Source organism: Gymnodraco acuticeps, unplaced genomic scaffold (genome assembly GCF_902827175.1).
Source record: "Gymnodraco acuticeps unplaced genomic scaffold, fGymAcu1.1, whole genome shotgun sequence".
Lineage (NCBI taxonomy): Eukaryota > Metazoa > Chordata > Actinopteri > Perciformes > Bathydraconidae > Gymnodraco > Gymnodraco acuticeps.
Genome location: NW_022989755.1, coordinates 1,739,344 through 1,809,775, shown reverse-complemented (window position 1 = coordinate 1,809,775; position 70,432 = coordinate 1,739,344). Strand labels below are relative to the sequence as shown.

Here is a 70,432-nt window from a genome sequence, read left to right as displayed (position 1 = left end):
CTACGTCTTGACAAAATGTTTCATACGTACACGCGCGCGCACACACGAACGCACACACACTTTGTAGAGGTCCACGTATGTTGCAAACATTTACATTGTGCATATATCCACATATGTACAAAATCCATTTATTACATTTAATTTCAAACAACAGAAAACATTGAATTAAAAAGAAACAACAAACAGGCCCACATGTTACAAAATTGAAACGGACGATTTTTTTTGTAACAAACAAAGAGGAAAATCAGGCCTTTGATGTGCAAGTAAAAAAAGTTTTTTCAGAGACTAAAAATATAGGCTATTTTGTGTAAGGGGGAAATGTGCTGTTTATAGTTGGTCCCATATAATCTTGTACGCACATTTATCTATTTATATCTTTTTACAATACACACAAATTCAACAGTAGCTGATAGATCTCTCACAAAACTCCAGATATACGTCCATGACAAACGCCACATAGACTTGTTCGACACAATGAAATCACAGTCAAAAAAGAAACTCTGGAAAGCGGGTCACACCATCATGATTTGGGTGATTAGGTGTTTATATTGCACATCGGTACTTAAATAAAAATGTACTTTACTTTAACCTTTCCAAATATCTCCAGGGGAATGTTAAGGGGGCGGTGAGAGTGTGGCCGGGCTAAGTGTACTCCGGACCGGACGACTCTTCTGACAAAGACCGCTGTGCTCTAAACGGGTCAAACCCATTTTCATCTACTGACATGGAATTCCCTGCCGCGCTGTAGCCCTTCTTTTTAGCTCTCCTCTCCTCCATCTTGATAGTATCGTACAGCCCCTGCGGAGCCTCCTCTAACAGGTTATCTCTCTCTGAGTAGGACGGTTTCATTTGGCACACGTTGCGCAGCAGCAGCAGGGCTGGTGCGTAAAGCACATTGACGAGGCCCATACCCAGATTAAGTTGTACAAACCCGAAATTGTGCACTATCTGGCCGGCCACTATAGGACCCATAGCATAAGCAACAGAATAGGAAATATCTGCTATAGCGTAAACACTACCGTACACTGAAGTATGACGAACGTCAACCAAAAACGCAAGAGTCGGCAGCAGAGCAGTGTCTACCAGTGCAATGCCAAAACAAATCCCGCACAACGGCAGCATGAGCTGGCCGAAAGTTTTACATGCAGGGACTGTGCAGGAGCTCGCTCCTATGATAACCATACCTAAAGCTCCGTAAAACCACTGCAAATGTGGATGCTTTGCTGCTAATTTAACCGTAATGTAAACACCGAGGACATGGGGGAAGAAGGCTGGGAGCCAGGCGAGCCCCATTTCCCACTGAGTGGAGTGCATGTTGGTCTCCATCCAGTTGGCTATGGTGGGCTCTAGAAAGGCCAGGGGGATGTTACACACTGTGAGCGCCCCGGCCACCACAACAATGTACGGGTCAACCATGAGTTTGTATATTGGGGTACCGACTGGCATGTTCTCTCTAGTCCTGTTGGAGAACGGCTTGATCACGGTCAGCAGCATTAAGCCGTCCGCCAGGCAAATGCAGGCGAGCACGATGAAGGGCACTTTCTTGCCCGCAAACTCGTACAGGACGCCCCCGAATGGAGGCGCCACCAGACTCCCGAAAGAGATAAATGCCAGAGCGATGCCCAGTGCCGTGCTCCTCTCCGACTCCTCCGTGTATTTGTCAGCTATCATCGCGAATCCAGAGGTGTCCGCGAAGGCAGACCCCAGACCCTGCAAACTTCTGGCCACAAAGAGAGTTGCGTAGTTTTCCGCGATTGCAAATATGCAGGTGGACACGAACATAACAGAGAGTCCGATTAAAAGTGGAATGTCATATCCAACGCGGTCTATGAAAGTTCCCGACAGCGGGTTAACTAAGAGCTGCAGGATGGCTTTGGATGCGAAAAGTACTCCTATCTGGATATCTAGATTGTTCTTGTTGATTTTGTCTAGAGCTGTGCTGTTGTATGAGGAGTTGGGGTGTATCACTACGTGGACGTGCTCTGCCTGCTCACTCTCCAGCTCAGCAAGATAGTCTGGGATAATTGGCACGATTACCATGTAAAGCATATTGTCCAGCAGGAGAGCCACGCAAACAATCACTAATATGATCCGTCTCTGTTGGTGGGGATCCTTCATCGCGGTGCCTAGTTGCTTGGTCTTTTCACCCATCTTGGACAGTTTTACTGCGGCTGATTTCACCAGCCCGGATGATCCTCCTTCTCCATCCATGATGTGCTTTTAAAAAAACGATTTTCAATTACAAATTGTAATTGTTGTGCTTCTCCCGTCTGCTGTCGATCTTTCAACACCTCGGATGACTCATTGGTGTTTCCTCTACATTGGTGTGATGCTCTCCGTCCTCACCTCGCCTGTGCGTAAAGGGAGAGGCGAAGGGGAACTTGGCTGCCTCATCGGTGAAGATGGCTTTCTTCAGCTTCCTCAACGTGTCCTCGCCTCAGAAACATTCGATGTTGTTTCATGATCTCCCGAGAAGTGACGTGGTGAAATCGCAGACTTTCTGCACCGTGCAGAGGTTTCGGTCGCCAATCTTACATGGCAAAGTTTGTTTCAAGCGATTTTTCGTTACTTATTTGCAACACATAGGACGCGCAAACTCTCATCTCCGTGTCCATCCCTCCTATCACCTGTGGCACTTTTGCGCTCTGCTCTGAGACCACGAGTGACTTCTTGGCCATTGGTGCACATTAACCCGCAGGTTCGGGGCTATTTTTGTCCCCTTTTTTGTCTCCTCTTTTCACCAAGAGCTGTGACGCATCACCAGCTTGCCCCCAAGTGGATCCCTTCGCCACTCGCCTCCTTTATGTTAATTTCCAACCATGGCAGCAATCACTTCAACCAATAAGAGCCAGTGAGCATCTCACGAACCTCTTCAAGAGCGTCGAAGAAAAAGAGGCTTTATTCTTCTTATTTTCCAGTTTGTGACTCTCCACTTTGGCGTTATTCTTTAATGATTTTCTATAATTCTACATGTTTAGACATACACGCTCACGCAGGTATAGATGTAGTGATACATCTTTATCAAGGCAAGTTTATGTATGTATATTTCAACAAAACACAGATTCACAACGATCAATCAAGCTTTCTATCAAACCAAAATCTATACAATGTTAATCTCGAGATAACACGTTTCTAGTATTCAGGCACACACCCACAATGGGTACATTTAATATATTTAAATCCCAAAGGAGATTTAAAACAGTACAAACATAAATAAAAAACAAATATAAACACTCATGAATCAAATTTCATTAAATGTCAGTTGACTTAATTGTTGCTGAAAAGAAAACGTTGGAAGCTTACTATATTAGCGGTATTTTTTAAATGTGTATACCACACTTGAACTCATAAACGAGCCGCTGCTGCAGGAGCTGAAGAAATTTCAGCACCACGAGGCTTTGGACAGCTCCTGTCACCACAGACACAGAGTATTACTTGAATTAACAGTAACAACTGTAACATATAAGGAAAAAACAACAACCACAAAACCATATATTAATGTAAAAGACCATTGCAGGCAGCTCTTACTAACAATGAGGACATCTTGCCACTGTACGGGGATGTATAGGGACCTTTTTAGATGTTATACAGGACACGAGTGACATCTTGTGGTAGAAATAAAAAATGCAACACCGGTAAAACCACCGGTAAAACCATCCCGTTAAAAACTCTTCTTATCAGTGATGTTGCCCATAAAGGTAAAATAGCTTTAAAATCTATGATATTACAGCCATTTGTTATCACTCTATCACTTTGGTTATCACTTAAATCTGATGTTTTTATTTTTTACATTACATTGCATTTAGCTGACGCTTTTATCCAAAGCGACTTACAATAAGTACATTCGACCAGGAAGACACAACCTTGAAGAAAACAGAATCATATAAGTACATCAGGTTTCATAGAGCCAAACATTTCAAGTGCTACTCAACTGGCTTTAGGTAAGCCAGTCCTTTATTAGTATATAAGTGCTTTGTTAATAATTCTATTGCTCGAAGTGGAGTCGAAAGAGATGAGTTTTCAGTCTGCGCCGGAAGATGTGCAAGCTATCTGCTGTCCTGATGTCAATGGGGAGCTCATTCCACCATCTTGGTGCCAGGATAGCAAACCCACGTGTTTTTGCCGATGGGAACTTGGGTCCCCTTCGCAGCGAGGGCGCAGCGAGTCGTTTGGCTGATGCAGAGCGTAGTGCACGCGCTGGGGTGTACGGTTTAACCATGTCCTGGATGTACGAAGGGCCAGATCCATTTGCAGCATGGTAAGCAAGTACCAGTGTCTTGAAGTGGATTCTAGCAGTTACCGGATGCCAGTGAAGGGAGCGGAGGAGCGGCGTGGTGTGGGAGAATTTAGGAAGGTTGAAGACCAGACGAGCCGCTGCATTCTGGATGAGCTGCAGAGGTCGGATGGCACATGCAGGTAGACCAGCCAGGAGGGAGTTGCAGTAGTCTAGGCGTGAGATGACGAGAGCCTGGACCAGAACCTGCGTCGCTTTCTGTGTCAGCTGGGGACGTATCTTCCTGATGTTGTAAAGCGTGTATCTGCAGCAACGGGTTGTGGCAGCTATGTTTGCAGTGAAGGACAGATTGTTATCTAGGGTCACACCCAGATTCCTTGCAGTCTGAGTCAGGGAAACAACTGAGGTGCCGATGTTGATTGTTAGGTCAAGAGTGGGACAATCTTTTCCCGGAAGGAAGAGCAGCTCAGTCTTGTCAAGGTTGAGCTTGAGGTGGTGAGCAGACATCCACTGAGAGATGTCAGCTAGACAAGCAGAGATGCGTGCAACGACCTGGGTCTCTGAGCGGGGAAAGGACAGAATTAATTGGGTGTCGTCAGAATAGCAGTGGTATGAAAAACCATGCGGGCTAATGACTGATCCGAGCGAGTTTGTGTACACGGAGAAGAGGAGGGGACCAAGAACAGAGCCCTGAGGGACCCCTGTAGTTAATTGACAAGGGTCGGACTCAGACCCTCTCCAAGTCACCCTGTAGGTACGGTCTTTCAGATATGAGGTGAGGAGGGAAAGTGCAGAGCCTGAAACTCCAAGTTTTTGGAGAGTGCGAAGGAGGATCTGATGATTCACCGTGTCGAATGCAGCAGACAGGTCCAACAGGATGATGACAGAGGAGAGGAATGCAGTTTTGGCAGTGTGCAGTTTCTCCGTGACAGCAATGAGAGCAGTTTCTGTGGAGTGACCTGCCTTGAAACCAGACTGGTGCGGATCCAGAAGGTTGTTCTGATGGAGATAACAGGAGAGTTGTTTAAAGACAGCGCGTTCAAGTGATTTAGACAGGAACGGGAGGAGAGAGACAGGCCTGTAGTTTATAACATCAGACGTGTTGAGAGTAGGTTTCTTTAGGAGAGGGTTTACTCTTGCCTCCTTGAGACTGTTTGGAAAGTGACCAGAAGTTAGAGAAGTGTTGATGAAATGGGTGAGAAACAGTAGAATATCAGGAGCGATAGTCTGAAGGAGGTTTGAAGGGATAGGGTCCAGAGGACAGGTGGTAGGGCGGGCAGAGGTAATGAGGGTAAGAACCTCACTTGGAGAGAGAGGGGAAAAGGAGGTTAGTGTGTTGGTGGAAGGAGGGTCTGGTGACCCAGCGGTGAGTAAAGGGGAGTCAGAAAAAGAAGAGCGAATATCATCAACCTTTTTTTCAAAGTGGGTAACAAAGTCGCTTGACAGAAGTGAGGAGGGGGGAGGGGCTTTTGGAGGGTCCAAGAGGGTGGAGAAGATGGAAAATAGTTTTTTAGGATTGGAATAGGAAGATTGGATCTTATCTTGAAAGAAAGTGCTTTTTGCCTGAGAGATCGAAGCAGAGAAAGACGAGAGGAGAGCCTGATAGGTTAGGAGGTCGTCACGGTGTTTGGATTTCCACCGTTTCCGCTCTGCTGCCCTAAGGACGGTTCTATTAGCACGCAGTGCATCATTTAGCCAGGGAGCAGGAGGGGACTGACGAGCCTGCCGAGATGTGAGAGGACAGAGAGAGTCCAGAGAGGATGAGAGAGTAGAGAGGAGAGTTTCTGCAGCAGAGTTTGAAGGCAGGAGTTGGAACGAGTCAGAGGAAGGGAGGGCTGAGAGCACCGACGAGGCAAAGGTAGAGGGGGAGAGGGAACGAAGGTTACGGCGGACAAGTGCAGGATGAGAAGAGATTAGTTTGTTATGTTTGGAAAGGGGTAGAGAGAATGAAATGAAGAAGTGATCGGATGTGTGGAGCGGGTTTACAGAGAAGTTAGAAGTAGCGCAGTTCCTTGAGAATATGAGATCAAGGACATTGCCAACTTTATGAGTCGGTGGGGACTGAGACAGTGAGAAAGCAAAGGCGGTTAACAGGGATGTTAGTTCGTCTATCTTCCCTGTCTGGAGGTTGAAGTCTCCAAGAAGTACAGCGGGAGGGCCAGTTTCAGGGATGTGTGAGAGGAAATTATCTAATTCCTCCAAGAAGTCCCCCAAGGCGCCTGGTGGACGGTAGAGAACAACAATGGTTAACTGTATAGGATGGGTTACTGTGACGGCATGGAATTCAAAGGTGGAAGGAGTGAAGTTAGGTAGCTTGAAGAGGGAAAAGCTCAATTTGGGAGAGAGCGGGAGACCAGTGCCACCTCCTCTGCCAGTTGGTCTGGGTGTATGGGAGAAGGAATATGCTGTGGAGAGAGCTGCTGGGGTGGATGTGTTGGATGGAGTAATCCAGGTCTCAGTGAGAGCAAGGAAATCCAGAGATTGCAGGGAGGCGTAGCCAGAGATGAAGTCAGCCTTAGGAACAGCTGACTGGCAATTCCACAGGCCACCTGAAACTAGATGTTGGATCTCAGTGGAGCATGTGGGATAGACGAGAGCAGGCCGGTTATATCGATTAGGAGATACACGGGGCCAATGATAATTGCGAGAAGACACATGAACAGGAATAGAGAAAATACACATGATTATAGCATGAGGGGCTAAACAACTAAAGAAAAGAGAAATAAGACACCAGCTCAATCAGAGTAGGATTTGCCTCCTCTTTGCCACCCTCGTGACTCCCGTAGAACTCCAATGTCTTTGTCAGTCTTTGACTCCCGTAGGACTCCAATGTCTTTGTCAGTCTTTGACTCCCGTAGGACTCCAATGTCTTTGTCAGTCTTCGGCTGTCTGACGCTTAAGCTGACGCTCCAGGAAAGAGCTACCTAAAATGGACGCCTGATTGCTGAGTTCTCACAGCTGTAGGGCCACGCCCCTCTAATTAGTTAACTATCTTCAGTTGATGGGCGACAATAGACTGGCCCTGCCTATATTGTAATGCAGGATTGAGAGCTGAGACCTCTGAAGCAGGTTTCGCCTGAGCACATCTGAGATTTAAAATCTCTCAAAAGCGATTTAGCCGTTTTAGCTACAATAACTAGAACAATTATACAGAGTAGAATAAATGAAACAGAGAAGTCTAATTAAACAAGAATATAACTTACAGTGGTTGCTGCGTCAATAGGTAATGTCGTCACCCGGTCCAGATGTACGCTCCTTTTTGTCTCCTGTAGTTTTAGATTATTGAATTATTAATGTGTAAAAACAACAAACCAATAGTTGTTTCCCATCATGTCAAACGAATAAAAGCTTTGTTTGTTTTTCATCTTTATTTTTTAAACACTATCTCTTTACTAGAACCATTATCATGTTGCCAGTAGAGGGCAGTGAAGACTTGCACATAATGCAATCCATGGTTTAACTGTTTTACCTAGGTCAGCATTGTATTTCAGTTTATGGGTTGCCCCTACAAAAAACTCAAAACACAGCACTGGAAACTCCTTTCTTGGAAAGATAAATAACCACACATTTAAATCAACCTGAGTTCTTCAATCCAAGTTAAAACGTGATTGAATATATTTATTTTATATTTTCTGGTGCTACACAATGTAAAATGTGTTTTGAAATCAGTTAAATTCTTAAAAACAAAACGTTGTATTCCTATTTTTTTTAACAGGTATGTTCAATGTAGATACTTGTGTAGAATGTATAAACTACACAATAGTTTACAGCACTTGTATCCCTTTAAATACAAAATAAAAGAATACTGGGAAAAGGTCCTATGAGATTATTTATCTTATTTTACTTCCACTACAACTGTTAACAATTATTCTTAAGATAACAATAACAGTGAATTGTGTCCCTCATGCATTACTACTTTGTGTCCTCTGTGTGAAACTAGATTATCCCGGATGTATCTTGTATTTTCATACTGAATGTACAACCAAGAGAAAGGAAATACTTTGTAATGCTTATGATGATAACTTTTATAAAGCAGCATTTTGTCTGATGATCTCGTGTAACGTGCAGGCAGTGTTTGCAGGCAGAAAAAGAACATTAATAAACTAACAGGAGGATTAACACACCACAGGAAATAGCTGCCCAATTTCCCTAATGAGGAAGGCTTGGCACAGCAGCAGTCGTTAGATTAATGCGCTTCGTTTTTTTTAACACAGATTTCATACAGGGATGTGACTCCATACTGCAACCTCTCACTCATGCTGGTGGCTTGGCAGAGTTTGCAGGAGTTCAGAGCGTCGGCTTGGTCTTTTGGGTTGAGTTAAGGGCGGTGACCTGGCCTTTGAAGACAATGTAAAAGAGGTTTAAGGCCAGAAGAAAGGCTGTCTATAACGGCTCGTGACGCAAATATCATCTAATCCAGATCTGGAAAACAATCCTTTTAAATGTTTCAAGAACAAATCCACATCTTTAACACAATTTGTTATCGTGTGAAAAAAGAAATGGTTACGGTTTAGGGACCGACACATGCAGTGTTACGTAAAGGCTTTGTTTTTGTCATGTGACATGTCCCTGTCTAATGTGTCACATAATCTGACCCCTGGACTGTATCGTGTTACTTCACTGCGACCTTTGCTTTTTCCTCTCTCACAAGCTCTCATCTAAATAATTTAACATGAACCATGGTGCTTATCAGGCCAATACATAGTTTATCATTAACCTCGCAGCTAATGCAAACAATGTTTTCCTCAATTGAACTCTGTCGCTCAGCTTTTACACGGGAAAGACGGTCTGTTTATTTGTTCCCCCCCCCCCCCCCCCCCCCAATTGTAACAAGTGGATCTTGTATACTTAAACAGATAATTAGTTGGCAAAAGATAAAGTGCTCTTTGACCATAATCCGCCTTTTAAAATGCCTCATCTTTTTTGATTATGTAAATTATCAAGCTGCAGTTAATACAATGTAGGCTATATTGCATGCTCGAAGAGTTTGAGAATAGAAACGGAAAGCACCATTGACAGCATGTCTAATGTTGGTTGTTCTGTTTTGGATATTTAAATCGTAACTTGTGTCATGGCTCTTCAGGGATTGCCATGTCCTGAATATTCTCTGAATTATGAGGGATTTTAGTGATTGATTCAGGCTCTTTTTATCTAAATGTAACTTGTTCTGGCTTATCTCTACTGCAGAGTGCATGCTTGGACAACGTTTGATATTGGACACTTCTGTGTGTCTTTATTTAGGTCGTTTCTTTCAAATGACTTGTGCTGTCACATTGGTGGGTGAAGAAGAAATTAGATGAATTTAGAAAAACTGGAGATGAGATGATGATATTAAAGATTTCTCAGTGAGTTGAAGTTGCATCAGGGGCCTCAGAATATTAGCATTTCTGGCGATGAGCCTATTTCTCTGGTGCTATTTAGGACTCAATCTGATTATTAAATCTCTCTAAACATGTCACACATTGTGCACCTGTGTGGCGGGGCTGCTGTTTCTGCTGCGTCAGGTTTTATTACAGATGTTTTACTCTGACTGTGACTAGCATTTGATCTAACGGTCATATCCAAGCACAGACAGCAACACCTTCACCTCATCCCTTGGGTTCATAATCTAAATCCTGCCTCTCTACCAAATGAAAAGGGTTGTACAGAAGTCCGATTGAGTCTCGAGCTCATTGTTAAGCTCAAGCTGTATGTGACACGTTCTCCTTTGGTACTGTGAGCCTGTTGCTATAACACTGCTTCTATACAGCTCTGACCGAATTAGATCACTGGTCTATAAACACTTGTCCTGCAATCAGCTGTCTATCAATGGCTCCTGTTTCCACGAATTTGATGCTAATCTGTTGGATTCCCCTGTCTTTCCTGATCAGCCCGGTGAATGAGGAGCAGGAGTGTATGAGGAAGTAGATGAGTATGCCTGCTTAATACCTGCCGATGGAAAGAGCTTGCAAGTAGTGCTAATTTCGTCAGCTATTTTTTTATTTAGTTTTAGTCTTAGTCCTTTGTTAAATTTCCTTTTTAGTTTTAGTCATATTTAGTCACCTTCATCCTGTTTTTATTTAGTCAAGTTTTAGTCGACTAAAAGTCTGAGCATTTTAGTCTTATTTTAGTCGACTAAAACAGTAACTATTTTAGTCAAGATTTAGTCGACTAAAAGTCTGAGCATTTTAGTCTTATTTTAGTCAAAGAAAACTAATTATTTTAGTCTACTTTTTGTCAATGAAAACTGTTGAGTCTTTTTTAGTCATCAGATTATATAGAACATTTCAGTCAAACTAGTCTAGCCAAAACCAATAATTTGTCATTTTAGCAAATGTAAATAAATAAGATTATATCTTGTCCTTATTTGATGAAAAACACAGGTTGAATGATTAAGAATGCAGCTATGCAGAGAGTATCTGCTCAGGTTTGTGGTGTTTTTACCAGCTGTGTTATGGCCACATTGCTTCCCTTCTGATGAAACAATGCATTCGCATTTTTTCTCCGCCTCATTGTAGCGAAAATGGGCCCAAATATCACGTCGTTTCTTTCTCCCAAGCAGTGGTGGCTTAAGACTTTTTCGTTGTCAGTCATTTTGACTGACAGGATCGTAACATTTCCGTCATAATCCATTATTACCCGTCGAGTACACAATTTATCACTCACTCGCGCTGACGGGGGGGTATTTGGTTAACGCGAGTGCGACCACTGCTCCCAAGCCCTGTTGTTGCCATTTTATTTTATGTTGAATAAGGTTAGTTAGAGACCATGAGTTAGACCCGAGTCTTCCTGACAGTTCACAGTGTGCCGCTGCCCGGTGTAATTCAAATGTACCGCCGCGCGCAGCACAGACACACAGCTGCTGCCCTGCCGCAGCACCGGAAATGGAACTGCTGGGAGAAAAACTGACTATCAGAGATGTAACGTTATCTTTGATAATATTTCGTCTCCTCATTTTTCGTCAACGAAAGTAAAGAGAGATTTTGGCATAGTTTTTATTTAGTAAACTACATTTTCATCTCGTCACTTTTCGTCAACGATATTGCATGATGATTTCGTTACAGTTATTGTTTACTGCCGTCGGTGCCGTCTCGTCATCGTCTCGTTTTCGTCATGGAAAAAAAGGTCGTTGACGAACATATTTCGTCATTGTTTTAGTCAACGAAATTAACACTACTTGCAAGGACACTAAAGAGTTGGCTGCATGACAGCGCTGTGAAACCTTCTGACCTTCTGACTGACAAATGTAGCTTAGCAACTTTACACTTAATTTAGCTTTCTGTGTTTTTTGAAACAGTCTTTAAAAAACAAACCAAAACATTCAACTGTTGGATTTAATGTTATTCAAATATAAAGATATATTACAAAATAAAGAAATATTATATTTAATAGAAAATAGAAAAAAACACCAAAATCCTGTATTAAAAGATGAGTGTGTCCAACTCATCCAGTTAAGCAATACAATTATGCTGTGATTTGGAGTAATTAGGTCACATTATATTTATATAATGTTCAATTAAACTGCTGATTCTTCATTTTGATCATTATAAATATAGCATCTTAAAAAAAGGTGTGTCTCACTTGTTTAGTGTAGTTCTAAAAGGCATTGATCTGGTGTCAATGGGGTTTCAGACAAAACTAAATGCTTACGATGAAAAGTTAGAAGAAAAAGGATTGGATAGATGTGATATATATGAGATGTTATGGTAATGTAGGACGTCAACGGAAATATATATTTGGATGGCTCTGAGGGTTCTCGGCTCCTCCTCCCTTAGGCTGCCATTGGTGGAGAGAGGATTTCACCTGCTGACGGCCGCCTGGCAGTACGTCAGTAGCGCCTGAGGTTATTGTGACACAGGCTTATTTCTGGAGTGCATGTATTAAGCAGCTCAGAGATCAGCAGGCTGGATTCTTTCCCTTGGAGTGGATGAATGGCTCATATTTAGAAACTATAGAATGGCTATATGTAATCTAAGAAATTGGGTTCAACGATCAAATTCCACTGTGTCAGTACAGCTGCTTAAATTCTCATTTCGTTCAGTCAAATAGGTTTATCTGATTAAACGTTTGATATGCGGTCCATTTGGTAAAAAATGCATTTATGAGCATTGTGGCATCCAACAACTCAATTTGTTTAAAACAAGAATTTTAAAGAATCAGATACTTTCAAATGAGCTTAAGTTTACTTTACCCCAGGTGTTTACACGTAGTATAATTGCATAATACAGTCTCTGATTTTCTTACTATATAGAAGTTACATCACTACAAACCACCTACACAGGGAGGGTTGTCTGGAGCAGTGGTTCCCAACCTGGGGGGCGCGCCCCCCTTGGGGGGGCGCCATAGATCGCAAGGGGGGCGCCAGGCCTCAATACATGATTGTCACTAAAAGCCTTGTCTCTATATTACAATAAAATATAAAAAATAATTGATTAATTAATTTTAATAAAAATTCAAGTTAGTAGCTATTAAAGGCATAAAAAGACAGAAATGTATAATTCTTTCTTTAATAGAAATGTTTCTTCGGCCCGTAAAGTGTCCAAACCGGGCTTGTCTGGTTAAGCGCATTTTTAAAACATATCATGCCTTGTCCATGCCGGTTTCAGTTGGATTATTTGTCACAGTTGCTCCGGCTATTCAGCTTTAAAACAATGTGGTTTTAAAGTAGATGGAGCATACATTATAAGAGCAGCAATACAAAGTGTTTATTGTAGGTGGTCTAACATGTAGGGGGAGCAGATGAAAGGCACACTGCAGATGGCAGTCATTTGAAAATGATTACATTACATGCAATGTACACAAATCTTACTCAGGTGTATCAATGCAGAGATTGTCATGTGTTTCAGCTGTCAGTCCACACATGAAAATATAACAACTGTACAGGCATCAGAGCTTAATTATGTTTACAACAAGACAAATGTTTGTTTAGGACTCTTGTCAGAATGTGATGAGTTTCCTTTTATTTTGGCTTTGACTTAATATCCGGTTGAACAATCTTCGCTCCGGTGAGGAAGTGCCACACGCCGCCTCTGTAGAACTCGTTTCCAAACGAGTAGAGGAGAGCGTTGAAGAAGGGGTTTGTCTTCGCAATAATTGGAAGCACCTGTGAACACAAGGATTTTCTCTGTGTTAGTACTTGATTTAAAGGGCAGTACAAGTTTGGGTCTCATTTCTGCCTCAGTGGCCATAATTAAAACAAAGTATTGGCAGATAAGGCCCCACAGAGATAGAACCCTATCCTTTCTGTAGGGTATTTTCTCACCAAACGGTATGTTAAATTAAACAAAAAAAGTGCTTACCATTCTTAGCTTGGGAGATACGACAGTCACATTCTCGAAGCAGGCGTAGACACACATGGCGACGTAAGGGCCCCAGCACATCAGCATCACCCTCAATGGCACCTTGGTGTTAAACTGGAGAACAAAGTTTACTAAGTGTTACTGTCACTGTACGCATGCAATGTAATTGAAATAGAACACGGATGGTTTAGAAATAACAATGTCACTGTATTCAGAAAATAAATACGTGTAGTGCATAACTCTCTAAACACCACCATTTATTTACTGTTTGTGCACAGATTAGGTGGTAACACTTTACGGTAAGGGTACATGAATCATCATGACTTCATGCATGAATTCATTCATGTAGTACTTCATGAACTATCAGTAATGTACAGGTATTAATGGTATCTCATGCATGACTTAATGCAGGAACAATACCTTAATTAATGCATCAACTAAGGTATCTCAATCATCATGACTTCTGAGTTATTAATGGTGTTCATGTCTTCTTCATATTGATCTGCAATTAAAGTGTCAGGCCAAAAAACTGACCAGTCATAGCAAAGTGTTGTAATCATGATTAACTAAGCATGACTTTTTCATTACTTCATCATGATTGTGCCCCTTCATATAAAGTGGTGACCCGGTCGGTCGGTCATAGCAGTGCATGTAGTCTGTTGAATTCAAAGTGTTGTAATCATGATTAACCAAGCATGACTTTGTCATTACTTCATCATGTTTGTGCCCCTTCAAATAAAGTGGTGACCTGTTCCATCGTTTACACTGATAACTAATATATGATTAATGATTCATGTACCCTTACCGTAAAGTGTTACCGATTAGGTTTATGAAATACAACATATTCTTTAGGGAGCTTTGATAGAGGCTGGTAGATATATGTTTCTGCCTCTGGACAGAGACAGGCTAGCTGTGTTATGCTAAGCTAAGTTTATTACCTAATGGTTATAGACTTGACAGCAATATTGATCTTTCGGCAATAAGCAGGATAACAGCAATTCCCAAAATGTCAAACTATTAATTTAACATTCAAGCTGCTTTTTACCTTATTGCTGATTTAACAACACATTACATTTTTACTAGCATGCTAACATATTGTCTGCTTATCTGTATTATTGTGTTGCATTGTTGGAGAAGCCTGTGACCTAAGATTTTCAAGGACATAATTACTCTAGCTATGTTAGTTTGACAATAAAGAACCTTGAACCTTGAACATAGCATTTATAGCTGTTGTGTCAATTCACACATTCAACTTAAGTAGCTACTGACATGTTCAAGTGTGAAAACTAACATAGCCACTAGTCTACAACAGGAACAACTAAAACAAGACAGGAGAGTTCAGGTTGATAATTAGAAAAGGGAATTTTCTTCTGTCAAACTGATCTAACATCAAACCAAAACCAAAATAAGTGGAAGTTCCTTTTAAAATATATCTTGCACATGTACCCTGTGGTGATGGATCTTTTTGAAGTGCTTGTTGATGGCGTCGTAACATGACATCATGATATAAGCGGGGAACATCAAGTAGAGCAGCGTCAGGGTCAGCATGTATGTCATATAGTCCCTGTTGAAAAGAAACAAAGAGGAACATAATTAGTAAAACCTAGTGCAGGTGTTGTTTTGTCATTTTCTGCTGAATAGACAATGCATTGTGAATTTATAGTGATGACAAACAGAAAACTGGCCATTTTGACCAAGCCAACATTCCAGTTTGGATAGCATTGCATATTTCTAAACTGTACCTGTCCCCTCTGGTGTAGTCCAGTGTGCAGCAGGTCCTCATAGGCTCAAAGTCATAGGCGGCCCATCCCATGAGAGGAACAGCAGCCCAGAAGATGGACAGAACCCAGATGATGATGGTCATCGTCACCGTGGTGCTCCAGAAGAGCTTCTGTTCTACAGAATAAACACATACATGTTTGTTTAGAGATTGCTAATAACGTGTGTAATGACTTTTTTAGATATTTCTATTGCAATAAAAAGACTGAATCTGAGACATTCGGTTAGTGCATTGTTTATTTAAGTGTTCTAAGAGCTCAATGGAATATTGATGACAATACAAATACAAATGCCTTCTATATTCATTTAGTGTATTAAAGGGGTTTACTTTAGTGATGTTTTATATTACAGTGGAATATTTCTGGTGATGTGTTGTACTCACTGGTGCAGTACTGGTGATACCTGTCCCAAGAGAGGGCAGCCATGAAACTGATGGAGGCAAGGACCGCTATCATGCCCTGAAAACCATGAAGGGCACATCCATTTTGACCAAATGGCCAATATCTAGAGAGGACAACAAACGTTGATCATTCTCCAGCATGTATGGGGGTGTTGCCTACACCCAATATTACACACATTTCCTATACGACTACATCAGGCTGTAAAAGCATATTGGAAACAATCTTGAAAACATAGACCCAAAGAGTGATGTGCTCTTTATTCAGTCCTGAACATTTAAAAACTCTAGGTCATTCAAAAATAAACTTCATTTGTCTTACTATTGCATTTTTGGTGCTAACATGGTTCATTTTAATGAACAAAATGGTGTAGGGTTCATACACAGTTCATAATGGGGTCAACACAATAAGGAAGGGTCAATAGGGGCCCCTAGTGTGTTAATCTGGCCTGCTGAGGTTTTAACAGGATGTTACAAAAGTAAATGTTTCAACATTTAAATTAAGATCCTATTAGGTAACCTGCAATAGATCTGTGGAAAAAAATAATCGTTCCACCCTGAATAAAGTGGAGTTTGGATTGTGAAACCCAAAGGTTTATTTAGTTTGTGCAACCCATTGGCTAATATCAAATACAAGGGGCCTTTGTATACAGAATACAAGGGGCCTTTGTATAAAGAAATCATCTTTGATACCTGAGGTAGCTCGAATAGGCAGCTGTGAGTCCATTAATATTCAATAAGAGGTCAGCCACAGCCAGGTTGAACACAAAGAAGTTGCTGGGAGTTCGCAACTCCTTCACTCTGACAAAAGCCAAGATGCTGATAGCATTTAGGAGAAATCCAAGCAGGCCTGAAAGTAAAAAAAGAAAACACATTTAGTTTTCACTGTAATTAGTCTGAGTTTATCAGCACAGTTATTTGTAAGGTTGTAAATAATATCACCAGCTTAATTGTTAACATCACAATGAGAACAACATGAAAGGTTGGGATTTTCCTGATTTAAGATGCTTTTATTATTTAGGGGAATTCAGAGTGAACTGTCCCTTTAATTGTCTCAACATTCCGGTATGATCGTTGAACTCACTTACCCCCAACAAGAAGCGCTGAGCCGTATGTAAACATATCAAACTCCGTGAATCCCTCCGGTAATGAATACGCTGCCATGTTGAAGTACACAAATCAAGTTCTTTTCCGGTATAACGCACCACCGTCTGCTGCAAAAGGACGCCTTATAAAGGCTCTTTCACGTGAAAAAGCACAAAGACACTAATCTTAGTCAACCCCTCCTGAAATCCCCCAAAGAATGTCCTAACGAGCAAACTTTCTGCAAATGTGCGATCACCAAAAGTTTGTGCGTTTGCTGCTCAACTCTTTGGTTCAGGTTTGTTGATTCAGAGCTCAGCTGTGATGTTGGTCAATTTCAGTGAATGTATGGCCACGGCAGGAAACCTTCTGGAGAGACGAACTTTTCCCTCAACAACTTGGCTCGGCTGACGCTCTTATCTTGCTGTGGTTAATGTGGGGGAAATGGAAACATGGGAAATGTTGTTTCCACGAAAGTGTATCGATTAGCAAATATGTGAGACACCAAGAAGCATGTTAACCCCACATTACATTACATTACATTACATTGCATTTAGCTGACGCTTTTATCCAAAGCGACTTACAATAAGTACATTCGACCAGGAAGACACAACCTTGAAGAAAACAGAATCATATAAGTACATCAGGTTTCATAGAGCCAAACATTTCAAGTGCTACTCAACTGGCTTTAGGTAAGCCAGTCCTTTATTAGTATAAAAGTGCTTCGTTAATAGTTCTAACGCTCGAAGTGGAGTCGAAAGAGATGAGTTTTCAGTTTGCGCCGGAAGATGTGCAAGCTATCTGCTGTCCTGATGTCAATGGGGAGCTCATTCCACCGTCTTGGAGCCAGGACAGCAAACCCACGTGTTTTCGCCGATGGGAACTTGGGTCCCCCTCGCAACATGTAGGTTTAACTTCACATACCACAACACAACAGGTAGAATAACCATGTAATGGTTATTTTTAGCTTAATCTGGCTATATACATAATGTATTATTGGACCGTTTTTTTTCTTTCTTTTTACTTTAACCATGAATATAATAAGGAACTGCGCATTTAAACTTGATCTAGGTTTTTTATTTTAAAACGTCAACAACTAAATTAATTACAATAAGTTTACCCTTATAAAGGATTCAAAAAGGGTTTATAATTAGGTTATTAATTAGGTTGTAAACACTTTATTAATCATTAAGAACCATTTATAAACCAGTTCTAACATAGTTTTCATACATCAACACAGGCTCACTATTTGGCAAGATGACTACGCCTTATATTGGCTACCTAGCTTACTTCGTCTTCTTCATCTGCCAACATCCTTGGTATCTGTTGTTCACTGAGTTGATTCCCCCCTTCCATCTTGATGTTTCTTGGCATCTCTTTATGACCATTTATTTACGAGTTACTAACATTTATAACTGCCAAAAGGGAGCCTTATCGTAAAGTGTAAAACACTACCATTTCTAATAAGGTTTAGCAGTACAGATACATGTGGGCTCACTATTTGGCAAGCAACCGGTCACAGTTGCCCTGTTTATCTCATGTCTTATAAAAGCTTATTAATGATGTATAAAGTATTCACAACCTAATTAATAAATGAAGTACAAACTATTTGTAAACCCTTTATAAGAGTCTTATTGTAAAGTGGTACGCACATATTACAAACAGTTATAATAGGGTTACAACAGCATAACGAGATGTGTACCTGCTATTGCACAGGAAATAAATGTCACCAATGTCTAAACTCACTTTCATTAATAATCCACGTAAAAGGCCCCTTAGTTCCAACTACCAGATATCAACACTAGTCATTTAGACAGATACAACCCTCACATGCTGTATCATTTACTTTTAAGACATGTTATGGACACATTTCTGTTGCCTTACAGAGAATCAATGTTTTTTTCAACAATGTGAATCTGAGGTTTCAGCTCAGTGTGCATGTTTTATTTCACAAAACATATAAATTATGGATGTACAGTCAAGAAATCAAACAACTCACAACAACACAAACTTTACTATAGAGCCACACTTACTAGCCACATTAAGTAATACAGACATCTAAGAATTCATCACAAATGTATTCACTTCTGTTCACCAAAATAACCCTCAGTCACGTGCATCTGGAAATTGACATTTGACTTGAGGCAGCCCTTACATTTAAAAATGTAACAGTTGGGGAGTCTGATTGCATAACTAATCTGCCAACAGATTACCACAAACTCATTAACTATGAAGTCATGATGTGTCCCGGTAGACTTATAATACCCTTTTCACAAACCGTCCATATTGTCCTGAGTTAGAGCTCAGTGTGCCGTACCGTTACAGACTTCCTCACATACAGACAAAAGAGCTGCAGAGTGGATGCTTATCACTGCTCTGACACTGCTCAATATTACAGATAAAATACAACATTTTGAGCATATGATGTGTGTATCAGATATTTCGTCTTATGCCCAATCACAATATACAATGTTCACAGTCAGGTTCATAGAGCTGCACAGTCCCAGTTTCACAATGCAAACGTTTAAATACAACAATCTGTTAATCTTCTGCAGCTGAGTGTGAGGAAATAATAGCCGGCCTAAACCAATATCACCAACAACATGAATAGAGTGGATTGATCGATTGCAAATATCCTCAAAGCCAACGTCACAGATGTACTTTTAAATTTAGAGAAGATTTATCTGAACAACTTTATTTTTTGTACTTTCCTTTCGTGTACTGTTTGATGCCTAGTTGACAACAAACTATTCTTTAGCACAATAAAGCCTTATCTTCCAGGAAGAAATCCTTATCTCATTTACTTTGTTAATCAATATCAGCTTAGCAGGAGGCTAGCAACAAATGAGGAAATGAACTGTAACTCAATTGAATCAAATATTACAAACCCTGTCTGTAATATTTCTTTTTTATTTCTCCAAAGTGCTTGCAAACTTGCAGTGCGTACACATTGATGCATTGACCAATAGTTAATCACACCGTCATAATCTGTTGGTTTGGCAACTAAACAATGGTCCACTGTTAACCTTTACACCGACAGACTGCAGAGAACAGGAGTAAGATGAAAAACTGAACTAATGTTTTGGTTTATTCCTGTCAAGTATCACAGAAATACGGCATTAGGGTGCTTTTTCTCCTCAACAACTAAGAGGGAGGAGTATTCATTATTATTCCACTGTAATTTGATGCTAGATATTTTTGTCCCATTTTACATTTACCATGAGAACATAATGCCATGATGGAAAGTAACTGCACATTCACTTGTATTGTCATCTCTACACACAAACAATAATATAACTGAAATAAGTGTGTGTACAATGTATAATTGACACTTTGATCAATTTGCTGATATATGTTATTGCTGAATAATTCATGCACTTTTATTTAAGCAATATTTTGAATGCAGGACTTTTTGGAATATTTTTTAATTGGTGTTTCTACTTTAACTTAAAGGTCCCTATTATACTGTTTTCCATCAATATATTATAGGTCTCAGATATATACAAAACATTTCTCGGAAGTGTTTGGTTTGAAATACCAAAACAGATCGTGCATTGCAGCTTCCCATAATCCCCTCTGTTTCAGCCCTGTTTCAAAAATCCTGATTCTCTGTCTGTTACTTTAGATGAAAATAAGGAGCCACTCCCCACGGCCCTCTGAGAGATATTTGGTTAAAAATAACACAAAAGTGCTCTAGGAGGAGATTCGGGTGATACATTGGGGGGGGGGGGGGTTATTGGCTAATGGTTACACAAGCCAAAACAATCGTTATGACATCATAACGTGGCCACAATCTGATCAGCTCATTTTCAGACAGGTTTTTATATAAATGGATATATTATATGGTATTTTTTCCTGAAACTTCAAAATCTCTTTACACAGAGGGGACGTGAAAAAGTGGATTTTACATAATAGGTCCCCTTGTTGAGCAGTTGGGCATCCAATTTTGTCCAATTGCATTTCTGTACTATTTCACTTTCTCCAGATAGTGGGATTTTCAAGCTGTGCACAGACTTGGGTTATGACAACATTTATTCTTGGATCTATGTTTTTCCTTTGGCCTTGGACAACCCTCCTGAAAGAAATAGAACAAAGATGTATTAATAAGAGACGGAGAGATGACTGGATTAAAGGATTTCAAATCCTGTTGCACGGCAGTGTCTAAACCTCTGCACCTAGGAAAAAACTCAGAAACCGTGACAACACTTCTGTCCTCATAAAGTGTGTCATAGATAAAATACTAACATGTTCTACAGAATATTAATGCAAATGATAATAACATAATACAGCATCATAAATAAATAATAATGCAAGAATATTCTCACATGATTACATTTTACACTACTAAAAAGCATGGTTTATTTTATATTGATTTAAACTCAGTGATCAACTGCATATGGTTACATAGTGATATATTTGTTCTTGTTTAAAGTTTGGGATTAATATAAAGAAAGTGAGTAACACAACACAGTAGGTGCCTGCAGAAACTCTCCACTGCCATCTAGTGGTCGTGTATTGCACATTTTCTGAATGCTGATTCAACCTGTCTGCATGTATTAAACATTATTAATGCACCACGTAAATAAACAGCCATTATTTTAGTACAGGCTAACATGCCAACAAAAGATGAACATGTCCTGAAACTGTAAAACATTCCTGGGTTTTCATATCAGAGTTGTGTCCTACTTTGAGGTAAGAGTCCCATCACTTTAATAGTGTTTACTCAAAAAAATATATATATTTCATTTGTGTCTAGGAATTCGTCTTTTTAAATGATTCTATCTGACAAAATAAATTGTTTCAATTATCCAATAAAAGGTCAACTATATGCAGATAGAGTTGTATCTACCTGCAGCTTCCACTTTATTTACAGTTTTACGTATCTACAATAAACCATCCAATCAACTATTGGAAAGTATTTTTCAGAGAATAAAAGTAAAAACGGTGCAGCCTATCAGCGTTCAGGAAGCAATAGCCTTATCGTGTGATTGCAAATAACCCAAGTCCCTTCACTAATCCCTGCCTATCCTTTTTATCTCAGGATTCAGACCAGTCGTATGGAGCTGTGAGCCTGCAATCCACCACGATGCATCCCATGCCCCGTTAACCGCGAGCTGTAGCGCCTTTTTTAATTGTAGTTTAGCTGCTTAGCCTTTTGTAGCTTGCAGGAGTAAAAATGAGTCGACATTTTACTGCTGCTTTTTGTCTGGCTTTAGTTTGTCTCCCTTTGCTGTGCAGTTCATGTCCTGCACAATGCAGCTGCTTCTACCACAAATTAAGCGACGGATCAAAAGCAAGGTAAATATGTCAATTTATTAAATTAAGCATTATTGTCGTTGGATTTAACTCTCAGTAGGCCCTACATGTTTTATTCTTTAGTGCGTGCCAAAGTGATTTTCACGGAAGCCTTCTTCTGTCCTGTCACTCTGTATAATGGAGGATTAACTTGGAGTGGCCCTTTAATCTCCTTTGCTTGTTACTGAACAATAGGTTACTACGTTTTTCTCAAATATCTGCAGAACTGTGTTATTTTAAATCCAAAATGAAGGCTGAAAATATATATTTTGTATTATTAAATCCACTGCAGCAAACCCCTCCAATTTTAAAGAAGCATTGATTTAGTTCCTCCTAACTGAACATTTCATTGATTATATTTGTGTTATTTTCTGCAGGAGTGTACTTTGCAATGACCCAGAGATCACTGTGGTTCCTCCAAATTTTCCCAGTGACACATCGAAGCTGCGAATTGAAAAGACAGCAATCACACGGATTTCAAGTGACAACTTCCACTACCTCAACAACCTGGAGTTTTTGTGGATGTCTTTTAATTCACTGAATTCCCTGAATGCGGACAGTTTCCGGGGTCTGTACAACCTGGATGAGCTCCGGCTAGATGGCAACTCTCTGACCTCCTTCCCCTGGGAGTCTCTGACTGACATGCCAACCCTGAGGCTCCTGGACTTACACAACAACAAGATCTCCGCCATCCCAGCCGATGCCACTATTTACATAAAGAATCTCACCTATCTGGATTTATCCAGCAACACTCTTAACACAGTTCCCTCTGAAGTTCTCACATTGTGGCTGAGTGTGAAGCCATCCCAGGAAGCAGATTCCTCTAAACTAATTCTTGGTGAGGATCAAGCGGTGACATATTGGGACACAAGAACTTATTATTTTTAAGCTGCCTTGCATGACGACCACTTCTTTGACATTAGAAGCATTTAAAGCTAAATTATGGATTAGTCTAATTATGTGTGTCATGTCGTAATGACGATGAATGTTTTCATTTAAAAAAACAGCCACATGTACTTGGTCCTGGTATTACTTGTTTTTGTTGTGCTTAGGAAAATGTACTGGACTATGGTGACAGAACCCTTTTTGTTTTACTGACTGCTGTTTGTCACTTGATTTCCCCTGCAGGTCTCCATGACAATCCGTGGATGTGTGACTGCCGACTGTACGATCTTGTCCAGTTTCAGAAATCTCCATCATCATCTGTTGCTCTCATCGACACCAGGCTGCGGTGCGCTGATCCAGAGAGTTTGTCAGGGGTTCTTTTCACTGAGGCAGAGCTGCAGAGGTGTCAGGGCCCACGGGTGCACACGGCCGTGGCTCGTGTACGCTCGTCACTGGGCAACAACGTCCTGCTGCGCTGTGGCACAGTTGGAGTCCCCATTCCCGAGCTGTCCTGGAGCCGCGCTGATGGCAAGAAGATGAACGGCACCAGTAAGTTCTGCTGATCTACTTCCAGATGTGCTTAGAATAGAACATTATCTATTTCTGTTGATAGTGAAAGTGTCAATGAGATTAAAGCTGTTCTTTTTGTGCTAATCTATTTAACTAATCACTGATCGTCTGCCCTTTGTATTATACAGTTCAGGAAGAGATTTCGAAGGAGGGCATCATATGGTCGATTCTGAGTGTCCCTGCAGTCGCCTACAGAGATTCTGGGAAATATGTGTGCAAAGCAACGAACTTCGTGGGCACTGCAGATGCCATTATCTCTTTGGTGATCACAGATTCCATTCAGTCGGAGGAATCGATTGCTGCTGTCTCCAAGAAAACAAGAGGGAAGAAACCTGGGGGCATGGGAAGAGCGGCATACCAGGAGAAACTTATTGCCAGATACGTTCCTCCACCAACCACCACTGCTGCTCGGCCCATAATCGAACCTCTAAATAGCAAAGGAGTCACTGGGAAGTATGAGATTGAGAGCTACAGCATCTCTGATGGTGCTTCTAAGGGTAAAGGCAAGGCAGCAGACCCTCAGAAACCGGTGGCCGCTCTGAGCAACCTAGCAGCCAATGCCTCATCCTTACAGCAAGTTCCGGAGAAAAGGGTAGTACGCTCGGTGAAAGTGATTGGCGACACGGACCATACTGTCTCTTTGAACTGGCGAGCCCCTACAGCCACAAACATCACAGAATTCAGCGTCCTTTATGCTGTATTTGGCGAGAGAGACATGCGTCGGCTGAACGTAGCCGCCGGGAAGAACCGAATCACCATTGCCAGTCTTGTGCCTAAAACAAAGTACATTGCTTGTGTTTGCGTCAAGGGCCTGATCCCGAAAAAGGAGCAGTGTGTAATCTTCTCAACAGATGAAGCAGCCAGTGCTAGCGGCACTCAGAAGCTCATTAATGTGGTGGTGATAACAGTGGCATGTGTGATCGCTGTCCCCCTGACACTGATCGTGTGCTGCGGGGCGTTAAAAAAGCGCTGCAAAAAGCTGCTGGGGCGAGAGTCCAAAGAAATTCAGGACTCATACGTGACATTTGAGACCCTGGGCCCCGGGGCCAAAGGTAAAGGGGTGGAGGGCGAGTATCTGACCAGGATGAACCCTGATGAATCCAACAGGTTGCTCTCAGCGAGGTCCAGCGTTGACTCCGAGTCCACAGCCAGGAACGAGGGGCCACCTAACGAGTACTTCTGCTAAAACCAAACAAATGCCTCAACTTCTAGATGATGCACTTTGTTTTCTAATGGTTTACGATGGGAATAGATTACTGCTGTGCTCAGAGACTTGAAAGACTGAGGACAGCGGACACTGATTGGATGTATGGAGTTGTTTTAAAGCCTTGTAGGAATAAAAACAACCATTCATTTGGTGGACCACGAAAAAGGGAAAATAAACACAGTGACACGGTTCATTTACATGTTGTGTACAGTATGTTTGTAATAAATAACTTTTTTTTGTATTCATCATGCACTTTTAAAGTTTTTTTTTGCAGAGGAAAATGTTGCCCTTAACTTTCTGAAATCAAATAATTTCAAGTTTTCCAAAATGTAACTTCTGCATTGTGTTAAAATCTGTTTTAAAAACTAAGTATTTAGAGAGATGATGAAGCAGCAGTTATAAGTGTATTTTCTATGTAAGTTCGTTAATGTGCCAGGTTTAATGTTGGGTCAAAAAACCTAAAATATTGTACATTTTATAATGTGTAAATATTTGTGACCAAAAATAAATGTCTATATACATGAATGTACTATATAAAAATAAACATTTTTCATATTGATGTATGCTCCCAAGTTTTTTCTTTCTTCGCAAAATATAGATTTTTAATAGAGCAATATTCATCTTCTTGACTGAAGCAAAAATTAGCTTGCTGGCACGTTGCATAATGCATATAGCTAACTAAAGGGACATTAAATGCTAAAGTATGGTACAGCCAAAGTCACTAAGCACTAATTTTGTGTTCATGGCTAAGTAGCACATGCTTACATGCTAAACTAAGACGGTAAACATTAGACCTGTTAGCATAGCTCTCAGAGCAGCTAGCGAGCTTTGTTTAGGCCTGTTAACATGTGAAGCATCAACCACACCTGCATTCTCTGAAAAAGATTTAGGTGTAATGAATTTAACTTGAAAGCCTAGAATATAAAGATGTGTAGATAAGTTAACAAAAAATCCGGAATCAAATTCCCTTAATCAGAACTAGCTCGATAGCATTATTTCAAGAAAATTGGCAATTGTCTCTGGATGAATTGAACTGCCATGCACGTAAACAAACACAATTATCAATACTTAACTTAAAATGTGTATGATAATATGGAGATTGCTGACATTACCAATAGCGGATTAATGTATTTGTCTGCTAAACTAGCATGCGCGGCAATAAAGAACATGGATATGTAGGAAACTCAAGGACTATAGATGTTGTCTGTTTTCACACTTGTTTTTTATGCTGATTTAACAACCTGAGAGATAACCAGTGTTCAGATTAGAGAGGTCATATTACAGTCCTCTCCAGACATCTGTCTCTCTATCTCTGTGCGGCCCTCCCTCTCCGTGCAGCTAAGCCTGACCGGCTCCGGCCCGCTTAATGGCCCTCCTGTCAATGCCTGTGCTTTGGTAGGGGACAAATACATTAAATACACTGGTGCTAAGCAATTTTGATTGAACATATTGTGTTGTCCTTCTTTTGAGCTAATCTGACGATGTTTTCCAGACAAGGTGTACTATTGCTATACCTTTCCTGTCTCCTGTGTGTCTCACATGTCACTCTGTGTCTTAAGTGTTACGTCAATGAAGATTAAAGTAATAGGCTTTCTTCCACGCCGCCCTTGTCCTGCCCTCACCGGCCTATTTCACATGCTCCTCCGGGAATATGGACAACTTTGGTGTCGCATTACGTATCACTTTGGTATTTTATCTTTTCACCTCTGGATCATCAACTTGTTTGACCGGTTGCTCTTGCACAGATGACAACTTGGGAAGGTAGGTGAACATTGAAACTATACAATCTCTTAAAGTAGGTTATGTGTTAACCCCATTGTTTTCAATGCTACCAGTTACCAAGCTCTTTGTGAACAATATCTTACAATTTGCACAAATGGTGCATGTCCATGAGTAGATATACAAAATAAACACTTTAATTGTCTACAAATATCCCACTTTTCCATTCTAGGTCTTTACTATGTATGGAAACCTCCATGGGACGAATCCCAGACAACATCCCACATGATTTCTCTAAAATCCGAATTGAAAACTGCCACCTGACCGAGTTACCGCGGGGATCTTTCTCTAAAGTTAGTGCCTTGGAGTTCCTCTGGCTAAATTTTAATGAGATCACCTTGATGAACGTTAAAAGTCTGGATGGGCTGGCAAACCTGACCGAGCTCCGGCTGCAAGGGAACAAGCTGACTTCAGTAACATGGACAGCGTTTCAGGACACGCCAAAACTGAAGATTTTGGACCTGAAGCACAATCGACTGGATGTCCTGCCCGAACACGCTCTGAGACATTTACCTGCACTGACCTACTTGGATTTATCCTTCAATCAGCTTAGTGTGATATCAAAAGATGTCTTCATTAATTGGCCTCTTTACCAAACTGCAGAAAAAACATGGGGGAAAGAAGGCGTGGTCTCAAATGTGGTTTTGGCACTGCATGACAACCCCTGGTTGTGCGATTGTCGTCTCAAAGGCTTTGTTGAATTCATCAGGGCGGTCAGCCCTCCCATCATTCTCATGAACTCTTATTTGATGTGCTCAGGCCCCGCCTCCAAAGCTGACAAGTTCTTCCATGAGATCCAGTTAAAAACATGCATGAAGCCAGTGGCCTCTGCCCCAGAGACTAACATCACTTTACCTCTCGGAGCAAATGCAACGCTCACATGCTTAGTAAAGGCCAGGCCAGGTCCAACCATTAAGTGGATGTACAGTCTGAAGATTATAAGAGGATTTGCGGGTAAGATTGATTTTTTATTACTACCATCCATTAAACTGTTGTGAACCTGCTCCCGGAGAACTTAGTGTGATGTATGTCAAACTCAGGCTGCATCTATAATGAAAAGATTCAGGAACAATACCGTTTCAGGGTTACCTTACTATGTCTATATCGCATGTAAACAAACCTCTGACTCTATGGTTTCTCCTTGCAGCCACAGAGACCAACACAGACGAGGAGACCATCACCTCAGAGCTGGTGATCCCCTCTCTTCACCTGGCAGACCAAGGACCTGCACTGCCAACAATTTCATTGGCAACTCCTCTGTCGCCATCACGGTTAATATCAGCCCCTTCAACTCCTCTGCTCTTCTCCCTCCACCTGTTCCCATGGTGTCGTCCGATGAGAATTCCAACATTGACATCCGCATTGCCAAGCAGACAGTTTACGGTATCACCCTCGAGTGGCACGCAGAAACAGACAACCTAGCAGAAACCTGGTTCACCATCCACTTTGGTAAATATGATTTACCCAAGAAGGAGATGATCTATATCGGCCCCGGCATCAACACCTACAGCCTCAACGACCTGCTTCCTGTCACCAAGTACGAGGTGTGCGTGACCTTAAAGAACCACAAGCCAAAGGAAGGCCAGTGCTTTGTATTTGTGACAGGAAGTGACATCAGTGAGCTGGAGCAAAGAGAGAGGCTCATCCACATTATCGTCATTGTATGCGCCATGGTGTTGGCAGTACCAGTGGGCATGTTCGCCTGCACCACGGAGGCCAGGTTCAGCTGCTTCGATCGCTGCGTGAATCTGTGGAAGAAGCGCAGGCTGCATGGGGGAAACCTCCAGGCGACAGAGAGGCAGGGGACCTTTGACAGCCTGCAGGCAGCCAGCGATGAAGGCCTGTGCAAGGACTCGGAAGAAAAGCCGAAAAAGAGGCGGAAGTCTGAGGACAGGTGCAAAGGAGGAAGTGCAGCTCAGCTCTACTAGAATCTAAATCTAAAACTGTACATAGATGTGTATTTGTAAATAATGTCAGTGTGCTTCCTTCTAATGTATCATGTTGCTGGTTGAGTCACAGGGCTGAGCATTCGGTTTTCCGGAAAAATACCGTAATCTTAAAAACTAGGATCATTTAACAAAGATTACTGCTGTTGTAAAGGTAGCTTCATAATTCTCAACATCTCTTTCAAACATCTGGATGAAAAAACACAAACACACTTTGAGAATTCTTGAATCAAGATCAATGATAAGTTTGAAACCTTGCATATTCTTTGAGATGTTTTTTTATTTGCAGGGTTTTTATTTGTCGGAAAACTCTGCGACTGAATTGTAACACTAACACATAACAGGCACAATCGGGCTATTTTAAGTTGACTCATTCTGGAAATATATATATATATCTCAAGCTAATAGCTCAAAGTGGGGATGCCTTTCTTCCTTATTATAAGGAGAGTTTGTTAATATCTGTGTTAATATACATGTACTGTACAGAAAGAACTTTGTGATAAAATGCATTTGATATTTCTGTAGTTTTGATACTAAATGAAAAAATATGCTAAATGTAAAACGTGTAAAAATCGATATTATGTACATTTTAACTCCCTCAAACTCAAATGTAATTGTTTGTTTTGGCTCAGGAGGTTTCAATTCACTTGATATAAAAAATAAATAAATCCTTTTTCATTGTGTTTCTTTTGGATTCCAGATTTGATGTCTTGTAATGGAATGAAATGCTGTTTGGATTAAAGGGAAGTCAGAGACAAATGCTCAGACATACTCAGATTTTTTTTATATAAGCTGTGTTTTCCCGTGCATTTATACATACACTCGTAAGCAGATTAAAGCGATTTTCTCTCTGAATCCTAGTCAGCAGGACATGATATTTCCATGTAATGACAGCTCCGAGCCCACTGTGTCTCTCTGTATCAATTGTAGGCATATAGAGGGTCTTTTTTTAAATTGCCTATTCATTTTTCAGTCTAATTAAAAAAATCTACTACTTAAATTAATACAATTTGACATACTATACACTGACATTTTTTCTAATATTTTTGACGTACTATACTATGACTTTTAATTTAAAAATAGTGTAGTACGTAACTCACTGATATATGCTATGTAGTCTTTTCAGATATTTTTGACATACTATACTATATCGTTTTTTAGATTTCTTCTACGTTTTATACTATGATTGTTTTTTTTTTACTATACACTGAGAATACACTTAACAATGCCATTACTTTTTATGTATTTTTTGACATACTATACCATGATTTTTGTTCAATACAATGACTTTTTTCATTATATTTTTGACTTTTTTCATATTTTCATTATACTATAATCTTTTCATGATATTTTCAAGATACCATACTTTGATTTTTTTCGACATACTAAACTATGACTTTTCTTTCGACGTACTATACTATGACTTTTTTTCCGACATACTATACTATGTTGTTTTTTCTGAAATGTTCGAGATACTATACTATGACTTTTCTTTCGACGTACTATACTATGACTTTTTTTCCGACATACTATACTATGTTGTTTTTTCTGAAATGTTCGAGATACTATACTATGACTTTTCTTTCAAAATACTAAACACTGACTGTTTTCTCATATTTTTGACATAGTATACTATTTCGTTTTTTCTGATATTTTAGATATACTATGATAAGACTTTTATTCGAGGTACTATACTTTGAGTTTTATTTGAAAATAGTATACACTGACTGATATCTGCTATGTAGTTATTTATGATTTCTTCCACATTTTGAACTATGACTTATTTTTCAAAGTACTCAACATACTATGTTGTTGTTTTTTGGGATACTATACTATGAATTTTTCAACAAACTACACTATTATTTTTTATAATCTTTATATAAATACTACATGATGACTTTTCTTCATATCTTTGTATACTATATTCTTTATAGTCATGACTATACTACATGTTGACTTTCTTCAACATACTACATACTACTACATGCTGAGCCCCAGACGGCCCCTCACATGTAAATATCACCCATGTGTGAGATCTGTTGTTTCTAAATGTTTTGTTTCTACTTTAAATTAATTAAAACATATTAAAAACTAATATAGCCTGGGGACAAAATGGAGCACAGACCAAATCATTTTTTAAATATTTATTCAAAATCAAGACAGTACAAAGACGGTACAAATGTTACTTCAAAGGACCAGGCAAGTGTTATTTATAGTGAAGATATATACTGTTTATCTTCAAGATATTTAAAATGAAAGATATAGTCAGATACAAGGTATGGGTTACAGCAATTAAATGTATTTTATTTGCCTACCTTTGAAGGCATTGAAGAGAAACATGGAAAGTAATACCTAAATGTTCAACGTAGACTTTTTATTTCTATACAGTATACAAAAGAAATGCCCAAGCATGTTATGTACATAGTTATCTATTCTTAAATCTTGTGAAGTTGGATGGTTTAATTTGTACGATTTACTTGTATGTTATGTATTGCTGCAAGATACAACAGAGACATATTTGTATCTTGTCATATATATGTACATTTCAAATGTCATTTATATAAAAGCATCTTTCTAGAATTAAACACTCAAAAGAATAACATTACATTGTTAGCTGTTTACTTTGAAAACCTACAGTGGCACATTGTAATCATACAAAATAGCAACCTCTCAGCTTTCAGACAACTGATGTAAAACAGTTAAAACATGAACAAACAGGTCATTTAGCACTTAATAAGAAGCAGTGTCATTTCTGACCGTGTCGTTCAGCTGCACGCTCTAGTGAGCAAGAAAAAAAAAAGTTCAAGGATTTTTTTCAGTTAAATCCTAAATCTGTGTTTAAAACACAATCAATTAATCTTTTCAGAGAGAGATGCAACTAATGTATACAGATTGAGTCTAAGTAATCCTCTTCCTGGTGCTTCTTACTGTTGAGACGATTACATCTTCCTCAAGATGGCAGTGTGGTGAGTTATGTCCCACTACCAGACACACACTACAGCTCTCTTGAGACTGATGATGCCCACTTGTTTAATACTTCATCTCAAGACGTAAATATCTGTAAATCTTCTTGTTACACTTCTCTTACCATTCAGTCATGAATGATCTACAGGTAGGCCCACCCTAATAGATCATCACATGCCGGAGACAACTTCCGGGCAGTAGAGAGTGACAGTAGTTACAGCACCTCAAACTGGGCGCTTGTTTGACAAAGCTAATAATTACTTTGGTTGCTCTCAACGATTTTCTGCTCAAGCCTCATTTTAAGCTCTGACACCAAAGCAGAGCTGAAATTTCCCTCTTTGAGCTGGCAATATTTAGCTTTTTTCATGGAGCCTTTCGATGCCAGCACACCAGATACTGTCGGGACCGCCCAAGGCCTCTCATTGGACCGTGTTACACACGGGGGCGGAGGAGCGCAGGGGGGTGGAGGCCTCATTCGGGGGCTGTTGGTTTTTCTATCTTGGTTGACTATGAGCAACTCATCAGGGTTATTGAATTTGACAACAGGTGGTTTGAAGATCCAGGGCTTCTGGTTCCTGGTTCGCCTCTTAATGATGCGCCGTGCTGGCAGGATCCTGTTTGACTTTAAGTTGCGCATGTACATAACTGTAGAGATCAAGACAGTCACCCCTACCAATAAGCTAATGACAACAATTACCATGCCTAGAGCTCTCATTGGATTGTCCCTACTTTTCATTAAAAAGGCCGCCATAGGCCCCTTGAGAGGAGTCTGTGAAAGAGCAAAATAAAACAAATGTTTTAATCAAGTCCAAAGGACAGAATCCAAGCGTTAACTGAGCATTTGTTCAAAGCATGCAAGCATGAGATGGATGCACAAAGCACTGATAGAGGAAGACCAAACAACAAGTCTATCAACAAAGTGATGCTCCCAAACTCACCCCTGTCTTCCTCCTGTCCTCAGCACAGGACGGCTAGTGCAGAGCTAACTATGCTAACACTAGGTGTTGGGAATGCGTCTGGCAGTGCGATGCATTAGGGTTTCTCTTTGGCATGTGACGTATGAGGGCTGAGTAAGAATGATAAAAGCTCATGAGGTCAGAATGAAATGAAGTGCATGTTTGTTTGAGACAAATGGACATAGAATCCAGGATTAAATCCAAAGAAAAGAGCTCGTCTTTGTCACTTGAAAAGCCTTAGAGTCTGAGTCATGCACTAGAAAAAAACATTTTAAACAATTGTGTAAAAATCTAATTTTCCATCAATTTGGAATATTTACCAAAAAAAAAACTAATAAAAAAGGTTAAAGAAAAAATAAGTTTATTGTTATATTAATCCTTCAAAAACGCTCCAGTACTCCTTTACACAACATAACCGATTCAAAATATATAGCTATCTCAAAGCTTTCATATATCCTATCACTTAATTCTGCGCACCACTTTGATATAGTTACTCTCTGGGTTGATTCTGGACCGTTTCACTGAGTCACAGTACAGGATTGTGGATATGCAGGTTGTTAGTAAAATGAGGGAAGTGACAATGCTGAGACAAATTCCAAAAACAGTCAGCGGACGCTTGCTGAGGCCCATGAAGTATGAAATAACTCGGCCTTTGATCTGAAAAGCACGATACAGAAAACAGAAACAACACCAAAGACAGGGAGTCAGCCATCATGCAGAGTGAAGGAATGGTAACAACATAAAGTAATGCATGGAATAATGTAAATGACTGAACCAGTTATAGGATAATGCTGCTGTTTTATTATATTTCAGCATTTTTTGATATTTTTCACCATTGTTGGTTTTGGTCTCTTCGTAGGACTTGATGCTAATTATGACAGCCACAAAATTATCAGCATTTTCCTTTAAAGAATATGAGATCAATGAAGGATGATTGGCTGAAACAATGATGATGAAATAGCATATGTGTAGCATGACAACAATGCCTATTACCATATGTTAAACAGCTGAATCTACAGCTCAAGCTGCCTAAAGCTTGCAATAGAAAGCGCTGATAGCATGCTGCGCGTCAGAACCAGCCTTACCGCCTCAGTGATATCGATGTTGACCACGGCCGTTGTGCTGAAGGATGGAGAGCCTCGGTCCCTGGCCTGGACCACCAGAGACCACTTGCAGTCCTTCTGCTTGGTGATGTTCTGCACAATCTCCATGGACTTGATGTACGGCTTCAGCTGGATCTCTCCTGTGTCTGCATTGATGTCAAACGCGTTGTCGGGATCTGCCGTCATGATGGAGTACTCGATGACGTTGTTCGGAGACTCTGCATCTTCATCCACTGCCTAGAGAAAGTAGCAGAAATAACATCAAATTGTTAGGCTGCCAGTTTCAAATCAATGTACTTAATGGAAATGTGTTTTGCAAATCACAAAGCAAGCCTACAAGAGTATTGGGATGAAGGTGATGTACAGTGTATTTCATAAGGACAGGAATCCTTGATTTAAAATGAATACATTTTAAGACCTTTTTTAAGACCCTTTCCATACATTTTAAGAGCACTTTACCACTTGAAATACTAACCAATCACATAAGCTATACACTTAACTTACACGTATATATGATAACCTACTGTACTAGTATTAACTAGTCAAAACAACATACAACAATACAAAAAATTATAATTGTGAATGCCATGAAAAAGTAATATGAAGTCATATTATAGTCATAGTATACCAAAAAATGGCATACATGTAGTATAAATAACATGAAGGTCTCATAGTTAAGTACAATTGCTAATCCATGACATCAAAAGGTAACTGTTCATTAAAATCAGTCCTTTCAATGTAATTTTTGTATTATTATTTTTGTATTATTTAGCTTTAAAATTGGCACTCCTGGACTTCCATACAATGTTGTTTAAATGTCAGCAGGACCACACACAGCTAGTGCCTTATCGATTACGAGTAAAGGGGGGAAATGCTTTGACATTATATACCTCCACTTTGACTGGTGTACCAATTATCATGGTCTTTTCCAGGAGTTTTTCATCAAACGATGGAGAGTGGTCGTTTATGTCGAGCACCGTGACAAAGGTTTCCGCCAAGCTGTACTTCCCCTCCGAATCTTCAGCCTTGACGTAGAAGTTGTATTTGGACCTGACCTCTGCGTCCAGGCTGGTCCAGGGCTGCGTGGAGATGAGGCCTGTCCCCGGGTGGATGGAGAACCTGCAGGATCAGAGACGTTCAGACAGTGTATGAGTCATTCTGAGTCAAACACGAGCCAGGTGTTAACTAAGGCGTCTCAAATTCACAGCCGATGACATCGTGTGAAGCTCCACATGACTCACTTTGAAAGTACGATAAAAAAAAAGCAGATCCTTTCTCGCCGGAAACATGTTGTCAAAACATCCCCAATCCTCATAGAAATCATGAACACACAGTGAATTATTATCCTCTAATGTGTCTAAGGTTCTGTGTTGTTTATAGCTTATGAATGTTATATTTAAATTCCTTCATTTCAAATGATTCATTATAATGAGTTACATTTATTTGTATGTTTTCTACCTTCTTTGTCTGTTTGCCATGATCCTTTAACATATGACTTCCCTCTCTAATGATCAAAAAAGTCTTAGATAGGAATAAAGATTGACGCTATCTCCGACAATAATGTTGTGTTTCGTTGTCCTGAATATGTAGTTGTTTTTCTACAAGCAAAGTATTTTGCCAACATAACAATACATAATCATTCACATAACATATGCATGCACAGTACTGGCTTAGGTTTGTGTTTTCAGAGAGCTATCTTATTCAACACCAGATGTAATGCCATTTCATTCAGTCACTTTTTCTGTCTAATTTTCCACTGTGAAAAATCACAAGTTGCCTCGAAACTGATAACTTTCACACAATTATTTTAACTCGCCTGCAGAGGAGCATAAATTCTCACTTTCCTTGCAGCATGCTGCCGTTGATGTAGCTCCAGCTGTCACCTTGCATGTTAATTGGCTCTCTCTTTATGAGACAGACCAGGCTGCCTATTTTTAACCCTCCAATCCAATTAGGAGATTAGCCAGCATCTTGCAGACATTTTAGAGTGAGCTGTTAGTGCTGCAGAGGGGCCAATCAAACTGTTTCCCTGCTTACCTCTTCTTTCAAAACAACAACGATGAATCAAGACTGCGTGTCCTGCTGGCCGAGCTTACAAAACACCAGCAGTATTGAGTTGTATATACATTAAAAAACAACTTTTAAATCCTTGAAATGTGCTCTGCGGAAGTGCAAGAGTTAAATATCCGATCAGGTCAAACCTAAACTGGCAGAAGTGACAGGTTTTCACTTACAAATCTGATCCTGATCCATAAATCGTGTATTTGATTTCACCCCAGGGCCCTGAATCTGGATCATTTGCCTGTTGGACAGGACAGAACAGAGATTAAAAACCAAATACTTATGGCACATTTAGTATATAATGAAAACTGCACGTATGTTACATAATAATCGGATGAAAATGTATTCAAATTATCTAAATTGGGAAGCAAAAACTTAAACCAAGGTGATGAAGGTTGTTCAGTTAGTGTTCATTTGAATGCTGCTGGCAAGTGGATAGCCAGCTAGGGTCTTAAGCTCATGCGAGGGGGGTGGGCACACTATAAGTTGCTTCCTGTGGTGGGCGGGGAGGGAGGTATAGGTCAGCATGATTAACCTTGAGGCAAAATTAAGCCTTTGACATGTCGCCTGGTTGCAGTATAATGGAAAGGAAGAGACACGTGTGCCAATATTTCCGTAAATAAACCGTCTGCCAACAACCTGCTTTCATCTAATGAACTGCATCGAGTAATATGCATGTATTGGAGCATGATGGATTATGTAATCACTTTGTTCAGGTTGTTCAGGTTAAATCAGAGTGTAATTGTGATTGACTCACTGTCACAGACACAACGCTGGAGCCTCCAGGTGAGTTCTCAGCGACTCTGGTGATGTAATACTCGGACGTGAATTTGGGGACGTTGTCGTTGGTGTCCAGCAGGTTGATCACTATGTCAGCTGTTGCACTGAACCGCTCAGGCGTGTCGATCTCCACCGCCAGCAGCTGCAGAGAAACATACAGAGTGGGAAGAAATCAGTGCTGAAATCTAATTTATCAATTTGTTTGTTGACACATAAAACTTGCAGTTCTGTGATGCTGAAAGGCTCATATAACAGTTTTCAACATTTAAGGGTGATGTCGGAATCAAAAAATAATTCCCACACAAATATTTCACGAATAATCGCAGATGCTTTGCTACCATAATAAATAACAAGTCTTAGTGGCTTGTTATTGTTTTAAGATTAACAGCTAACCAAACTGATAATTCATAAAGCTATTTATGAAGCTGGAAGCTATCAAACTGTACATCCTTCTTTATGAACATCATTGGGTTAGGTGGATGTTGTTCAGAGAAAACTGTCAATTTGAAGACATCATCTTTGGTTTTAAGCAAAGGAACTAATCAATTTAAAATACAGCCAAAACACTTGAAAGAGGGGCAGATAAAAATTAGCTGCAGCCACAGAATACATATTTGTTCAATAATACAGTATGTGGTCATATATATAAAGTCAAACCTTGAAAGAAAGGGTTGGTCCCTTTTCATAGTCGATGCCAGATGTGTCTTCCACAATGATGGTCACCTGCGCTTCATTGAGGACCGTCTGGGGAACGACTCGCAGCACTCGACTCGGCCCCACCAGCCTCAGTCTGAACTTGGCGTTAGCTCCCTGCAAAGGAAGTTAGACAGCAATAATTTAAAAACCATGAAGAGCAAAGTCAATATAGAAGATTCACCAGATTCACCTAACCCAAATATTGGTGGTGAAAGAAAGTGAACCATTTTAGCAAAAGTCCTACAATTAGTTGAAGTACAGCAGGAACACACAGACCAATAGATCCAGAGGAAGGATTTAAATAAATCCTAAGGGAAATTTGTACCTGATCTGAGTCATTGACGGTGATCTTGAAGCCTCGGAGGATCTCCCCTGCAGGAGGATGCTCGTACATGGTGACCTCAAACTTAATCTGAGGTCCGTTCTCTCCGTAAAAAGTTGGAGGATGGTTGTTGAGATCCACCACCCGGACCGTCACCAAGGTAACGTCGTATTCCTGCAGCCGATTGTCTGGTCCTAACTCAGATGCCTAGGTTTAAAAAGGTTAAATGCATTTAATACTAATAAGAGTAGATTCAATTAATTTAAGGTGTTTCACTTTTTAAAAAAAAACGGTATTACCTTGACTATTATTTCATATAATTCCTTTGACAGCAGATTTGGATTAGTTGTCAGGGTGATGCATCCACTGGTGCTGTTTATGTCAAAGACACTATCACTGCCTGAAAGGTGATAACAGACATCTTGTTAATAATGTGTCTGATAAAAAGACTGAAAAAATAAGAGAAGATCGTTTTTCTAATGTATTGTTCTAACCGTTCATAATGGAATAATGTATCGGATTCGGGTTGCCTTGATCTCCATCTTTAGCGTACACAGTGAAAATCTCAGAACCCTGGAAGAAAGAATATGTATTAGTCTTATTTACTAAATCAGCGCCCCGATCCTCATCACTGGTGGGTGATGAATATGAGAAAAACTCACAGCAATTGAGACTTCGTAGACGTAGCCAAAGTAAGGGGTTCCTACGAAGGACGGAGGCATGTCCTGCACATCGAGCACATTGATGGTCATGGTGGCAGTGGAGGTCAAAACCTGGTGCTTCCCCTTGTACTTTCCCCCTCCATCCTGATACGACAAACAGTGAGAAAGAATACAATAATTTTGGATTGTTCTTTTATCTAAGGCAAATTATAATACAGAATAATGAACATGCACAATGTTCGATTGAACCTTTATGTGATCTCCGTACGTAATATGAGATATTGAAGTATTTTTGGGATAAATGATATACAGAGGGTTTGTTTTACATGATTGTATTTCCCTATTTTTTTTTATTCTATGATTACAAGCCTCCACAAGTAAATAGATGTCTAGCTTGAAATGGTTAGTTTTTCTTGGCTATTACAAAGTACAATTAACACCACCAGCACTACACAAAGAACAATGGATGCATAGACTCATTTTTCTGCTAGGACAAAATGCGGCATTGTGTTTTATTAATTACAGTAGTATGTTAAACTGACTATATTGATGTATTTGATTGCTTTATCAACATTACATATTTAGATATTTTATCATAGGTTTAACCTCTTAGTAACTGATTTGTAATCTATTAAACTTTATTTAAAAAGTTGCCAATGTTATTCCACATCCACACACAGTGGATTTAAGGCTAGAACAATAACCAGTGTTTGATTTCTAGCAATGGAGGGATTACATGTCAGGTCACTCACACTGGGAGCTCTACCACAAGACTTCTACCACAAGACTTCCATTTATTTCACATACTGACACTGTTGCAATTCAGCAAAAATGTTGGAGAAAGCATAGTGGTGACTGCACTTTCCATGACCTTAGGCCCCCAACCGAGCTGCTTTTACTTTCCTGCCAATTGTTTAATGTGCAAAGCACTGCAGAGGTTAATCTCAGTCCATTTCAACATGTTGGTTTTCAGATTAAACTTGTTTAAAGGAAAGCTCTCGGAGAAATGGTGTTGGGGTCATTGATAAACTCTTCATCCCTTTTCCCTGCTTGATGTTGATTTTGAAAAAGGCAAACTAACAACATGGAGGAATCTAAAAGTTATTGCTCATCCAAGCTGCTGCTCACAGTGTGAACATGTTTTTAGGGAGTCATGCGTGACCTCTCACCTTTGCAACCACGGTCACAAAGTGCGTGGGCGTGTTCTCGTAGTCCAAAGTCTCCCCAGGTTTGACTCTCAGGACCCCGCTGTGCCCGTCGATGGTAAACTTGGCAACAGCTGAGCTCTGATGATGTATAAAGCCACACAGTGTTAACAGTAGACAGTACATTTTCAACTGAATTTAGCAATCTAGCTAATTCTTCTGCTTGCTTCTAACCAGGTTTAACCCTTGACCTCCCTCCTTTCAACCTTGACTTTTTTTACACACTTTTGACACATGAACAGTAACAAATACTGTGCTTACCAATGTTGGCACGAACCAAACGTAAGCCCCTATTAAGCCTTCAGTGCCTTGCTCAAATGTAATTGAAAATTAATCCACTAAAGTAAAACCGTTTCCAGACTGCTATGGTATGAGATTAATCTTTCCCGGCACACACTGCCTCGTCATTCGAGTGCCCTTTTCCTCCCTCCACATGGCAGCACAGCCCTCATGATGTCAGCTCGACCTGCTGTCTCACCCGCAAGTGTTAGGGCCACAGCAGGCCAGTTATCAGTATCACTGTGTAGATAATAATTGTGCGTGGAGAGGGAATCAAACGGTAGAAAAACAGCAATACAAAACAAGTGTGAAAGAAATGCTGGCTCATGCTTTCCAATATGAGAGCTGAAGGGATTAACTTGTTGGTAGACTTTAAAGAGCATCCTGGGGTATAGGAGTAGAGAAATCCAGAGATGCAGGCTAGAGCCACATATCTATACTTTATGTCATTAGACAAATCTTACAATCAACTCAGAAATGAACTTGAGGACATGTGCATGGAGGAAAAAACACGACAATTTCAACTAATGTATTGCTCTAAAGGCTTGCCTGCTTCATTTTGAAAGACATGTTTCCACTTAATACCAAAGAATGATGCTGTAGATGGAATAGTCTGAGCAAAACAAAATAAAAGCATGACCTACATGGAAATATTTCAATGTCATGATAACACTTTAGTGCTTCAATTTCCACACTAAGCTTCTACTGTCTTAATGACATTTTAGACAAACAAACCAGAACGGATTGTTTTAAGTCAGTAGCAAAATGTTCCTATTTAGCACTCCATTTTAGCAAGGCACAACCGTGCATCAGCTGTAGGTTTACCTGTAGGTAATAAGAGACGCTGCCTCCTGAGCCCATATCTCTATCCACTGCTTGGACTCTGTAGATGCTGCTCCCAGCTGCAGTGTCCTAGGGAAGAGACAAGAGATTTTATAAAAACAAACTTGATTCTCAATGCTTTGTTCAACTCACTTTGCAGATTAAGAGGTGGTTTGTGTCACAGAAAGACATGTAGAAAGGATTCATTGTGTGTATTGTGTTGTATCGGGTGTGTTTATTCGATATATGCTGTACCTCTGGGATGTTGATGATGAAAGGCAGGTTTTGAAATTCAGGTGGTTCATCATTTGCATCAGTTACAAACACTCTAACTGTCTCAACAACCTGAAAGTAAAGTAAAACATGATTTAATATAGCCTTTTAACAGAAATATATCACCAAACATTAAAAACGTACTTTATTGCGCCCGTCTGTTATGCTCACGAGCACTGAGATCTCATCTTGTGTCTACAAAGAAAAGATGAACATCACTTTGAGCCTCAGTGGGGACATATTTACAGCAGGTTTCTTCAAAACAAGTGACTTATCAACATTCCCACCTCTCTGTCGAGCTCCTGAACTAGAGTCACGTTTCCTGACTTGGACTCCACCCTAAAATATTCTTTGGAGCCCTTCTCAAAAGTCAGACCATATTGCACCGGATCGTCCTCTGGATCTGTGCCATTCAGAACATATATCTGTGTCCCTATGTGGGGAAAACGACAAAGAAACAGCGATGTCAAAACAAACATGACATTTATTTCTTCATTCAAATCATGCAAATCCTTTGTTTCCATTCTTGTTCCTAATGGCACGTCTAATAATAAGGTCAGATGATGCCACACTTGTTTTTTGCCAGAAAGTGTTGATGTACGTCACGATCACAACAGGGATCCACTGGCACCTCAATACCAATGTGATAATGAATGCGTTCACCTACGCATGTTAATATTACACCGTTAAATTACACCGAAATGAACCAGAACTGTTATTTAAAATGAGACTCACCAACTGGTGTATCCTCAGAGATGCTGAACAAGGCCATGTTCCCATGTGTACTGCTGGGTCCATAATCATAGAAATGTGGAGCATAGTCCAATTGCCCTTTAAAAAAAACATACATTAACATGCAAGTTAATTGTGCAGAAGCAACTCCATATACTTTATGGCGATATATTTGTTCAATTTCCTATATAAATGCTTATGTAATCAACACATAACTGATGCACTCACTTGCTACAAAGGGCAGGACCCGAAAGCAGGGAGAAGGAGGAGGAAGGGGGGCATGATTTAATGCATATATTTGTATTTAATGTTACCAACTTACCACTATCACAACAAAGGCCTACTATCACAAATGTAGATGAGTACAAGCAGCATGAGCAGTCCCCACTAAGAGGGACGTGCCCTCTTAGTGTTACAGGATTAACCAGATAAGAGCAAGGCAAGAAGTCCTAACCACATACAAAGAAAACACACAAAAAAGAGCCTTACCCAAAGTGGAGTGAAGCAGGAGGAGAAACAGTAAAGCACGTGTGTTCTTTTCTTTCTTCATCCTGGTGGGGAGGCAAGGCTTGGCTGGCTCATGTGGAAGGCTTGGCTGGAGGTGAAGCGAGCAGCGAGCTGTCGTGCCCTTTCTGAAGGCGTCTCAGCAGCTCAGGAGGAAGAGGCTGGGGCAGATTCTCAGGCACTAATCCAGTGACGCATCCCTTCCCTCCTCTTCCACCACACTGCTCTCTCTCTCCGTTTTCTCCTGAAGACCTACTCGTCGAGGGGATCGAGTTCACACAATGTGGTGTGATCATCACACCTCAGCGTGATGGGAAAATGTACATGAAGCACGGCCTCTTTGATCGCCTAGAAATCAACGTTATGATATAACATACTTACTAAGACGGAGGTTCTGAGTACAGTATGTTCTGGAGTTTACACATTGGGCACCTCAAACGTCCTTTCTGTCTAGTGTTTCTCTTTGTTGATGGTACAGACACATGGCACATTTGGCTTCTCTTGCTGTTGTTTAAGGGTTTCAACAAGTCATTGGTCACACACTCCAAAACTCAGCTGCCCGCTTGCTCACCTCCACCCGACGCTCCGGCCACATCACCCCTATCCTCCATGACCTCCACTGGCTCCCCATCAAACACCGCATTGACTTTAAAATATTACTTTTCACTTTCAAAGCCCTCAACAACCTTGCCCCCCCCCTACCTCTGTGACCTTATCCAACGACACACCCCCACCCGTCGCCTCAGGTCTGCTGAAGCTAACCTACTGCAGCCCGGACAAAGCTCCGGACCTGGGGTGACAGGGCCTTCGCAGCAGCCTCCCCCGCACTCTGGAACTCCCTCCCCAGCCACGTCAGATCCGCCAACACTTTCACATCATTCAAACAATCCCTCAAAACTCACCTTTTCACTCTTGCCTTCAACTCCTAATCAACTAACCCCTTGCCCTTATTCCACCTAGCTTAGCACTTTCTACTTTTTTTGTTATTTTTGTTTTACTTGCTTGTAAGCAAGCGCTTTGAGCACCAGGAAAAGCGCTTTATACATGTAATGTATTATTATTATGTGGCGAGTCCCACTGGGCTAAGTTTCCCTGTGGACGCTGTTCTTGGCAGCTTGCTGACCAACATAGCCTCAGCTGCACTTGTGGATCTGTGATGCACTAAAAGACAGCTTTCTTTGAGATTTTGCTGTCCACTTTCTCTGAATAGTCTAGTGACCTGCACTCGAGACTCAACACAAGGCTTTTAAAAATAGTCACCATTGCAAGTCAAGATGATTTAAACGTTTAAAGGTCCCCTATTATACGGTTTTTCCTCAATATATTATAGGTCTCAGATATATACAAATCATGTCTCTGAAGTGTTTGGCTTGAAATACCAAACAGATCGCGCATTGCAGCATCCCATAATCCCCTCTGTTTCAAAAGTGCTGATTCTCTGTCTGTTACTTGATGAAAATAAGGAGCCACTCCCCACGCCCCTCTGAGAGATATTTGGTTAAAGGAGGTTAGAAGGCTCTAGGGCAGTGGTTCCCAACCTTTTTTCCCAAGAGCCCCCCCCAAATGACTCCTGTTGGAAGTTGCGCCCCCCCCCCCACACACAAGGGGGGGGGGGGGGGGAACAGCGGTAATTAAAGTTTAAAAGTCTCAAAATGCTACAAATACGGTCACAAACTGGATGAATGTGAAGTATTTTGTTAAAGGAGGATGAAAGCGTAATTAAGGAGCACTATTGGAGTGACTTTGATGGTTATTGGACTCAGGATTCAATAATTTGGATTCCCGCTGTATGAAGAAATTAAAGGACGGAAAACAATGGAAGTGGAAACAATTCACAAAGGGATTAAACTGTTTAAAACACATGTTCAAAGTAAGCCGGATTTTGCCGATGTGTTTATGTGGATTCAAAAGTCGTAAATAATCTACAAAATGGAGGAGACCGATCTGATCGGAGCAACTGTGACAAATAATCCAACTGAAGCCGGCATGGACAATGACTATGTTTTAAAAATGCGCTTATCCAGACAAGCCTGGTTTGGACACTTTACAGGCAGAAACATTTCTATTAAAGAAAGAATTATACATTTCTTTCTTTTTATGCCTTTAATACTAACTTGAATTTTTATTAAAATTAATTAATCAATTATTTTTTATATTTTATTGTAATGTAGAGACAAGGCTTTTAGTGACAATCATGTATTGCCTTACTATATTCCAGGTTGGGAACCACTGCTCTAGGAGGAGTTCAGGTGATAAGGTGGGGGGGTTACCTTGGTTGGTTATTGGCTAATATATATATATATATATATTGGTTACACACAACCCAGTCTCATGGCATTTCGTGTTCACCAACACGATTTCCCCCTTTTTTTCGTGTTGCACAGCACGATTTGAAAAGCAATGTATTTCTACTGGTAATGTGTTTCGTGCCTGCCGCACGTCTTTTTCTCCGGTCGGGTCGTGGAAGACTGGAAGCTGTGTGGTTCATAAAAACATGTTCTTACTCAATATCAAGCCACAATTATTGCTTTTATTTTAAATCGTATAATTTTGGACTTTTTTGCCGTCTGTGAGGAAAATAAATGGGGCTCAGAGCCTCAGAATACTGAAATCTGTATTTTTTAAATCTTTTTTTCCTTGTAATTTGTTATTCTTTTCAAAATAACACACTGTTATTTACTCACCAATAACACACAATTATCCTTGCTTTTATGTATTGGTTTAATTCATAGACTGTATATATAAAGGTTTAATTCCATAATCTCGGGCTTTTTTGGAGTCCGTCAGGAACTGAATTTCAAAATAAAAATAACCGGAAACAGACGTAGGCATTTCGAGCGATTACCCAAGATCCTCAGCTATGGTTTAAGCTCGCTGATTGGATGTTTTAGCCGCAATGCATGCTGGGATTTGGTGTTTATATGATATGAAATAAAAAGAAGGTCTGTAATAGAAATATAGAATATAAAAAATCAAGAAGATACTATAAGTGATCTCTACAATAAAACAGTTTAGTGCAGGATGTACAAAGATATTAATAGGAGAAGGTGCAAAACAGAAAAACGAATTAACCTTTATTTAAACATTAAATAATACTTTAGATTAAAGTCTTCTTTTAAATAAGAAAAAAACGTTGGGGGTATCTATCTACAGATAAATATTAAGCCTGACAAAGTACTTAATGTCTAATATTGCTTTCCTGCAATGTTAACTATGTTGAATCACTTATTTTAACTGATATTATACATATTAATTATACTCTTATGTATGTTGATACTGATAGTATAAGAAATGTGCAGAATATGACAGTTTAATGGGGTATACACACCTATTGATAGATGTCTTGTAATGCGCTGTTGAGGAACCTGTGACCCAAGATTTTCATTCATTGCATACACCGTAGTTGTGTATATATGTCAATAAACCTTTGAAAATCTTGAAATCTTGAAAGGGATGTGCAAAATAGCCATAATATACAGTCTTTAATTAACTATTAGTAGAGAATAACGAGTAATGAATATACTTTATTACTCGTTTCCATTCATGTCAATTGCAGATAAATGTTTAGTCTTCTCAAGCACCAACTATCAAATATCTTTCCTGATTGTTGGCACTTTCCCTGAATTTTACTCGGGTGTAATTAAAGTCTGATTTAAGGGTTGTTTATATTTCACATCATTAATCAGAATCTGCAAAGTAATTCAAATAAGTGTAGTGGAGTAAAAATACCAGGTTAACCTCTGAATTGTAGTGGAGTAGTATTACAAAGTAACAATGAGCTGTCATGTGGGTATATATTAATGCTGCGCATTATGGACACAAGCGATTTTCACCCATTTATTAATTATATGTTTTACATTTGATAACACCAATGTGTTTAATACTGGCAACTTCTAATTGTGAGAAAAACGAAAACGTTCAGTAGAGACGTCCCATAGAACATTTTGCGAAACACAATAGCATAGAGGCTTCTCAATACTCAAATTTCCCCTCCTCGACTCCTCGACTCCTCGGTCCTCCTGTAGTGACCCGGAAATGAATTTCAGCGCGCCATTTTGAAGGACATCTCATTTCTCTAAATGCACACCGAGGATCGAGCGTCGAGGAGGCTCTCTGGCAGTAGCGTGGCGTGGGGAAAAATGTAGGGGAAGCCCATTTTTTGGGTCGGGGGGTGGTCAATAACGTAACCAGATGAGTGATTACAGCGCCCGGTATCATTTGACACACATTTGTATCACACAGATGCAGGACTTGCACACGCCTGTTATCTAACCGACAGGTCCGCACGCACTCTCCAGCTGAAACTCTCTCCTTATTAATTTAAGCATTTTACTTATTAATGTATGCAGACAATCACACAATCTATGTGATTTTTGGATTTACCGTGCCTCTCAATTGCCCGTGACAGGTTGGCAAGGTCGATGAATCCTGAAGTTGCCCAAGGATTGTTCAGGGAGCACGAATCCTTGTCAAAAAGAAGACATGGCCAGCAAAATAGACGCTGAAGTTTAGCGCTTCCAGTTAGCCACTCCGTGCGGACATAATTGTCCTCATTGAACGTCCGATTCTCTCCCTTTTTCCTCTGTGTACACACAGCTCGAGTGCGGGCATTTGCCTGTCATATGATTTAATTTTTAGTTGCTGCTGTAGCGGAAGTTTAGTAAAGTTATGTTTGATTAAGTACGCCAAATCTCCTCCCTCCATAATGCTTCATTTGCTTGATAATTTCTAACGGCGGTGATGACAGTTACAGTATTAAAACTGATGTTGATGTGATTTGATTGGATGGCAGTGTCCAATCAAATCGCCAGCCGCCAGCCGCCTCTGAAGGGAAGCAAGAGGCGGCTAGCTTCCCTTGGCATGGCCCTGACCAATCACAGGTTGGCAGGGGCATCACGTGGGCCTCATCTGATTGGTCAATCCCTCCATTTTTTTTCACCAAGGGAAGCTAGATTCGGCTGGCCTCCTCTCGCAACAGTGAGTGCAATCTACTGTTTCACCATAACATCTAGAGGGGCGCTGTTTGTTTCACTCTTTGTAAAATACTCAATGAGAATGGGGGAGAGACGGGCCGGCAGCAACACACAGCAAAGGAGAATTATCGAAACAAAACAAAGTGTTTGTATTTATTTATTTAAATTATAACTACAATCCGAAAAAACAGGGGAAGCCTGGCTTCCCTTGGCCTCCGGGAGAAAACGCCACTGCTCTCTGGAGGAGCTATAACCGAGGATACACTGATGGTTCCTCCACGGCTCCTCCGCGGATGCATTTCCGAGAACCCACCGTTCGCACGGCCGGACATATCTCAGCCAATGCTCTGCATGCATCTTCTGGATATTATTTTAGAAACTGCTTTCATCGCGTCGCGATGTTTACAGTAGAGGCTTCTCAATACTCAAATTTCCCCTCCTCGACTCCCCTCCTCGGTTCCCCTCCTCGAGACTTAGACCCGCCCACAGGAGATGCGAGCGGAGGACCGAGGAGAGAGGAGGGGAAGCAGCAGACGTTTAAAGAAATGAGAACTCCTCTCCTCTGAGCGGTCATTTTAAAGAGACGTCCGTTCATTATTACGTGGCAACAGCTGCATCAGCTGTCGAGTGTTTTGTCATAGCGCTGTATCTCTGTTAGATCAGCTGAACATTGTTCCCCCACATATTTACTTTGAATTCATTGACAGTGCGGTATAATGAGACAATAACAGGCTACAGATGCGGACACACACACACAAATATATTTATATAAATATATACAATTTAAAGTATGAGAGCACTCTCATAATAACGTAACACAATCAGAGACTGGATATATCTCCCCCTCTCTCTGGTCGCTGAAATGGGGAATTGAAATTACGGGCCAAAAGTTTTATTTACAAGTAGGCCTATTAAAAGTAAGCAGAGGACACCAAACCAACTGAGACCCGTCTGTCCGCCGCATTTATGCACTGTACAACACACACCTACACACTGTACCACACACACACCTACACACTGTACCACACACACCTACAGCTCCTAAAGCATAAGCCGTTGTGTATTTTATTATGTGAAGCAATGGTCTTAGAAAAATATCGACTCTTTGTTTGTAGATATCTACTAAACTAAAGCAAATAAAGAGAGTAGGCCTGTTATACTGAGTGATATATAGTATACACACTGCTCTGCTTTCTGCATGGACCTTACAGCTGTTCTCTCTGGAAACATCGCGACGCGATGAAAGCAGTTTCTAAAATAATATCCAGGGGATGCATGCAGAGCTGTCATTGGCTGAGATAAGTCCGGCCGTGCGTCGCCTCCACCGTTCCCGGAAATGCATCCGTGGAGGAGCCGTGGAGGAACCATCAGTGTATCCTCGGTTATAGCTCCTCCAGAGAGCCTCCTCGACGCTCGATGCTCGGTCCTCGGTGTGCATTTAGAGAAATGAGACGTCCTTCAAAATGGCGCGCTGAAATTCATTTCCGGGTCACTACCAGAGGACCGAGGAGTCGAGCAGTCGAGGAGGGGAAATTTGAGTATTGAGAAGCCTCTAGTGAGAACAGCTGTGAGGTCCGTGCAGAAAGCAGAGCAGTGTACAATATATATCACTCAGTATAACAGGCCTACATTACTCTCTTTATTTGCTGTCGTTTAGTAGATATCTACAAACAAAGAGTCGATATTTTTCTAAGACCATTTAGTGCTTCACATAATAAAATACACAACGGCTGTACTGTAGCCTGATTATGCTTTAGGAGCTGTAAGTGTGTGTGGTAAGCAGGGGCGGACTGGGGGGGAAAAGTGGCCCGGGGATTAATTGACAGACAGGCCCACTTAATGCGCGGCATGTATCGGCCGGCCGGCGACGAAAGTATGTTACTTAACAAAACACCCTATGCATTTTATGTTATTTTGGACCATTATTCATATAGTAATCACATTACCTGAGCCCTTGAGTTGCCTAGAGCAAAATAGTTACGGCATATATTTAGTGATTTTAATGTTAACAGATCATTGATGCAATAACATTTTTGACCCAATTTGCCTGACTTGACACATGGAATAAAACATGGGCGTAGGAAGCATCCTCAATGTGGGTGAGACAATTTAACAGGGGGTGTGGGCAGGTGGTGGACATTAAAGGAGACAATTAAAGATTACAAATTGTGTTGGTGAACACGAAATGCCATGAGACTGGGTTGTTAGTTACACAAGCCAAAAAAACGTTATGACATCATAAAGTGGCCACAATGTGATCAGCTCATTTTTTTTATATAAATGGATCAGGACAAAAAGTGAGTTAATATTTTTTCCTGACACTTTCAGAATCTCTTTACACAGAAGGGACACATGTTTATGTATACAATACATGAAAAAGTGTATTTTGCATAATAGGTGACCTTTAAAAACAGAGTTGCAAGCATCCTTCATACGTTGACAGAACACAGAAGATGTTTGACACTTAGCACCTGTATGAATCCCTTACAGCTTATGCAGATCAGAACTAACACTGTTCTCAATCTCAAAGACAAACAGGCCAAAGATGAACAGCTGATCTGATAAACTAAAACAAACTAAATTGGGGCATTGAGTATGATGTTTTTATATTACAAGCTTATCTGACGATGGCATACAGCCCCTTTTATTTTAGAATATAATTTCCACTCTGGCTCGGGGAGATTTTTGCACCTTTCGAGAAAAAAAACCAACCTCACATCCACTCATGGGAAGGTGTCAAAGAGTGCACGTTTACCTGACTGTGTCAGCGGTGTGTTAACTGCGTAGGAGTACTCACAGACTTGTGCACTTCCTACTTTCACAGGTATAAAAATAGTGTGTGACGTTTACACACACACTCTTGCATCGTACTGGTGGGCAGCCAATGGCAGATCTCTGATCACTAAAATAAACACAGAATCCATGCTCAGTGTTTACAGCAAAGTTTGCCAGTGCACAAACAAGAATCCATGTTACTGGATGTAAAATATTTCAGGAAGTAAAAACATATATGAAAGAAATATCAGTAAATCTTGATTTAAAGATTCAAAATGAATATTTAGGTGAAAGGACAGATGTATTATCTGAAATGCACTTCGAATAAATAGCACAAGTTCACATTAAGCAGGCTGTATTCATTTATTTTATAATTGGAATATTATAACAGACTCATTAACAAGAATCCTTTCAATGTTGTTTAGTCAATGTTGAGCTCATTTGAAACACTTCCCATACTGTTAAGTGTTTTTATTTGTAACAATAGATATTTCGTTTTTTGTACCGGGAAAGTCTGAATCTGCAAAAAATAACTATAAACTCTATCTGGATGATAAATGTAACGCAATACAAAAGTAAAATGTCCTGCCTAAAAGCAGTTAAGACGTTTATTTTTAAAGTGTATAATTTAAAATAATATTATATCATGTATGTTTTATATCACATTACATCAATATATATTTAGTCAATTCAAATTAAGTTTATTTATTATTATTAAAGTACCATACAGTAAACTATCTTCTGTGTAAGTGCAAATCAGCACAACAAGGTATAGGGATAATAGGAAAGTCCGTAGTTATATTTAGTCATAAATCAAGGACTTGGCAATATTTAAATCATGACTTGTTTGATGCATGTTGTAAAAAATGTTGCACGGACCATTTTAAAAGACAAGATATTTTAAAACATTTGTGAAAACGTTCACCATGAATATCTGTTCTAAATTTCCAGCGATCCATTGGATAGTCTGTGTTTGTCTATTTAGGAATTGTTTTCTTTTTAGTTTTTAATGAAAACATTGTAGGCATTGCTCATGAAATAATGGAAGACAGTGCTTGCACGGTCCCCCCCCCCCCCCCCCCCTGCCCCACGTCAAGCATAACGATCATTGGACCCATCATCAATCTGAAAATGACTGCCAGAGCGCAATTTTTATCCCCAGTAATGCCAGAGCTCCACATGCTGGAGCTTTTCCCAATCTCATCCATTATTGCCCTCTTCAGCCCTCCCATCTGCAGGCTTTTCGATATGCAGTATATATGAATCATACGTGTCCTAAACGTGAACATGATCTGAGAGATTGAAACACCCCGAACAGCTGTGTGCTCCACGTGTACGGGCTTTAACGAAGCACCTGCATATTTACAGATGTTAGCATCCGTTCCAAGTGCCCTGGTTTGGGGGTTTAATTTTAGAGGAGCGGCCAGATGGTGGACAAGAGGATTACTATGCTAAGCCTTTGTCATCTGCTGCTACACACTGCCTGTCTATAGGAAAAGACAAGGTGGACCCCCACTGGTCCCTCTTTGTCTGATTAAAGCTGGGTGTGGATGACAAATGGTAAAATATGTAAGTTTTGGCACTATGACCATTTTTCAGACATACTGTTTTATGACTTTAATGGCAAACTATGATCTTTTTTAATGCATGCTAAGCTATGACAGTTGTTAACAAACACCTATATGGGGACTTTCTATGACATTTCCTTATGGCATACTTTTCCATTTGATTTTTTACAGTAAACTATGATACTGATACATTTATATTACAAATAAACAATGATTCTAATAATCCTTGTAATACAACATGCAGTGCTTTCACTTTTTAAATGGCCTTTTAGTATGTATTATTTTGTTGGAAGTGTTTTATGTATGTCTCCTAGCAAGCTGTGACTCTGTGACAGTGAGCCAGCATGCACACTACCAGGACCATGAAACTGGAGCAGCTTAATAGAATTCAGTCTGACAAAAGTACATCACTTTGGACATGTTTATTGATTGGTTCCATTGTTGAAATGACTGTACAATGTCAGAAATATATGGACTAGTGCCAACCTCTTGAACACACAACAGAAGTGCAAAATCAGTGTATAGTGGAGCGAGTCGGCAGTCTATGCGTTGTATTTTGTTAGCATACACCATATATTTTTGAACTTTCATTCTCGTTGGAAACAGAAACACCACTCAGTTGAAATAAATACAGAACATAAAGTATACAAAGGACACCGGAAGCTGAAGAGAGGATGCAGACAAGAACGACTTAACCCATCTGTAACCCCCAGAATTAACCAGATACTTCCACAATCAAGGTTAGAGTGTGTTATCAATGCACAACGATGGATCTTCTTTGCACCAGAGTACAATCCTCTTCTTCGCACTCTTTCAAAGCATGGATGTATTGTTCCCAGTTAGATAAGACTTAGTGTCACTAAGAGATAACATCTGGTGTATGCTGCTAGTAATAAAATATGATTTTGATCAGCTTTGTAAAGGGTCAAACTGAAATCAGAATGCAGCTGTTTACTTCTTCCTGCTGCCGCCAGACATAATCATCACCATCCTCATGAAGATGTTCAGTGTGTCCATGTAGATCCCCATACACCTGTGAGATTAAACAGAAAATGAGAGAAATACCTTAGTGAGAGTTCATGGCTAATATTCTGCTTGAATCCACGTATATTTTCTGTGATGACTTACGCGTTGATGGGGTCATATTTCTGTACGCCGTACAGCGGGTGTGTCTCTGCTCTCTTGATGACCTTCTGCGTGTCGTACAGGAGGAACATGCTGAACAGGACCAGGCCTCCGTAGATGGCCACTGAGTACAGGCCTGCTCCCATTGCTGAGGTGGGCGGCAGGAACATTGATCCTGGAGAAGACGGGGAGATTCGCTGTGAGACTGACACGTAGGGTTTCAAAATGGTAGCATACAGATATCAATAATTAATGAGCTTATTATCCAATCCTATTATGGGTGTAAGTAAGTGATGTATCAGATACATTCCTACCGTTTCTGTAAAAGCTATGAGATTTTGTGCACAGTACTTTATTTTGGCGACTCATCTTTTTTAAAACAACTTGTATTTGAACATACTGTGTAGAAATTGTTACAATTGTAATGACGGCATCATGTGAAATTGATATGCCTACTGTTTTCAGAATAGGACATGAAAGATGTTACTCGGTCGCGACCGACACATTTCTGTCGCACATTCAAAAGAAGCGCTTGTACCAACGCTGAATTTTGCAAGCTCTTATGATTTTGGTCCCGCATTCCCCTAAATGTGGAGCACACGATCGAAAAGCTAACACTTTGGGTGTGATATGCTTATCAGATTAGCAGATTATGCAAGAAGAGTGAAGTTTCTCATGTGGCCCTACAGGGACATATTCATGGTAAAAATACATTTTGCCATGATGCTTACACTTAAATAACTTGACTTTAACCTCAATGCCCTTTTTTTTTTAGTTGGAGGCATTCAGTACTGTGTGTACTCACCTGAGACAGGGTTTACGAGGTGAAACTGCTTTGTACTAACCAATAGAAGAAGCGAACACCACTCCAAAGCCAACAGCCAGGGGCCCGCCCATGTTGAGGAACTTCTCACTTGGGGCACACATGGCCACAGTGGACAGACCGCCCACGATTCCTGCGGTGTACCAGGCGGCCCTCATCACCAGGGGCCCTCCCATGAGGGTGAGGGGGGCGATGACAGCACCCATCACACCTTATCAACACATAAAGACAACTGAACACCACACTCAACTCAAACAACATGAACAAGGTTTAATATGCAACAGCAGCTGCTACTCTGAGCCTGTACATGACTGCCCTCTAGTGGCAAACCGAGGAAACTACATCACATACATTACAATGTTAAGTAGGAGAACACAACAGGAAGAATAGCCTTTCATTAGACCTTGTGTTACAAACCTGCATGTAACATCCAGGCGAGGTGTTTGGGCATCGGGCTGTGCTCATATGAGATGGACCTGACCAGCATGCCGGCACCAATCATGGCTGCAAATGTCGCTCCAATAGCCTGATTTACAAAACACATCAGGCATTCATTTAACTACCTGTAAATAGGGCTTCCCAGAATAGTTAAAAGATTCCTTCAAACCAATGACATTCTGATTCATAACCATCATTTCTATTCAGTTTAAATGTGTTATTTCTGGATAAAAAAAACAAGGTGATATTTGTATTATGATTACGCTATTTGTGGCATTAGATTCCAGGAAAGGACTGTTTCCTACCAAGCATTTCAATAACTTCAGTTCCTTGTAAAAATGCAAGTCCAAATTAATTGAATAATTAATAAGTGAAGGAATTTGTGTATGTCCGCATTTTAAAAACATGCTGTTCTCTGCCGTCAAAAATACAGTTTGGTCTCCCGCTCGGCCCACACCAAAATGAAGCCAGCAAATGAATGACAATTTATATTAATTTAAGAACGTTTATTTGATAAGGATGTTCTAATTACAGGTATTAATAAATTAAGATCTTGTGTATTAACCTTATATTTTAGGTGAATATGTATCCAATGTTAGATGTACTTGAGTTATAAAGCTTACCAGCCAGGATCCTCCCATCATGAGACCCATGAGGGCCGGGGTCCTGCTCACTGCTACAGCTGACAACGCTGTCAGGCCAATACTGCCTGCAAAGTACATGTAGGTGGAGTGGATCCTGTCCTTCACATACTGAGGCCAGATCCTGCACAGAGAGTAAAGAGCCACGTGAAAATGAAGCAAACACTTTCTAATAACCATTTAAATAGAAATGAACAACATGAACAAAAAGCTGACACTCACATTGCTTTTTCAATGGCACCGATTTCATTGGACATGCCAAATCCATAGAAGCACAGAGCTCCAAGACCCACTGCTGCACCTCCAGCCAGGAACAGTCTCCCCATGCTGTGAACTGTGGACATACACAAATCATTTTTTTTAAAAAGGCACCCCCTAAAATGTGTACTACTATAACTAAATATTGAATAATTGTTATAGATTAACACCAGAGGTAAGAGGTTTAACTTGTGCTTACAAAATGTTGGCATCATGGCAATATTAAAATATTTGTATATATAATAACATTTAAATTAAGACAGTGGATCAAATAAAACTAGTGTAAACTATATGTATCACTTTATAACAGTTTTTTCAAAAAACATACGTAATAGTAATTACTTTTATAAGCGGTTTCTGAAGCTGGCTCAAAGGCTGCTTCTTTGAGCTGGCTTTTGGTTGTCCTGCGGAAACCAAATCTGGCCTTGGAGGAAAAACCCTGGTGAAAGAAAAACGGAAACTTGAATTAATATGGGAATTAAAGACGGCAGCTGCAAGTTACTTTACTTCTTATCCCTGCTCCTACCCAATGGCACTGTAAGAGCCAATTAATAAAACCTAAGACTTGCTTTAAACAAAAGCATACGTACTACATAACAAACCGTAAGCCTGTTTCTTTCTAATGTTTACATTGTTTACAGTCTTTATGTTACCATTATCTTTGCTTTCGGTGCCCACAAATTGGTTTAATCGTGTGTTTTCAATATCTGCTATTGTCACCTAAGAAAAAACAAAACATTTTCTCCAATCTAATCTTGGTGGGAGAGGTACAAAGTACTTTTAGTTACATGTGTGTGTGTGTATGGTTATAATGGAGAGTTGAAGCAGCAATAACAAAGCTTAGAGAAGCAGAGGTCTATGACTTCACAGTACCTGCTGGGGCCTGAGCAGGGTGGGACAAGTCTTCAGGGTGGATGTCCTCAGGGCTGGGGACCCCTGTGACAGCACAGGACGCAACCCGACGAGAGGAAGAGTCCTCAGGCATGTCAGCCTCGCCAGCATCATGGTCACAATGAGAGATGCTGTATCAGTCCGAGAGATAAACAGAGCGTCAGGTAACTGACAGACCTAATGTTGTATGTATGACCTAATGTTCAAACACATATTTTACACATACTAATATGATTATAGTCACAAAGTCAGATAGGAAACAAAGTTAAAGTACCGTAGCAATCAAACTAACCAGTTAATGAAGAAATATAACTATGAATTGGTCAAATGTTACGTTAGTTAAATAAGCTAGCTAACGTTAGCTAACATGTTAGCTAAGTAATGCGACTCATTTCACGACAACGTCTTAGAAAACGTACGCTGTTACAGTGTATAGTCTGACCAAAATGATAAACTGTTACCACTAACACGTTGTTTAGTAATATACATAGGATAATATAGACAAATGTAGATGTTACATACCGAGATAGCAACGTACGTGGTTCACCTTTCTAGAAACAAGTGCGCAACCTTCTGACGCAATTGTTTTGCAACCTTCCTGAAAATTCTCAGTCAGTGCGTCATCATTAAGCGACGGGTTTGTTGGGAATCGTAGTTCGAAATCGTGCCGATTGAATAAGTCTATACACAGGGGTGCACATAACTTTTTTGCCCTGGTTCTCAAAGGAGCACCTGGAGATGTTGCTTGGTGCTCATCCTTAAAATGAAATAAACCGTAACTTTTGAGGGGGTCTTGACTTTATTTGCCAGACACACGGTACTGAACACACATGCAGAGGTGAACACAGAACACACATGCAGATGTGAACACAAGACAACATTAGCACGACCAGTAAGCTGTCATCACTACCCTCCTCACTGTCTTCCTCTCTGTCAGACATGGTAGCTGATGATGTAGGCCTACTATTTTCTCTCTGGTTGAGTCTGCGATTAGCTGCTTGCATCCACAAGTCAACAGCTGGTTTTGGGTCGAAAGTCTCTGTTGTCATCTTAGACAAGTGGATGTAATCAAATAAGTATGTGAACATAACCAATAACCTACCATAGCCAATAACAAATTAATGTAACTTGTTTTATTTTTGTTGTTCATATCTTATTTTACCTTAACATTTATTTATTTATGCATTTTTTTTTATCTTTCCAGTTTTAAAGGATATTTTTGGTTTACTGTCCTATAGTATACATTGGAATGATTTCAAACCTGTTTATCCCAATAATTATAAAGGAGTGCCTTGAAAATATGTGTTTACATAAATTGTGACCAAACCGTTTGAGACCCACTGAGATAACTTAGACTAAAGTGAACTAGCTATCTAAACACTCTGAGTCCTTTACCTCACTGAGCTGTAGTTATCAGCCTCTCAGTCTGACTGGAGAGGACTCTCCCTCCACATCATTGTAGAAACATCTTCTTCTTATATCCGTTAGAGCAGCTAGCACCAGATTCTAATAACAACAGCGCCGGAACCGGTGCACCCTCCCTCGCTCCCCGCTCACTCGCACTTTGGCTGTGAGTGCCAGAAAAGCCAACATCCCCCATTTTCATCACTTACAGCGCCCATCGTACAGGGCAAATGAAACGTGTAACCGGGGTGAAAAGGGTGTTAAATTTACTTAATTATGAATATTGTTACATCAAGGCCGAAAATTAGGATTAGCACCAACGATCAAAAATGTTTTTTTCCCTCCCAGAGCAGCGCCTCCCCAGATCTGGCGCCCTAGGCGAACATCTATAACGCCAGCGCTACGGGCCGGCCCTGAGTTCATATCATATAGACTGTATATATAAGCAACTCGCAAATATCTTTATCTTTCTCTCTCTCCTCTCTTCTCTCTCTCCTCTCTCTCTCTCAATGTTGGTACGCAAATGCGCCTTTTTTCAAATGACCTTTTTTTGGCGTAGGTGCGCATGCACACCTGCGCACCAGTTATGTGCAGCCCTGTCTATACAATGCATAAGGGGCTAAACAGTAGGCCTATTCAAAACCAATCAAATAGCAATATCAGAATTCACAATATAAAACAATTTATAAACCAATTTTTAAACCAGTAAAGAACTATGTCAAAATCAAGATGATTATTTCACCACACATTAGGCATAGCATATGTGATTGCAGATAACAGCACATTATCAATAGTAAATAAAGTGTGGAATATAATGGAGTTCAAAATACACTATATTCCTCTTTAATTAAATGTTTAAAAATGTACTTGAATAAATGACTTTAGGTTGGGACGCACATTATGTTTTCTCCACTAGATGGAGTGATTGCCTCTTCTTTTGATGCTACTACTAAACAATACTTTGCTAAAACATAAAATAAACCAAAATAACAACGCGTCACAGAATCACGGCCCTACCATTACATACCATGTGTTTATGTGTTTATAATTGTTGTGTTGCTAATCATCATAACAGCCTATGATGGGTGGGTGTGTGAGGGGGGGTGTCAGTGCGCCTCCTGCTAAAGCTCCGCTCCTTTGGTCCAAACTTTCCCATGTGAGTCGTAACTTTTGCAAATACTTGTCATTCAGTTGTTCGGGCAACCTGACCTGCAGCTTCCCTAAACATGAGTCCATCGGGTACACAGGCTTCACTTACTACAACTAGTCGAACTACTTGTGCTTTTGGATTGGATTGTTTTTTGTCACACCAGTGAAGTACTGTTGGGAAGTAATGGAAGTCATTTATATCCGGAGTCGCTCTTTGAGGAAAGGCTGATCAACTTCACGCATGACACCGCAGCTCATCATGATGGTGGGTATGGAGAGCGGACAAAACTTTGATTGATAGGCAACTTATACATTTCTAAAACCTATACGCTTATAATATCACATGGGAGGACTTTTAAGCTTTAATGACAACCCAGGGGGTAGAAACAAAGTCATTGAAATAACCATAACACATTTATGGATCTCTGACATAAAAATGTAAATTAAAGGGGGATGATGTCTTCTTATTAAAAAAGCATGACTTCAGTTTTGGCCGGTTTGTCCCCATTGACCTTGTAATGCAATGCATGCTCTCCAGCCGAACTACTGCTGCAAAGAAATAATACTTTTTCCACAGTGATGTTTCAACATTAAACCTGTTGGATGCATGCTAATCTTCAGTGTCATTTTAAAGATTGTAAGGGAGATCCTTATTTAAATAATTCACGGATCAAAGATCTGGCCAAAACCTCTTTTGGTGTTCCCTCTCACTGAAATGGATCCATATTGACCTAAAACAGACAAACATTCCAAACAAATGTATAATGATTGAACACAGCCCAGCTTGTTTTCCTTTGTAAAGCTGTCAAGAGGTACACATATAATACACCTAATAAATAGAAGGAAAAAAACACTATCACAGCTGGAATAGGACATGTGTATATGAATGTGTCTATATCATGATTGTAAACTGCACATTTTCTAGAAAGAAATTGGGAAACATGATTATTGATTTAGAAAAATAGCTGGAAATGTCTATTTGGCTTACTAAAGATTTCTGATTGACCTTCCAGTCAATCAGAAGTCTTACAAAAATATATCATGGTATTACAGATGTAGAAAAAGGACATATCACACCTCATACTGTATTTCATAGAAGTTCTAAAATAAATGTACCTTACATTTACAACACTATAGTGGGATAGCTGGGTGGTGTTTCATTTCTCTTCACATGAGATTTACATTAAACAAGAGGCAGCTATTAAAAGCATTTGTAGCAAGATGATAAATGGCTCCGTGGCGGCTTCGTTATGAGTAGATGATCAAAAGTGTCATATGCCTCAGTGATTTGTGAATATTCAACAGTCAGCTCATGTGTGTGTTTTCTTTCTTTCTTTACACAGCAGATGCAGTAAGCTGAGATAATTGGTGTATATTTAATTTACCATATAAATGACAAAACCTCATACCACTTATTTTCTTGATGTATTGTTGGCGTGTTTCTATGGTTTGTTTGAATAATACGTACTAGTACATTCATTTGAGGTAAAATCTACTTTTTTGTTAAAATAACAGTTAAGGGTCAGTGTCTTATTCATTTGGCCAGATGTTTCTTTTCTCCTAATGTGTTCAGTTTGTTTGTTGCTTTACACAAACTATAACTGTAGATGGGCAATGTAAAATCACTGCTCAAGACTTAAGGACTGAGTAATTTGCTGTGGTGCAACCGACTATCTGAAAAGAAACCACATAACTAGTAACATCATCTTGTTAGTCAGTGACCCTGTGACGTGTGAGTGACCTGCGAGTTTATGTTCTGCCATCTCAGCCCAAAGGAGGTTTAGAGTCACTCCTGTGTAAAGAGACCTTTGTGGTTGTGGCATGCGGCAGGGTGGTGCAAGACAGATCTGATTTTTCCTTCTCTGTGAAAACGTGTCTCAGTACACAAGCTGTTCACCTTTTCATTACGCGCCGTTCCACGTCAACAGAGCTCTATTGGAGCTGTAAACTTTTCATTCCTTCTCAGAGAATTTCGCAGGCAGTGTCCAACCATTCCCTGTGTTTAGACTGCGCTCATTTGGAATGGCTTCTGTGCTCAAAAACTGGCCTAGGACAGAGGTTGGCCTAGGACAGAGGTTGCAACAGGATGTGAGAACTGGTCCTCCAGACATCTTACAAAATACTCAAAAAGGCTCATCCGAAATTCAGAAAAGTATGCTCATCCGAAATTCAGAAAAGTATGCTCATCCGAAATTCAGAAAAGTATGCTCATCCGAAACAGTTAGACTTGTTTCGTGCCAAACACACAACTAACTTACCGCAGTGAGTGAAAAGGTGTGTTTTAAGGCTTTGTGGCTCTGCTGATTTATAGCAGCAGTTTCACTAATGTGTCCGCCCAGAGGCTAGACCTGAAATCATTTAACAGTGATTCATAAGACACACTCAGGAGTCTGTGTGAAGCACCTGCTGGAACCAATAAACAAATGTTTTCACAAATCCAGACGTCTGATTCTGGATGAAAAAAAAAAGACTGACTGTAAACCCTTTGCGTGCTTACTTATATGATCTACATTTCTAAACTTTGACATTTTTGTTGGCACGCATCAAACTAACACATTTCCTCAGGGTGGGGACTGTCTAATTTACTCTCGCCATGTTATTGACCCTTTTACTGGCAGATGAGATATGGACGGATTATGCTAAAATCCAAAGATTAGTCAGGGATCTGAGCCAAGCTGCCATTATCTCAAAAATATCAATCTTCCAGGAATGTGCAAGACAATTCCAAATACACAAAGGCATCATTAAATCCACTTCTACCTTCATTTGACTACCTACTGCCTCTGCAGAGTAGCACAAGTATAGCCTGCAGGCGTAGAGAACTGCAAATTATGGCTCCATGACAAGCAGGCTTTCCCCTTATATTTTAGCCCTGTGCAGTTATACCTCTCAGCGTCAAGCCATGTCCCCCCCCCCCCCCCCCCCCCAGTGTCAGTCAGTGTTTTAGAAGCACAAAGGCATATTATGGGGAAGCAGCAAGCCATTAGCCGCCACCAGATGGTCTACTGTACCAGTAGCCCATGTCACTGAGGGCCTCTGTTGAAAAATATCTCCTCCCAGTGTTGACATGGAGCAGCAGCTGGCAGTTTGGACCACAGGCTGCTCTACCTATCAGTGGGAGGTAGGATTATCACTTAGGCAACTCTGAGTTCTTTAAGCAAGCAGCTTTGCCATTGTGGAATAAAAGTTGAATTACAAAATTGAGCTTGATTGCAGTTGATTACTCATATTTCATTTGTGCCTCACAGTTGTTTTTCTGCCATTTGCTTTAAATACAAAGACTGGCTCATAAAAACAGCTTCTCTCTGCACCAGCCTTCAGTCTCGCAGGGTGGGTGGGCATGTTCCTGAAATGCACTGGTGCACTTAAAGATAACAAGGACTTCCTGGTGGGAAGAACTTGCTTAGATTCCAGTCTAACACACTCAGTTATTTTCTATTCTTACGTTCTCAAGATATGATATTTTTGTCTTTAGGCAAATGCCTCCATTGTTGGTTTTGCAGAACACAGAACAGTGATCTGAAGCCTGGGAGGGAGAAGAACTCTGTAAAACCACCACTCTGACTCAGCATCACAGTGCAGTTTTACATATGTCAAAATAAGCCGTCAACTTCCTCATATTAATACCTTGATGTGTTTTGAGGAAACACTGAAGACTAAAGCACTAACTCACCACTGTGCTCAGATGTGCAAAATGTGTAACTGACAGGTTGATGTTCATTTCATTTACAGGATGAAACATAGCTTACAACGGGGAATACAAATAACTGGGAGGCTCTTTAAGAAGGCGACTGGAGACTTGCAAGATTGGCAGAACCCATTAAGAAGCAGTCAGTAAAAGCATATCCTGGCACAGCTACATCCAAGAATGAGGATCAAATACACAATATCCCTCGTCTTTTTCGTGGCACTTGTTATCATTGAGAAGGAAAACAACATTATCTCAAGGTAAGTCCATTTCAGAGATCAATGGAGTGCTTTAGTGATTCCCAACAGGTTTGTGTGGGTGTACCTCTCTATCTTTAAACAGATATACAAAAACACCTTTGGACTGTACAATAATTACAAAAAAATAATCGGAGTTGCAATTTTTCCAACTGCAATTTTCAAATTGCAGGAGGGGCAATAGTTGTTAAAGTAGAAATGTGTATTTGTTTTACATGGGTTTATCCCCATTAGTAACTTGAAATAGCTGTTAATTTCAAGTTAAATAAAACCGTTATATCTTTTATTACCCAACTCTGTGATTCCTTTTACATTTTCAGGGTGTCGGATAAGCTTGCCTTAAAGCAGACCCCCCAAACCCCTCTACAGCCCAGTGGTTTATCCCACATACTGCCGAAGCACAATGCTTCCTTTACAATGCTTAGCAAGACGAACTCTGCCTTCAGCCTGATCAAACGACGCCTGGAGAACTACAGCCAGCACAAGGAGGTGGTGACGAGGGGCAGCAAGCACATCCTCCTGTTGGCCACCACCAGGACGGGTTCCTCGTTTGTTGGCGAGTTTTTCAACCAGCAGGGCGACAACATGTTCTTCCTGTTTGAGCCGTTGTGGCACGTGGAGAAGATGTTGACACTGGAGACCGGCGGCACCAACGCCACAGCGTCAGCCAAGGCGTACCGGGACGTGCTCCAGCAGCTCTTCCTGTGCGACTTCTCCCTGCTGGAGAGCTTCATCGAGCCCCTCCCTGTGAACCACATCACCACCGGTCTCTTCCGCAGGGAGTCCAGCAGCTCGCTGTGCCAGGAGTCGGTCTGCAGCCCCGTCATCAAAGGGGTCTTTGAGCGTTATCGCTGCAGGACCAGACGCTGTGGGCCCCTGAACCTGACCATGGCGTCTGAGTCCTGTCTCCAAAAGGAGCACAGGGCCATCAAGTCAGTGAGGGTGCGCCAGCTGGAGAACCTCCGACCTCTGGCTGAGGACCCACGTCTGGATGTGAAGTTCATTCAGCTTGTTCGGGACCCTCGGGCTGTACTGGCCTCCCGCATGGTGGCCTTTGCTGCCAAGTATAAGAACTGGAAGCAGTGGGCTATTGATGGTGAAGTGCCGATTGATGATGATGAAGTCAGAAAGCTGAAAGGGAACTGCGACAACATCAGGTTGTCTGCAGAGATCGGTCTCAGACAGCCAGCGTGGCTGCGAAGGCGTTACATGCTGGTGCGGTACGAGGACATTGCTCGGTTCCCAATGAGGAAGGCAACAGAGATGTACAGGTTTGCTGGAATCCCGTTCACTCCACAAGTTAAATCCTGGATCCTGAAGAACACCCAGGCCTCCAAGGAGACCAGCGGTGTTTACTCCACACAGAAAAACTCCTCAGAACAAGTAGAGAAATGGAGGTTCAGTTTACCATTCAAAATAGCCCAGGTTGTACAGAAAGTGTGTGGGCCAACGCTGAAGCTTTTTGGGTACAAGTTTGTAAGCAGTGAAGAAATGCTAACAGACAAGTCTATCAGTTTGATTGAAGACAAAGTGTTCAACTTTGTATAGCATTGACCCACATGAACTCTAAACTCTAATGCTGGAAAAAACAACCTAAATGACTGTTATTTATCAGGCTATTGATACAAAGAGCTTTATATTTCTGATCGTGTGCTATTTAAAGTTATTTTGTATTTAAAATTGTATGATGAAGAAAATGTATTGTTGGGTGGAAAAACCATATAACCATTGAGGCAAGGGTATATATTAAGACTTTACAAAGGGGTAAAGCATGGGGAAATAGGAAAGCTATATTTGTTTTTTGCACTCCGGACTATTTTCTCTGTCCAAACTGTATTGTTTGCTTGTCCAGCAAGCCTATCCAAATGTAACCCCTTCAAATATAGGAAAGTCCTGAGGGAGATAAGAAGAAGTAGTAGTAGTAGTAGGAAGAAACTTCCAGGAACCTTGGTTATTTTTGTTCAGCAACTTCAGTTAGCAAAACAGTAGGCTGCTTTTACACCAAAGAAACTTGAAATGAAACGTTTATGCATAGCCAAATAATTGTAGCTTTGAATAGCATCGGCAGGAAAAGGAAATACCAATGTTTTGCCAGGTCATTTTTTACGCATGAGATTTAGAAGTAATGTCCTATGCTAATTTTATTTAATTCTTCACTTTGCTTTAAGTCGTAATGACTCCAGCTCTGAATGTGCTCCACAGGTTCACTTCCCCCTATGAAGGGATTATTTTCTTGCACACGCAAACTGTAGTTAGCTGTATGATGCATGTTTGTAATTGGACAAAAGTTGTTTGAAGTTGTCCTCGGGATTGAAAGGACCGATTCTGTTAAAACAGATGTCTACACTGCTACTGTATGCAAACATTCCAACTGCAGCTGGTTTGCAGGATTGTGCGAGGTTTGTCGGCAGGTCTGTCTGTTGACACAAGTCTCTTAGCTGGTGATAAAGAGGCCCTGGTTCTCTGGCCTGCCACACTGTCTTTCTGCTGGATCAGTTTGTTCCTTTTGCATTTTGTTTATTGCAATAAAACTACTTTTACATATCGCCGAAAACATCTCAAATTTGAAGTGAAAATACTGCATCCATGTGGCAAAACTGTTATTTTAATTTCACTTTCAAATAACATGAGCGGGAACACAGAAGGAGGGCATAAGTAGCTTCACAAACACTGAAAGACCCTTCACAGATTATTTGTTTAACAACACTGCAAACTCAGGCCTCATGAAAGACCACAGTCAACCCCTCCCAGAAACAGTTTCAAATGTTGACTAAAAGTCTGCAGACGCGCCAACAGCTCTGTGAGGCTGTACTTTGAGCTAAATGCTAATGCCAGTGTGCTAACATGGGGTCAGCCATACTCAGAGTCCTGTTCTTGGACATAAATGAGCCTTTCTTGAGATTGAAAAGGATCATCTACCCAGTTTGAATTGCAAAATACTAAGGATGGTAGAAGTTTCAGTTTAGCCAAAGTGGAGGTATCAGTGTCTTAAGGCAAGAACATCTTTGCGTGTACATTTTAATGCACATGTTTAAAACAAATAATAACATCAGTAGGCTATGGGCTGTATGTGGGTGTTATCAACATTAACCCAAAGAAGCCTTTATTTCTAAGAACAATAAACCCTTTAAAGGGTCTCATCATATAAGGGTCCTATTAAGAGGATACAAAGCTGAGGGAAATCAGATGCTGGGAACAGAGATACACTCCCCTAATATGCTAAGAATGTTGACCTGATGTTGGCATCATATCAAAAATAATTATCTATCCTGAGAGGGACATACAAAAAAAATGTCATGGCAATTCATCTAATAGAAGGGTGTATGGGTTTTCCAAATATCTTCCACCATCTGATAAGCATGGGGCTAGGGTATATTGGCACAGTAAGGGAGTAACTCTTCCTGTAATTATGAAGACTTCCCATTGCTGGCTCACATTTGATTACAAAATAGTTTGTTTTGCCATGTTGTGCTTTTCCCGAAAAACACAATGTCTAAAAGAAACACATGCACAGTTCCTATCATAGTTGTAATTACTTTAATTAAGTACACAGCCACCAACTGATGAATCCTCTCTAGTTTTAGTTTGAGTGGTTTATTGAAGTGTCCCACAACTTCTTTTGGTGCTATATAAACCAAATATTTAATCTTTCTGAACACTGTCTAGTTTGTCTGTGAGTAGGGAAGAAGGAAGGATACCGGAGGCAGCTGCCTTGACTTCCAGTGTGTTTACCACTGTGGGCCCGGTTATTTAAATCTCCAAACCTAGTAATTACCAACTTTATATAATGTGGTTCAAGTCTTTTTAGTCCACCTGACCCCACCCGCTTACAGACACGCAGTCGTTTATAAAGTCTCTCTGCCTCAGTCACTCTCTTTTACACCAAAAAGTGACTTATTTTGTTTCAATATTTAGTAATCCGCTCATTTGAGCTCTCACACATTGCTAAGCAAAGCCATATCAGAGCACTTCACTCAAATCAATAGATCATTATCTGGTTAGTTTGGGCTTGTTGTTCTATTTTAATAAAACGTCTTCCCAGGTCTGCAGCTTGTATAGAGTCTAAACCTAATGAGAAGAGGTTGAGCATTCATAAACTCTTATATTGGAGTGGCTTTATGTGGTACGTGTGGAGGGTGGAGTAACTGTATGGTCGGTGCAAATATAGAATAACCGCTTTCCACTGAGTTAAAACCTCTCATCCCCCTCTGCAGTAAAATGAGGGCATTTAGGTAACCCCACCCTCCAGATCCGTTATAGTGTGTATCCTGCCACATCAACCATGAGGGGGTTTCAAATATGCAAAACAGCCTGGGCAGAGTATCTAAATGATATCTTGCTGTAAGATCTGTGATAAACAGACACAACATTAAGTTAACTCAGAGGTGTCTCAGAGCTACGCATAAAACTTGCGCTCTTGCAGGCGATAATCATGGTTAAGGAGACGACATAAATCTAAATATGCAGTAAATTATCTCGCAGTGAAGAATGCAATTCATACAACTCAGGTTGTTGCATGTGATAATGAGTGGCTGCGCCGGGAGTGGGGACAGAATATAAATGCACAAAACTCCCTGCATATAACTGATGATGGATGAGGAGACAAATTAAGCAATTTTCACCTGTCATTGAAAACTGGTGTATTGGAAATGTCAAGTTCTCTCACCATCTTCCACCATTTTCCAACTATACGTAAAATCCATATGGGCAGCTTTCCAGTGCATCAGCAGAAGTTGCCTACAGCTCTGTGGCAAACTTTGCATAGGAAGCACTTCTAGTCCAATATCATGCTGCTTTATATAAAATGCTGGCAATAAAACCCATTTTTTGCAGGCATTTATTGACACTGGATCAAATGTCACAGGAACTGTTATTAAAGCCAGACATGTTTCTAATTTTCAGCTATGACAGGAAATGGTAACCTGGGGATTTATGAGCGCAATTATAATTTTTGTATTCACATACAAAGACATCAAAGATCTGATGTGGTTTGGTTGCTCTGCCACTGCTGCCCTGATTTGATTCATTCAAAAAATAAGTGTATAATTGAGTATGAACACTATTTCTTCCTCACATACAAATTACCATAAAAACAAAAACTTCTCATGATGTGCCAAAACTTCTACATTCCCTGTCCATCATTTTTTAAATTTATCTACAGTACAGTATGTGTCAATTCATCTTTCAGCAGGAAGTCTGCAACTGTTTCATTGTGCTGGGTCATAGAAGACTTTTGAAATCACAATTTGGCAACTCTGCACTGAAGATATTAATGCATTCATGCCATGACTACTACTGTTTCTCTGTACCATGTAACACAATGTACTCCATTGTGGCTGAGCCTTTGTCAGAATGGAAATGGATGCCCATTTGACTCTGGATATAGGTTTTGCAAAACATAGTAAAAGTGTCTTCGGGATGTGGTCAGAGGCTCAAGCTCGAGACACAAAATAACAATAATTGTGATGACTGTGGCAGCTTAAATTGCAATAACCAAATAACATCCTAACAATAAAGTCTAGACCTTTTCTCTGAAGTGTTAGAAACAATACTCCTTCCCTCTTTCAAAGACAAAAGAGAAAAACTAAATTTGCATTTATGTTTTGGTTACTCCGAGTTGTTTTGCATGTTTCAGGATGGTTTGAATTTCACCCTGTTCCTAGTTCTAGAGGCCATGTCATGTGATAAACACCAAAAACAGTGTTATCTTTCACTTCCCTACATGGTTTTAACTTGGTTTGGATTTGTTTTTACTCTGGCCCCCTTCACCCTTTTGACTATGAGCTCATTGCTTATGTACATTCCTGCCATCCCCTCTACCCAGTCCCACAGGAACATTACGTTACATTACAAGCATTACTCCCACTCAACATTTAGATTTATATTGTAAGATATATGTATTTAGTGTGAAATAAATTAGACCACTCAGGGTTTTAGCAATCTAGCCTGACATATAGCTGCAGTCAACAATGGCTGTGTGAGTGAGGGGGGTAAATACTTTGGGTAAGGTCAGCAGGTGGGTTAGGAAATCAAAATGACAAAGTGCCGCTCCGATCCTCAGTGAATAGGTGTCCTTCCCATATTTACTTAACATTTCTTTGCTTCAATGAGGGAAAACAAGTTCATATTTCAAACCCAAAGTGACATTCCTGACTGAGACTATTCAAAGACACATAATGAATGTCTGCCATGCCAGACAGACACACATTTGCATTGTTCTACATTTATTTTCTTTGTTTCTTTAGGCCTCAGAGAAGCTGACCAGAGCCCTAAAAATCATGCCCGTTACATAACAACAGTGTGTCGGGACATGTACATTGTAGCATGCTGTATATAAAAACACTGAGCACTGCAAAAAATCTGACTAAAACACAAATAATTTGTATTTTGCATACTTCAAATTGTTCTTAAATATCACACACAGAACAGAATCCTTTCTTAAATTGATTGTGAGTTGCTAAAGCGCTGCATAGCTGGCATAACAAGGCCTACTGTAGGTTTCTTGAGTTCAAGATGTGCCACCGTTTGCATTTTCAATTAAGTTTTGTGAAAGAGCTGTTCCCTCAGTCAGTTCTGGTGGGCAAAACACAAGGCTTCAGTCTTCCCTCACATCAATACCTCCTTTTGTGTCAGCCCCAAGCCAGAGCTAAGAGGTCTTTAAACATTTTTAGAACTACTGAATGGTTGCTCCATTTGTCCCACTCTGCTGGCTTTCCTCCAAATACAGAGTAAGTGCCGTTCTAGTGCCACTATTATTCAAAATAAAACAGGCATTACAGTTTAGGGCTAAAAAGAGGCAGAAGGAGCAGGGGGGGCTAATGGGAAACATTAAGCATCAATCCAAAACATCTTCATCTCCCCTAAGAAGTAGCGCTGATGCATTTACCAATTATAGATTCATCTCTGGCCTCTACAGTGTAATGACAGGACGTCTCCTTTTTGACGCCATGATGCCATGTGAGCACCAAACATGTGATGCTGCATGTTTACCACAAATGACAGGATCAGACAGACATGCAGAAATATGTTTGTACAGGAGACCAGAAAAATCCCCAGAAGCAGACAGCGAGAATCCATATTTACATGTAGGAAATGATGGTGGAGAAACTGAGCCGCAGACGTTTGAAAAAACATCCAAATGGTGGGCTTTTATTCCCACCTTTCTGTATTTTTTCTTGGAGGAGAGGTTGCAGAAACAAAGAGTCATGTGTGTTGCTCAAGGCGCATTATGCACCAGTAACCAAGGAACGCAGTCCGTTTATTTTGAGTACAAGTTGAACAATAATTACAGACTGCGGTGTCCTGTCGTGGGATTCAGAATTTGGAATCGCCATAGCAAACATTCAATTGATTGCTTTATATTTATTGTACTGTGGTCATTTTTAGGTGGGCCGGTGACAAAAATAGAGCCATGGGTTGTATTAATGATATGCTTATGTCGACATATGACCATCAACCAGTGCTAAAATAACTAAAGCCACTCTTGTCCAATGTGCCATGCTACAGCTGGCCAGCGTGTAACTCATAGAAGAACAAACTATGCATCTGATGGTTATTTGTCAAGTGTAATGATACCATAATTAACTTCCATTTAATTTAAATAGCAGTACATTCAATAGAATTACTCACTATGGAGAAACTGTGATGAGTCAACACAACAGAAAACAAGCCACAGTGGTCTCTTACTCTTTGATTTGGGCAGGAGGGAGGGGGCATTTCATATCTTTGCCTCGACGTGTGTTGTACACAAAGCTGTTCTATTTCTGCCGCAGAGGGCTGAGGTCTTATATGGCTGGTGGTTGCTGATAAATGATTAGTACAATTCCTTTTGAAGAAGAACATGTTATACAAAGAGGCAATGCATTTCAAGTGAACGTTTTATCTTCTCTCATTGCAAGACTCTTATAACAAATGAGGTCCAGTCCCAAAGGGGCATTTATCCATTCCAGCTGGTTTATAGCAACATTATTTACATACTTTCTTTTATAGAATTTGTTACATATAAAAGCAAAAATATTAAATATATAGAAGGACAGTTAAGAGAGTGCTAATTCAAGGCCATGCTAGTTCAATATAATGGTTTATAAAGGGTGCATAATACACCCAACCACCAAGTTAAATGTGGCCGGTAGTTTTACACAATGCTGCTGAAAGACAGACAAACAACCCAACAAACAAACCAAAAACGCAATGTCCTTGACGGTTGAAAAAGAGAGAATATTGCCATGCTATATCTTTCTACGCCCGTACTGCTCTAGAAAGGCAAAGTAAAAGCTTTTTGTTGTTGTTGCCGTGCACCTGGGTGTCTTGGTAAGGACAGATTCAGGTGTGCATACTTTTAAACAAGGAACAGAGAAGAATTACTGTATATTATCATTAACAGCAGGGCAAACAGCACATACCCCACAGGACAACAACCGCTGGCCTCAGAGCAGCGGCCCCTGCAGCTACAAAAACATCTGCGTGGCACTACAGTATGCAGAACAGGTGGTAAGGCCGAGACCCTTCATTAATGCCTGATGACGGATGAGCAGCAGTAATGGACTTAGAGCGCTCCTCTTCTCAAGACTCACAATGATTATTTAGACATACTGTAAACACTTAGGGACATGTTTGATTAAATAGCTGCC

The 70,432-nt window shown here is 40.4% G+C and overlaps 7 protein-coding genes across 8 annotated transcripts; 3 read left to right on the top strand and 4 right to left on the bottom strand.

Annotated features, from left to right (window-relative positions):
- Window positions 1–368: 368 nt before the first annotated feature.
- slc18a3b (solute carrier family 18 member 3b) lies at window positions 369–2,760 on the bottom strand. Its single transcript, XM_034214527.1, has one exon. The coding sequence runs from the start codon at window positions 2,209–2,211 to the stop codon at window positions 643–645; it is 1,569 nt and encodes a 522-aa protein (XP_034070418.1). The 5' UTR covers window positions 2,212–2,760; the 3' UTR covers window positions 369–642.
- Window positions 2,761–13,150: 10,390 nt separating this feature from the next.
- rgrb (retinal G protein coupled receptor b) lies at window positions 13,151–17,166 on the bottom strand. The gene is made up of 7 exons (XM_034214589.1): window positions 16,777–17,166; window positions 16,382–16,538; window positions 15,674–15,795; window positions 15,255–15,408; window positions 14,959–15,076; window positions 13,513–13,626; window positions 13,151–13,316 (listed from the first exon to the last, which is right to left on the bottom strand). Exons 1-7 carry the CDS (start codon window positions 16,850–16,852, stop codon window positions 13,173–13,175), a joined length of 885 nt encoding a protein of 294 aa, XP_034070480.1. The 5' UTR covers window positions 16,853–17,166; the 3' UTR covers window positions 13,151–13,172.
- A 4,781-nt stretch (window positions 17,167–21,947) lies between these two features.
- On the top strand, window positions 21,948–24,707 carry lrit1b (leucine-rich repeat, immunoglobulin-like and transmembrane domains 1b). The gene is made up of 4 exons (XM_034214629.1): window positions 21,948–22,069; window positions 22,444–22,904; window positions 23,195–23,500; window positions 23,650–24,707. The coding sequence occupies exons 1-4, from the start codon at window positions 21,948–21,950 to the stop codon at window positions 24,705–24,707; spliced, it is 1,947 nt and encodes a 648-aa protein (XP_034070520.1).
- Window positions 24,708–26,353: 1,646 nt separating this feature from the next.
- Window positions 26,354–28,866, top strand: LOC117544985 (leucine-rich repeat, immunoglobulin-like domain and transmembrane domain-containing protein 2). Its single transcript, XM_034214604.1, is given in 4 exon segments — window positions 26,354–26,489; window positions 26,680–27,461; window positions 27,655–27,729; window positions 27,732–28,866. Coding segments are annotated over 4 exon segments (1,671 nt in total). The 5' UTR covers window positions 26,354–26,379; the 3' UTR covers window positions 28,436–28,866.
- A 1,716-nt stretch (window positions 28,867–30,582) lies between these two features.
- Window positions 30,583–42,047, bottom strand: LOC117544839 (cadherin-related family member 1). 2 transcript variants are annotated; one of them, XM_034214317.1, is made up of 18 exons: window positions 41,798–42,047; window positions 41,537–41,539; window positions 41,312–41,407; window positions 40,864–41,009; window positions 40,721–40,771; window positions 40,559–40,648; window positions 40,307–40,393; window positions 39,167–39,283; window positions 37,998–38,141; window positions 37,830–37,908; window positions 37,635–37,735; window positions 37,339–37,542; window positions 36,975–37,127; window positions 36,295–36,459; window positions 35,711–35,778; window positions 34,367–34,595; window positions 33,459–33,713; window positions 30,583–32,186 (listed from the first exon to the last, which is right to left on the bottom strand). In XM_034214317.1, exons 1-18 carry the CDS (start codon window positions 41,856–41,858, stop codon window positions 31,668–31,670), a joined length of 2,568 nt encoding a protein of 855 aa, XP_034070208.1. In that variant the 5' UTR covers window positions 41,859–42,047; the 3' UTR covers window positions 30,583–31,667. The 2 variants fall into 2 exon arrangements, with proteins under 2 accessions (XP_034070208.1, XP_034070215.1); XM_034214324.1 differs by lacking the exon at window positions 41,537–41,539.
- A 9,488-nt stretch (window positions 42,048–51,535) lies between these two features.
- Window positions 51,536–55,938, bottom strand: ghitm (growth hormone inducible transmembrane protein). The gene is made up of 9 exons (XM_034213775.1): window positions 55,827–55,938; window positions 55,287–55,435; window positions 54,756–54,852; window positions 54,378–54,489; window positions 54,138–54,279; window positions 53,494–53,602; window positions 53,099–53,287; window positions 52,257–52,428; window positions 51,536–52,161 (listed from the first exon to the last, which is right to left on the bottom strand). The coding sequence occupies exons 2-9, from the start codon at window positions 55,416–55,418 to the stop codon at window positions 52,080–52,082; spliced, it is 1,035 nt and encodes a 344-aa protein (XP_034069666.1). The 5' UTR covers window positions 55,419–55,435; window positions 55,827–55,938; the 3' UTR covers window positions 51,536–52,079.
- Window positions 55,939–57,834: 1,896 nt separating this feature from the next.
- Window positions 57,835–64,348, top strand: LOC117544836 (carbohydrate sulfotransferase 3-like). The gene is made up of 3 exons (XM_034214308.1): window positions 57,835–58,122; window positions 61,590–61,805; window positions 62,123–64,348. Exons 2-3 carry the CDS (start codon window positions 61,726–61,728, stop codon window positions 63,348–63,350), a joined length of 1,308 nt encoding a protein of 435 aa, XP_034070199.1. The 5' UTR covers window positions 57,835–58,122; window positions 61,590–61,725; the 3' UTR covers window positions 63,351–64,348.
- The last annotated feature ends 6,084 nt before the right edge of the window (window positions 64,349–70,432 follow it).

What these genes read in the sequence shown, in the direction of transcription:
- LOC117544836 (XM_034214308.1), top strand. Translation starts at nt 61,726, where the DNA reads ATGAGGATCAAATACACAATATCCCTCGTCTTTTTCGTGGCACTTGTT. An exon ending in GAAAACAACATTATCTCAAG is followed by an intron (nt 61,806 to 62,122) that starts GTAAGTCCATTT and finishes TTACATTTTCAG; the next exon opens with GGTGTCGGATAAGCTTGCCT.
- rgrb (XM_034214589.1), bottom strand. Translation starts at nt 16,852, where the DNA reads ATGGCAGCGTATTCATTACCGGAGGGATTCACGGAGTTTGATATGTTT. An exon ending in GCCTATTCGAGCTACCTCAG is followed by an intron (nt 15,796 to 16,381) that starts GTATCAAAGATG and finishes TGTCCTCTCTAG; the next exon opens with ATATTGGCCATTTGGTCAAA. An exon ending in GACTACACCAGAGGGGACAG is followed by an intron (nt 15,077 to 15,254) that starts GTACAGTTTAGA and finishes TCTTTTCAACAG; the next exon opens with GGACTATATGACATACATGC.
- lrit1b (XM_034214629.1), top strand. Translation starts at nt 21,948, where the DNA reads ATGAGTCGACATTTTACTGCTGCTTTTTGTCTGGCTTTAGTTTGTCTC. An exon ending in AGCGACGGATCAAAAGCAAG is followed by an intron (nt 22,070 to 22,443) that starts GTAAATATGTCA and finishes TATTTTCTGCAG; the next exon opens with GAGTGTACTTTGCAATGACC. An exon ending in TTCCTCTAAACTAATTCTTG is followed by an intron (nt 22,905 to 23,194) that starts GTGAGGATCAAG and finishes TTTCCCCTGCAG; the next exon opens with GTCTCCATGACAATCCGTGG.
- ghitm (XM_034213775.1), bottom strand. Translation starts at nt 55,418, where the DNA reads ATGATGCTGGCGAGGCTGACATGCCTGAGGACTCTTCCTCTCGTCGGG. An exon ending in TGATGGGAGGATCCTGGCTG is followed by an intron (nt 53,603 to 54,137) that starts GTAAGCTTTATA and finishes TTTGTAAATCAG; the next exon opens with GCTATTGGAGCGACATTTGC. An exon ending in CGCCTGGATGTTACATGCAG is followed by an intron (nt 53,288 to 53,493) that starts GTTTGTAACACA and finishes TGTGTTGATAAG; the next exon opens with GTGTGATGGGTGCTGTCATC.
- slc18a3b (XM_034214527.1), bottom strand. Translation starts at nt 2,211, where the DNA reads ATGGATGGAGAAGGAGGATCATCCGGGCTGGTGAAATCAGCCGCAGTA.
- LOC117544839 (XM_034214317.1), bottom strand. Translation starts at nt 41,858, where the DNA reads ATGAAGAAAGAAAAGAACACACGTGCTTTACTGTTTCTCCTCCTGCTT. An exon ending in ACATTATTCCATTATGAACG is followed by an intron (nt 37,736 to 37,829) that starts GTTAGAACAATA and finishes ATCACCTTTCAG; the next exon opens with GCAGTGATAGTGTCTTTGAC. An exon ending in GTACACCAGTCAAAGTGGAG is followed by an intron (nt 33,714 to 34,366) that starts GTATATAATGTC and finishes TACTTTCTCTAG; the next exon opens with GCAGTGGATGAAGATGCAGA.